Genomic DNA, 68,815 nt, shown 5'->3' with positions numbered 1-68,815 from the left:
GAGACACCACGCACTGGCTGGGTATAAGCTCAGCGATCTGGCGAGGGTGGAAGGAGGGAGGAAGAAGGGCCCACCCCCTGCTGGCTCCCCCTCCCCCTGGGACTCCCCCTCCCTTTCCAGGCGGGGATATAAGCCCCACAAGGAAAGCGCTGAGCAGAGGAGGCCTCAGCTTGACCTGCCGCAGTGCAGCCCTTGGGACTTCCCTCGCCTTCCACCTCCTGCTCATCTGCTTCACAAGCTATCGCTGTGAGTGGCTGGGGGCTCAAGCATGGTCTGCTACCGGGAAACCCAGGCTGTTTTGTGGGGAAACTGAGGCTGGGATGGTGGAAGTTGGGGGTGAGTGGTAGGAAACTGGATTGGAGGGGGCCATCGGAGGTGGGAAGGATGCCCGGGGGTCCTGTTGCAGCAACTCTCTGGGCAGCAGCGGGGGTGGGGGTGGGGAGGCAGGCAGGGCTTATGCCCCTCTGACAGATGAGGAAACTGAGTCAGGAGTCGGTGCAGTGCCCGAGAACACACGGCAAGCCCGGTGGCTGAGCCTTGGTCCAGTACCAGCCCCAGGGAGAGCGTCGGAGCGCGGCCCCGACGGCAGCCGCAGCCTCCCGCCGTGGAGGGTCGAGGCTTGGAATGACCCACGTCCCAATGTCGCCTTCCCAGATGGTGTTCGTGCGCAGGCCGTGGCCCGCCTTGGCCACAGCGCTTCTGGCCCTGCTCGTCTGCCTGGGCGCGTTGGTCGACGCCTATCCCATCAAACCCGAGGCTCCCAGCGAAGACGCCTCCCCGGAGGAGCTGAGCCGCTACTACGCCTCCCTGCGCCACTACCTCAACCTGATCACCCGGCAGCGGTGAGCGCAGGAGCGGAGCGGGACCCCTGGGGCTGTCATCCTGCGGTCCCGCTCCACCTGGGGGCGTGGCCAGATCTGACCACGCTCTTCCCGTCCCCGCCCCCAGGTATGGGAAAAGAGACGGCCCGGACACGCTTCTTTCCAAAACGTTCTTCCCCGACGGCGAGGACCGCCCCGTCAGGTCGCGGTAAAAGCGCCCCCGTCACCATACATCCTGCCTCCGAGAGCGCGGCCTGGCCCCACCCTGGCAACATCACTTAACGGCGTCTCCCAGGCTCGCCTCCCCAGATCCAATTTCTTCCCCTTTGCTTCCGCAGGTCGGAGGGCCCAGACCTGTGGTGAGGACCCCTGAGGCCTCCTGGGACATCTGCCAACCACGCCCACGTCATTTGCATACGCACTCCAGACCCCAGAAGCCCAGATTCCGGCGGCGTCTGGGCAGGATTCTGGTGCGGCCCTCCGCCTGCGTCTCGGCGCCCCCACCCACTGGGCTGGAGGGCTGTGTGTGGTCCTTCCCTGGTCCCAAAATAAAGGCAAATTCCACAGAAACGGAATGTGTCCCTTTGTATTTCCTTTCCTTTCTCCTTCGTGGAGGTGGCATCCCGTGGAGGTGGAGGGTGGAGGCGTGGGGGCCAGGGAAGAGAAAACCGACTTGGACAGAGGCGCCTCAGGACAAGACTGGGGCGGGCTGCGGGGTTCCCTCTGCTCGGAGCCCAGGGAAGACTCGACCACCCAGCCTGGAGCTGGACAGCGCCCAGACCAGGAACTGCTGTGGAAGGAACTCTGGTCGAGTGGGGGCAGGGGCGGATGGAGCTCTAGGAGATGGGGCAGGGAGGGCGACAGGAGCCTGCTAGGCAGTCTAGGAGAGCAGATGGGGTCAGGGCTGTCCCTCCCCCACCCCGTGAAGCCAAAGACGGCTGGGGGACGAGTCGGGCACCAACACGCGGGGGCATTTCCCCAGGAGCTGCATTACTAGCGCCCAGGGCTGGAGTGGCTGGAGGTGAAGTGTAATCCAAAATGGGGCTGTGGAGGAAGAGCCATGTGGGGGTGAGATGACTGTATGTATGCTGGCCGGAGAGACAGGCCATTTCTACCGTCCCCCTTTCCCTGAGTAGAGGAGCAATGGGAGTGTGGAGGCTGCCCTATCCCCAAGAAACCGCCCTTCCCCATCTTGCTGAATTCACACTCAGTGGATAAGTCACGAACTGTTCTTTCTTAGTGACAATGCCACAGGGACACCCTCCATGTACCCCCCTCCCTTGGACTAGCTACTGAAGCCTAAAGGCTCTGTGGATGTTTAAACTGGAATCCAACTCGAATCCCTCACCACTCTGCACCTATTCCAGAGCCTGACTGCAGACTGATCTCCCCTGACATCCACCCTTCCCTGCCCCTTTCCTCCAAGAAGCTTGCCTTGATTGCCCAATTGCACTCTTCCTGCCCTCTCTGGCTGCCCAGCTCTCAGGGCCTCTGCTCTGTTCACTGAGAGTTCTGTCTATGTCTCTGTGTCCTGTCTCCCTCCTGGGGCCTCAAGAAGGAAGGGCCTATGTCTCCTTCCTGGGACACAGCCTCCTGTATCTGTGGGCTCTCTTCTGGGACTCCAGTTCAGCAAGACCTGCCCAAATCTGAAGCAGGGCGCGAGGAGATGAGGGGGGAAATCAGGTTGAGGTCAAAGCCTGTGACCCAGAGAGGAAAAACGACAGGAAGGCTGGGGGCATCCTTGCAGCGGAGCAGGGTTTTTTTGTTTTGTTTTGTTTTTGTTTTTTGTTTTAGAGATGGAGTTTTTGCTTTTGTCGCTCAGGCTGGAGTGCAGTGGTGCGATCTCGATTCACTGCAACCTCCACCTCCTGGGTCCAAGTGATTCTCCTGCCTCAGCCTCCCGAATAGCTGGGACTACAGGTGCTCGCCACCACACCTAGCTAATTTTTGTATTTTTAGTAGACACGGGGTTTCACCATGTTGGCCAGGATGGTCTTGATCTCCTGACCTCATGATCTGCCTGCCTCAGCCTCCCAAAGTGCTGGGATTACAGGCGTGAGCCACTGTGCCCAGCCTGGATCAGGGTTTTTAAGGACTATTTGCAGTTCAATGGTTCTGGAAGGAGAGAAGACTCTAAAGCTGACTCTGCCATAGCTGCAGAGAAGTTCCCTGCTTGGACACAGGGCCCTTGGGGGCCACAGGGCTCTGACACCCACCCTCCCCTGTGCTGCCCTCCAGCCTCCCTGGAGGTACAGCTGAAAGGGTGAGGCAGAGGAGGCAGGTGGAGGTCACTGGCTATGTGGATTCTGATGCTCTGCGCCTTTGCCCAGGCCACTCTACCTCCTTGCAGAGCCCTTTCCCTCTCTTAAGCTTGGAAGATACTCTCAGGATAGTGGTCACCTCCTCCCGGAAGCCTCGCCTGATTTCTTGGGGATGGAGTTAGTTTCTTTGACTCCCTCCTCCCACTCATTATCTTAGACTCACTTTCCATCCTATTTTGCCTCCTGTCTTCTCTCCTGCAACAGGACAGGTGGGACGAGAGCATACAGTGGCTGCCCGGAGTTTTGGTTCATTGTGTGGGTGGGGAGTGGGAGGATGTGTCTGTGTGTTGGTGTCCATGATCCCCTGTCTATTGGTCTGCCTGGGAGAGCTATAGTCAGTTTAAGGCGGATAGAAGAGAGACCTGGTATGAATTAGGCATGGCCACAGACAATTTCTGCCCAGCTTGACAGGTCTCATTGACCATCAGTGACATGGGTCCACCTCATGTTCATTTTGAGGAGTGTTGAGCAGTTTAGGGTAATAATATTATTAATAATAATTATTAGTATAATAATAATGACAATAGTAATAATTACCTTTTTCAAAAAGCACTTATTTATGTGCTAGACACTGAATTGTTTGTTTTACATATATCATGTTACTAGGGTATTGATTTGGCTTAAAAAAAAAACAGGTGGAATTAACAGTGGCTTAAACAAGACGGAAATTTATTTCTCTTGCATGAAATGTGAGTGGCACCTGGGGAGTTGGCAGTTGTGCTCCATGAGGGCATCCAAGAGCCCAGGCTCCTCTTTTGTGGCTTCCCCATGCCCTCATCTATGTCATTTACAGGACTGAAGATAGCCCACCATGGCCTCCTCTGTGTTCCGGCCAGTGGCAAGGGAGGGAAGGGGAAGGCAGGCACTCTGGTTACTATGTTGTATAGTAAGTTACCCTAAAACTTGGCAGCTTCAAGCAACCATTGTACATCACTCAGGATTTTGTGGGTCAGGATCAGGAAGTGCTCCCCCTGGCAGTTCTTGCTTTGAGTCTCACATGGGGATACTATCAGAGGTTGGCAGGGTTGTGGTTAAGGATGCACTGGGCTGATGCCTGAGAAGACTCATTCGCATGCTAGTGCCGGCTGTTGAGTTCAGCCGGGGCTGTTGACCATTGTACCTACATGTGGCCTCTCCAGCCTGATATTCTTGGGGTAGTTGGACTTACATGGTAACTTGTCTCCTGCTTGGAGTATTTCAAGAGAATCAGATGAAGGTGGCATTGCTGGTTAGTTTGCTAGGGCTGCCATAACAAAGAACCACAGACTGGGTGGTTTAAACAACAGTTCTTGTGGCTAGCAGTCTGAAATGAAGGAGTTGGCAGGTTGATTCCTTCTGATCTGTTCCAGGCCTCTCTCCTTGCCTTGAAGATGGGTGTCTGAGCTGTGCCTCTTCACATCATCTTCCGTCTTTGCATGTCTGTTTCTGTGTCCAAATTTCCCCCTTTCAAAGGAGACCAGTCCTACAGGATTAGGGGCTCACATACTGTGGTATGACCTCATCTTTTTTTTTTTTTTTTTTTTTTGGAGTCTCGCTCTGTTTCTCAGGCTGGAGTGCAGTGGCATGATCTAGGCTCACCACAACCTCCGCCTTGCAGGTTCAAGCGATTCTGCCTCAGGCTCCGGAGTAGCTGAGACTACAGGCATGTGCCACCACACCCGGCTAATTTTTGTATTTTTAGTAGAGATGGGGTTTCACTATGTTGGCCAGAGTGGTCTCAAACTCCTGACCTTGTGATCCACCTGCCTTGGCCTCCCAAAGTGCTGGGATTTCAGGCGTGAGCCACCGTGCCTGGCAACCTCATCTTAACTAATTACATCTGCAATGACCCCATTTCTAAATAAGGTCACGTTCTGAAGTACTGGGAGTTAGGACTTCAACATATGAATTTCAGCGGGGACACAATTTAAGTCATGACAATCATTTTTGTGACTCAGCCTCAGAAGATATGGCATCATATCCCATATTCTGTTGGTCAAAGCAGTCACAAGTGCACTCACATTCAAGAAGAGGGGACACAGACCCCACTGTAGAATCACACATGAGATAGGAGATATTTTTGCGTCATCTTTGAAAAATATATAATCTGCCATAGGCAGGCACATCCATTCCTAAAAACGGAATGGCAAAAATCACTTTAACTCTCAGTCCGTTGGCTAAAGCCTAGTCTCATGGCCCCACTTAGCTGCAAAGACAACCTATGAGATGTCTTTAGCTGAGTGGCTGTGTGCCCATCTCAAGCTCTTTGTTTTTAAAATTTTTTTAAATTTATAAATGGATTATCTTTTTTTTTTTTTGAGACAGAGTTTTGCTCTTGTTGCCCAGGCTGGAGTGTAATGGCATGATCTCGGCTCACTGCACCCTCCCCCTCCTAGGTTCAAGTGATTCTCCTGCCTCGGCCTCCCAAGGAGGTTGGATTACAGGCGCACACCACCATGGCCCAGCTAATTTTGTATTTTTAGTAGAGACAGGGTTTCACCATGTTGGGCTGGCTGGTCTTGAACTTTTGACCTCAGGTGATCCACCCGCTTCGGCCGCCCAAAGTGCTGGGATTACAGGTGTGAGCCACCGCTCCCAGCCAGATTATCTTTTTGTTATATAACTAACCTACATATGTACCATCTCAAGGTCTTTGATGATGAAAGGAGAATGTGGATATTTGGGCACCTGACATTATCTGCTAGGAACATGATGTCCTTTGAATGTCATCTAGAAATCATTTGGGCCTATCTCTTCATTGAAGCAATGGGAATCCCAAGGCAGACAGGGAGAGAGGCTTTCAGGAGGCCATAGAGTGAGGGACAGAGGTAAGATATCTCACCCTGAAGCAGTTCTGTTTCTACTAAACGTGAAATCTAAACTCTCTGCCAGAAACTCAGGCCTTTCCTAACACCCCTTCCTCCTGTGGTGGCATTTCCTGCAATTTCTCAGTGTGTGCCCCTAAAGTGCTCAGCCCCACTGCCACAGAGCCCTGCTTCTATGAAATAGCATTTCCCCCTGCCCCCAGCCTTCAAGGCCACTTAGGCCTCATTTCCTCCAGGAATCTTCCTGCCCTGCCCTCCCTGTTTACCTCCCCAACACTGTTTTGTTTTTTTTTTTTTTTTGAGACGGAGTCTTGCTGTTGTTACCCAGGCTGGAGTGCAATGGTGCCATCTCGGCTCACTGCAACATCTGCCTCCCAGGTTCAAGCAATTCTCCTGCCTCAGTCTCCTGAGTAGCTGGGATTACAGGCACCTACCACCATGCCCGGCTAATTTTTTGTATTTTCAGTAGAGACGGGGTTTCATCATGTTGGCCAGGCTGTTCTCAAACTGTATTATGTAGCTTGGTTTAGTTTCTATTTCAGTAAGAAAGAAGCCTTCCTCTTTGAGAAAAATTTGGAGCGGCAATGATAGGATTTGCTGTTGCAGACACTGGAGACAGGAAGAGAGAAATACTGAACTCTCCCTGTGTGTCTTCAGGAGGCCCTGGAGGCAGATGGAGTTAGTTCCCAGGGCAGAGAGAAGTGGAGGCAGAGCCCAGGCTCCAAATTAGTGGAGTGAGCCCCCACCGGGTCCTGAGTTGGCTCAGAGTGGGTGAGACAAGGGGCTCAAGGTATGTGTGTGCATGTCACAGCTATCCCCAGCCCAAGGGTTTCTCCAGGGCATAGGTCCTGGCATCTGGGGGCAGTTACCCCCCAATCTATCCCTTCCTCTGCTGCTGCCATTTAATTTTGGAATAAGACATTGGCCTAAGAGCTGGGCCAGGCTCTGTCCAGTGGTGGGTTGGGATTGGGGGGGGTCTGCAAACAGGGATGAAGCCAGGCTGGAACCATGTGGACCTGGGTTTAGTCTTGACCCTTCCTGACTCTCATATGACCTTAGACGGCCTCAGCTACCTCACTGGGCCTTGGTTTTCTCATCTGATAAGGGCGAGGAGTAATTTCTGCCTCCCTCACAAGGTAGCAAAGAGGCATTTGTAAGATGATCTGTGAGTAAGGTTCTGAAGCTCAGGGCTAGGTGAGGGATGGCTGCCAGCTTGCTGCAGGGCCACAGCCAGTTTCTTCCCCTTTCTGAACTTTCATGTCCTCACTTTCAAAAAAAGCCATTCTGGCCAGGTGCAATGGCTCACAGCTATAAGGCGGGTAGATACTTGAGCCCATCTCTCCAAAAAAAAAAAAAAAAAAAAAAAAAATAGCAGGCCATGGTGGCACACACTTGTGGTCCCAGCCACTTGGGAAGCTGAGATGGGAGGATCCCTTGAGCCCAGGAGACATCACTGTAGTGAGCAATGATCATGACTCTGCACTCCAGCCTGGGTGACAGAGTGAGAGCCCGTCTAAAAAAAAAAAAAAAAAAGCAAGCCATTCCCTGGCTCCTCATGCAGCTTTGACCTCTTTGTAGAACCCTTGCTTCTTCATCACCTCCCACTGCCCCCATGAGGCCCAGAACAGATGTGCAATGAATGACCACTCATTGGTTGATTAACTGAAGGCAGCAGGGATTGCAGTTAGACAGCCAGGATGGGGGGTGGGGCGGGGGAGTGTGTGTGATGGAGGACTCGGTGCGTGCCAAGCTGCTGCCCTGGGGTCATGTATGTGGGGGCTCCCATTCCCTTTGCTCCTTTACCTGCCTTCATTCACTCTGTGACCTCAGGTGTTTCTGGGGTGGTCCTCTCCTAGTCTCATAGCACTTACTCCATCCCCATCACTGCCAGTGGCCATCCGCCTTGTGCCAGAGGGCATGGTGTTGGCAGGGGAAGAGGTACCACTATCATCTTCATTTAGTGGGTCTGCAGGCCAGGAATCGGTGCTTTCTTTAAGCAGGGCTCTGTGGCAAGCACTATGGGAATATTACTGAAAAGAGGTCCTGACCCAGACCCCAAAAGAGGGTTCTTGGGGGTCACGCAAGAAAGAATTCAGGGTGATTCCGCAGAGTAAAGTAAGTTTATTAGATAAGTAAGGAAACAAGGGCCAGGTGTGGTGGCTCATGCCTGTAATCCCAGCATTTTGGGAGGCCAAGTCAGGAGGATTGTTTGAGCTTGGGCAAAAAAGTGAGCCTCCATCTCTACAAAATCAATCAATCAATAAGAGCCTATGGCTACTCCATAGGCAGAGCAGCCCCCAGGGCTGCTGTTTGGCTATTTTTATGGTTATGTCTTGATCATATACTAATAAACAAGGGGTGGATTATTCATGAGTTTTCCAGAAAAGGGATGGGGATTTCCCAGAACTGAGGGTTCCGCCTCCTTTTAGACCATGGAGGGTAACTTCCAGATGTTGCCATGGCATTTGTAAACTGTCTGACGTTGGGGGGAGCATCTCTTAGCATGCTAATGCATTATAATTAGCGTATAATGATCAGTGAGGCCAGGTGCGGTGGCTCACGCCTATAATCCCAGCACTTTGGGAGGCTGATGGGGGCAGATTATTTGAGGTCAGGAGTTTGAGACCAGCCTCACCAACATGGTGGAACGCCATCTCTGCTGAAAAAGAAAAAAAGAAAAATCAGTGAGGGCAATCAGCGGTCACTTTCATCACCCTCTTGGTTTTTGCGTGTTCTTACCAGCTTCTTTACCTCATTCTATCAGCAGAGTCTTGTGACCTGTATCTTGTGCCGGCCTCCTATATGGTCCTGTGACTAAAAATGCCTAACCTCCTGGGAATGCAGCCCAGCAGGTCGCAGCCTCATTTTACCCAGCCCCTGTTCAAGACGGAGTCGCTCTGGTTCAAATGCCTCTGACAGGAACACATGAAGATGAGTGAGAACCATTGCTGTGTTCTAGACATAGTGATGTAGTTAGGCTTTGCAGCCCCACCAAATCTCATCTTGAATTGTAATCCCCATAGTCCTCATGTGTCAAGGGAGAGACCAGGTGGAGGTCATTGAATCATGGGGAAATCTCGTGATAGTGAGTGAGTTGTCACGAGAGCTGATGATTTTGTAAGTTGCTCTTCTCTCCTTTGATCAGCACTTCTCCTTCCTGCTGCCTTGTGAGAAAGGTGCCTTGCTTCCCCTACGCCTTCTGCCATGATTGTAAGTTTCCTGAGGCCTCCCCAGCCATGCTGAACTGTGAGTCAATTAAACCTCTTTCCTTTATAAATTACCCAGTCTCAGGTAGTCCTTTTTGTTTTTTGTGTGTTTTTTGAGACGGAGTCTCACTCTGTTGCCCAGGCTGGAGTGTAGTGGCACGATCTCGGTTCACTGCAACCTCCATATCCCCTGTTCAAGTGATTCTCCTGCCTCAGCCTCCCAAGTAGCTGGGATTGCAGGCATGCGCCACCATGCCTGGCTAATTTTTGTATTTTTAGTAGTGATGGGGTTTCACCATGTTGGCCAGGCTGGTCTTGAACTCCTGACCTCAGGTGATTCGCCCGCCTCAGCCTCCTAAAGTGCTGGAATGACAGGTGTGAGCCACTGCGCCTGGCCTCGGGCAGTTCTTTTCAAAGCAGTATGAAAACGAACTAATACACATGGCCATGCAGTGTAGAAAGCACATCTACTACCACTTCCTCCTGGATTGTCACCACATCCCTGAGAGGACCCAGAAGAGGAATCTGTTGTTTGCAAAGGAGAAAAATGAAAGCTACAGTTTGGTTGACATTTGTGGAGTACTTGTCATTTCTTAGGCACGTAGGTTTACCTCTGTGACAGGATAGAACTATAAGTGGCCCTGGCATCTGAGTCAATCCCTAGATCCGCTGTCTGTCGGGTGGGGCTGGGTCCCCACATGAGTAGCAGCCAGAACAGGTCCCTCCAAGGCCATGGTCCTGTGGGAGCTCAGATCCTTTTAACTAGGGTTAGAGCCTGGCGCCCTCTGGCGGCGAGCTGCAACCTCTACCCGCCAAACCCAAGGTCAGGCTGAGACCAGCCACCAGTTCACATCCTTGTTTTGCAAGTGGAAAGCCTCAGTTCAGAGAAAGGCCCGGGCTTGCTGAGATAGAACGACTTTCATATTTGCCTTGTGGAATGTAAGTTGCCTAGTGAAGCATTATTGCTCTTCTTGTTAACAAAAATCAAAATTGAGAGGGTCAAGGCAGAACACTGATGTTTGCTGAGCCTTCCTTTATTCTCCCTATCTTGAGATGCGCGTGATGAGCCCATTTTACAGAGAGGAAAAGTGAAGCTCAGAGAGGCTAAAGAAATTACTTTCCAGCCGGGCGCGGTGGCTCACGCTTGTAATCCCAGCACTTTGGGAGGCCGAGGCAGGCGGATCACGAGGTCAGGAGATCGAGACCACGGTGAAACCCCGTCTCTACTAAAAATACAAAAAATTAGCCGGGCGTGGTGGCGGGCGCCTGTAGTCCCAGCTACTCGGAGAGGCTGAGGCAGGAGAATGGCGTGAACCTGGGAGGCGGAGCTTGCAGTGAGCCGAGATTGCGCCACTGCACTCCAGCCTGGGCGACAGAGCGAGACTCCGTCTCAAAAAAAAAAAAAAAGAAAAAAAAAGAAATTACTTTTCCAGCCTCACACAGCCAGCCAATGGCAGAGCCAGGATTTGGACCCAGGTCTGTCTGACTCTAAGTCCACCCTGCCAGATCCCTGGAGTTTCACCTCCAGTCCCCTCTTCCCCAACAGTCCCCCCCAACCCCAACTTCTTGGTATATTGATCTGGGACAGCAGAACGTCAGCAGTCATAAGTCCTTAGCTCCATACTCGGTGTCACCATGTCATTCAGACACAGCCAGTTACCACTCCTTGGCCTAAGCTGGGGAGGGAGACTGGGGGTTGGGAAGAGACGCTGGGCAGGGGAGACTCCGCAGATTCTGGTGGGGATGGATTAGTGGGGTTGAGAATCTAAGCCAGAATTCGGAACCTCGGTAGCTATGAGATCTTGAGCCAGCGTCTTTACCTGTGTGAGCCTCAGGCTTCTCAGCCAAAAAGTGTGAAATTATACCAATACTTTGACAGCCCCACTTGGGAAAAAAAAAAATAGTCCAGGTTTGGAGTTAAATTTTGGAGTTAGATTTTGTTTCAAACCCTGGATTGTCCACTGACTGGCTGTGTGGTTTGGGGCCAGTGATTTGATATCTGAGCAGATTTCAGATCCTGAATCTGTAAAATGGGTTGTTGTGGGGATTTAGTGAGGTGACTGAGCTGGCAGCACTTTGGAAAATGTGAGGCTTTACAAATGAAGCTGGTTTTTGGCACTTCCCTGGAATGGGGGCTCTGAGATGGGGAGGGAAGTGACTACTGGAAACTGGCACCCCCTCAACCTTTCCCCTGAACCCAGGCACATGAGTTCTCATTCTGCATCCTATGCACCCACCAAATGGGTTTCTCCAAGCCTGGCACCCCACTCCTTTCCACCTTGCCTGAGGACCTGAGGTCCCTTCCCTCTTCCCACCTTGTTCTAGTTGCAAGCTGCAGAGGATGGCCTGACTTTCCATTCTTCAGCCTGGAGGCTCTGGCTGTAGCCTCAATCTTCCAGCTGCAGCCTCAGTCTTCTGCCCCAAGAGAATCCATTGGATGATTTGGGTTGATCTTTGGGAGGCAGGAGAGCTAGTTCCAAGGCCTGTGACCAAAACCTTTCAGTCACTCTCAAGTCCTAGAACCCCATCTTTCTTGAACCAAGCCTGCTCTGGTGCCCAAAGGGAAGGGATGTCAGTGATGGGGGCCCACAGGAGACTTTTACTGTGGTCCAGTTTTATCTGTTATGCTGCTGGTCTGGCACCCACAGCACTGCCCTGTCCCCCTCCCGTCTCTGGCCTCAGTACTGGCGTTGCCAGTATTAGGAGACAGTGAGAGGAGGGGCGAGGGCTTCGGAGCGAGAGAGGCTGACAGGAGGCGGGGACTCTGGGGGGCTGAGGACTATAAAGCGGCCCAGCCGAGGGCAGAGGCCCATCCGGCCTGAGGCAGGTGCTTGCTTGGTCTAGTGCCCGTTTACTCTGGACTCCAGGTAAGTGGGCTCAGCCTGCCTGGGGCTCTGGGGGCCTCCCCCAGGCTGGGGCCTGGGATGGAGAGGAGTTGGTGCTTTGCAGGGCCAGGGGCCTTGGGAGGCCTAAGGTCCTGCTTGGGTCTTGCTTTCTGCATCTGGACAGACCTGTCACGCTAGAAGAGCTGTCTGCTGACTGCACGTGTGTGCACACTTGTGTGCATGGCTGTGAACTGGAATGTGTGACTGTGACCTTGTGAGTGACTGGGGTCCCTGTGTGCGTGCCTTTGCCGGTCTGTGCAGGACGACATGGACAATAGCGTCTTCTCCAGGACCCGTATCTGTGTCTCTATCGCAGGGTGGAGCGCCAGACCCACAAGGCCATGGATTTCTGTCCTTGGCTTCCCGAGTTCATTCTGTGCCCCCCACCCTGTGGGTGACCTGGCATGCCCTTATTCCCACTAGCTACTGCCTCCTTGGAGCCATGAGGCCCTGGATGTTGTCATGAGTCCCGTGTCTCCAGGACTCATGTCCCCATTTTCTCTGCTGTACTTTTCTAACCTGTGAGGCCCTGGCTTGCTGGGCTGCTCACAGGACAGGCTGTCCGTGCCTTCAGAGCAGTGTCTAGGAGGTGGAGTGGTCAGCTTGGAGTGGCCCTTTGCTCTGCCCCCTTGTCCCCAGGCTTGGAGAAATGGATGATGGGCTAAGGGGCTGGGTAGATGGGCCCAGCTTCCTGGGCACGGGAAAATCTGCAACCCGGGCTCTCCACCTCCCCTCTGCTTGCTCCTCAGATGGCTGCCGCACGCCTCTGCCTCTCCCTGCTGCTCCTGTCCACCTGTGTGGCTCTGTTACTACAGCCACTGCTGGGTGCCCAGGGAGCCCCGCTGGAGCCAGTGTACCCAGGGGACAATGCCACGCCAGAGCAGATGGCCCAGTATGCAGCTGATCTCCGTAGATACATCAACATGCTGACCAGGCCTAGGTGTGTGCCACAGTTGGGGAGAGAGATCCCAGCCCCTGGGACCCTGGGCCCACTCCACATTCCTGGCCACACCCTATGCCCAGCCCCAGCCCCTTCCAGGCCTGCTCTTGGGAAAACAGGGCATCTGTGCTGAACAGGCCTAGACCAATGTGCCCTGGGCAAGATGGTGCCTACAGGCAGATATGAAACAGGTGGGCTGGCACCTGGGCACAGTGCTTGCCCCTGCTGCCTCTTCCCTCCCAGGTATGGGAAAAGACACAAAGACGACACGCTGGCCTTCTCAGAGTGGGGGTCCCCGCATGCTGCTGTCCCCAGGTGAGTTTGACTCCCTGCCCTGTCTATCAAGCTCCTTGGGGCTGAAATGGGGGTGGTGGGACTGAATCAGGGCTTGGAAATGTGTAGTGGGGGGTGGAAGAGGGAAAACAGGAGCCCAGGGCCAGGCTGAGGCTTCCTGAGGGCACGAGGCCTACCCCCTACACTGCCATGTTCTGCCCTATCCTCACAGGGAGCTCAGCCCGCTGGACTTGTAATGCCACCTTCTGTCTCCTAGGACTCCGTGAGCAGTGCCAGCCCAGTTCTCCCCTCCGCACCCTTGGCTCTGGCCAAAGCTTGCTCCCTGCTCCCACACAGGCTCAATAAAGCAAGTCAAAGCCACAGCCTGTCCTGTGTCTCTGTGGACCCCTGGTTGGGGCAGCAGGAAGCACCAAATGCATGGGAGAGAAAGGAGAGGACAGGGCAGAGGGAAAAGGGATCATCCAGAACGTTGGAGGGGTCATCAGAGTCACTCAGCTCATCCTCTCCCCTCCACAGAGGGACAAGTGGTGGCCAGAGGAAGGCAGGGACTCCTCTGAGCAGATGGTCCTTCATGGTCCTTCAGCAAGTCTGTGAAGCAGCAGTCTTGAATCTTCCCAGTTCAGCACCCGTAGACCTTCCCGACACAGCCCGATGACAACCCTTCCCCAAGTGCACCCCTCACCAGTGCCTTACTGCAGCCTAGGCAGCAGAATCACCCAAATTTATACTAAAGCGTCCTTGGCATGGGGGCAGGGGCACAGCCCAGCCTGGAAGAATGATTCTGGTGCTACAGCAGTCATGGCTGCATCCAAGGGCCTGAGCTACCGTCCAGAAATTTGGAGAGAATGGGCTGCCCTGAGAGGTAGTGAAGTCCTGGGCACAGGAGGTATCCAAGCTGCTGTGGAAGGGGAGGAGGCTAGATTAGCTGAGAGTTCCAGCCACCATGAGTCGAATCTGTAGACTGCATACTCCAGCCCTGGGAGGACAAGGACCTGGATCCTGCCCCAGGGAGGACTTCCCAGATTCCCAGAGAACCCATCTTTTCCTGGCCCTTCTCAGGCACCCTGAATAGGTGGGGACAGTGCGCGCGTGAATGCGTGTGTACGTGCGTGTGTAAAGGGGAGAAGTGAGGGAACTAGAATGTTTCCAGTTCCTAGAAAGGCTTCTCCTGCCTCCCCCACATGCTTGGCCTGAAGGGATGGGGTTATGGGTTTGGAGGATGAGGGGTCCACTTTCCTGGGCTCAGCACCTTGCACAGAAATGGAAATGACACCACAATTGTGTTTCCCCTCAAGTCCTACTCCATCTGGTGTGTGCAAATGACCTGGAAGTAGAACCAGGTCCTAAAAGGCAAAGAGCTTCTAGAGGATGCAGCTGCTTGGCTCAGATTGATTTTTTGTTTGTTTTTGGAGAAGGTCTTGCTCTGTCACCCAGGTTGGAGTACAGTGGCATGATCACATCTCACCATAGCTTTGACCTCCTGGGCTCAAGCGATCCTCCTGCCTCAGCCTCCCAAATAGCTGCTACCACAGGCACATGCCACCACACCCAGCAATTTTTTTTTATTTTTTAGAGACAGGGTCTTGCTATGTTGCCCAGCGTGGTCTCAAACTCCTGGGCTTAAGCGGTCTGCTCACCTCGGCCTCCCAAAATGCTGGGATTACAGGTGTGAGCCACTGTGCCCGGCCTCAGGTTGATTCTTAAATCCAAGGGATGTCTGGAGAGAGAGATGGTTTCGTAAGAGAACAGTTTGAGTCTGGCAGAGGGAGCCTGAAGTCCCAGCATTTTCTCTGGCAGCTTAAGGGGATGGGCAGTGAATGGGGAGAGGAGTGGATACTTCTTAGGGCCAGGAGTTCGCACCCTGGATGTGAGGGTAGGATCAGGGCAGGGGGCTCTTCCCCAACCAGGTCTCTCTGACGGCCATAGGAGCCCCCAGAAGAGGGAGCCACCCTCACACCCAGCTTCTCAGGGACAGGCCCTGGCCAGGCTCCACCCTTACTCCTGCTCTGCTCACCCAAGAAGGGCTTAGAAGTCCAGGAGGCAAAGGCGGCCCCCTATACTCTGCATGCTGAGGGGCAAAGGCACCTCTTCTTGTTCCTGTGCCAATTCTGACAGTCCAAGCTGGGCTGTTTGGTAGAAACTTGAGCCAGGTGGGAGTTGGGGTGTGTCTAGCTGAAGCCCCTCCTTTGAGGTTTCTTCTCTCACCTCTGCTCTCCCTCTGGATTAGAGCCTCCCACACTGGTTCCGTCTGTGCAGGACTACAGGGGCAATAAGTGTCTTCTCCAGGACCCGTATCTGTGTCTCTACCACGGGGTGGAGGGCCAGACCCACAGGGCCATGTGTGGGTGGCGTGGCGGAAGGTGGATGGGTTGCCAGGGGAGGCAGGGGAGGACCCCCAACAGCTGAGGTCTTTTTCTCCCATAGCAGAAACTCCAGGGTCCCCCTTCCCCTTCGATGGACTGGTCCCTCCCTGCCCCAGGCCCACAGAAGTCACTGAAGCAACAGAAATTTGTCTTTATTGTTTTCATTGAGGGGATGAGGAGGGGTCCAGGGCCCTCTCAATATAAAGGGGTTGGTGGGCAGAGAGGCGTCTGGAGGCCAAGGCCCAGCCTGGAGAAAGAAGCCCCCCCACAGGGGTGCTGTGTCTCCCCGCATGCCGGCCCCCAGGAGCTTCCTCTGGCTACCACCCAAGCTGCCCCCGGCCCTGAGGCCCCCGGCTCGGTGCCCAGCGTCCAGGCTGTCCTACCTGGGGCCCCGGGAGGAGGTCGGTGGTCGGGGTTCCGAGGTGTTCAGCCACTGGGGGTTCGTGGTGGTCCACGGAGGGGGTTTCGTGGCTTTCGATGGGGAGGTGTTCGTGGCGTTCGCAGTTTTCTTGCGGTTTTTAGATTTCTTGGGGCTGGGAACAAGTCTTTGCAGTCATGAGGCCGCTCCCCGAGCCCAGCTCGGGCCGCGAGTTGCGTGGGGGTGCGTGGGGGTGCCTGGGGGCGTCCGTGTCGCCCCCCGGGCCCCCTCACCCCCCGCTTTCCTCCTTCCCTCCCTCCCTTCCTCACACCCTCAGCCGGCCCACCTGCTGTTGAAGAGCTTCCCCACGTACTTCTTAGTGGAGCCTAAGTTCAGCCAACTGGCGGCCCTGGGCTGCTGCACTTGCAGCTCCTCGCCCAGGGCGCCCTCGGGCTGCAGCAGCAGCGACACGAGGCCAGCTATTGCCAGAGCGAATGCGCAGCGCAGAGCAGGCGACTGGAGGGGGCGGGGCAGACAGCCGCGGGCGGTCACGTGATGCCGGGGCTGGGGTCAGCGCGGCGCCCGGACCGGAGCTTGCAGGTGTTCCGCGCCGTGGGCAGGCTGGGGTGTAGGGGCGCTGAGACCGAGGGACGTGTCTATTTCTGGGACACTCACAGTGCACGGACGCCGTAAGGGACATCCTGGTGCTCGGAGGAATGGTGCACACCTGGACATGCCCGGTGATGCAGGCAGAGCATCGAGGCGCGGTGGCTCACGCCTGTAATCCCAGCACTTTGGGAAGGCGAGGCGGTCGGATCACCTGAGGTCAGGAGTTCAAGACCAGCCTGGCCAACATGGTGAAACCCCGTCTCTACTAAAAATATAAAAATTAGCCGCGCGTGGTGGTGGGCGCCTGTAATCCCAGCTACTCTGGGGGCCGAGGCAGGAGAATTGCTGGAACCCGGGAGGTGGAGGTTTTAGTGAGCCGAAATTGCACCACTGTACTCCACCCTGCCCAACAGAGCCAGACTTCCTCTCAAAAAAAAAAAAAAAAAAAAAAAGAGAAAGAAAAAGAAAAAAAAATGAACAGGGAGACACACCCTAAGGTGGTTGCATGAGAACGGCATAAAGCCATTGAAAATCGGCTCCCTAAGCCATTGAAAATCAGCTCCCTAACCGCACCGACCTCTCTCCCGCAAACTCCTTTCTTATCCCCCTCCTTTCTCCCTGCTGTTCCCGCAAAAGACTTCCTCCAGGCATCCTCATGGCCAGCTCTGTCTCCCCTTGTAAGCATTAGCTCAAAATCCACCTTTTAAATGGGTCCTACCCTGACACCCCTATTTAAAATTGCAACCCGGCCGGGCACGGTGGCTCACGCCTGTAATCCCAGCACTTTGGGAGGCCGAGGTGGGTGGATCATGAGGTCAGGAGATCGAGACCATCCTGACTAACACAGTGAAACTCCGTCTCTACTAAAAGAATACAAAAAAAATTAGCCAGGTGTGGTGGCGGGCACCTGTAATCCCAGCTACTCGGGAGGCTGAGGCAGGAGAATGGTGTGAACCCGGGAGGCGGAGCTTGCAGTGAGCCGAGATTGTGCCACTGCACTCCAGCCTGGACAACAGAGCAAGACTCCATCTCAAAAAAAAAAAAAAAAAAGTTAAATGTGCCCCCCATGTATACCCTAAGTTAAAAAAAAAAGGAAAAAAATCTGGAAAAAAAGAAAAATGATAAATTAAAAAAAAAAAAGAAGACAACGCTCCTAGCACCGCCATCATTCAGGAATTTCCAAGGGTTTTAGGAGCTTTGTGTTAGGAACTGGGGGCAGAGACCAAATGTATATTTCTTCTTATGTTCCACTACCCCAGATAGGAAAACAGAAATTACTCTAGATATTTCAAACAAAAAGGGGTTGTATATAGGCAATTAGTGCTTATGATTGGAGGGGCTAGAGGTGGTGAAGGTTGGGGGGAGGGGGTTGCACCACTGGCTTTCAGGCTACTTTACCACAGCTGATTTCCAGAGGATGGAAGAAGTCAGGAAACTTGGGAAACTGCTGCTGAGGTCCTTGCAGCCCCACAGTCCCCAGGCTGGTGACTGGTGGGGGAGTATGGAGTCCAGCTGACCACCAGAGCCTGCACGCCTGCTGCTACGGGGGAGGAAAGGATGACTTCTATCTCCTTTCCATGTCCCAAATTCCATGTGACTACATTCTATTGGCAGCACCGCGCTGGCAAGGGAGCCTTGATGTGTGCTTCCTGGGCTTCCGGCACCTGCACAGAAGGGGCTGAAATTGGTAGGTGTTTGGGTGTCCGAGGGTTTGCAAAAGAAGAAGGCGGGGAGTCTATGGTGGAGTCACATGGTTGAGACCTAGCTAAGTCAGAGGCCTGGAGAGGTGTCATTCTAGCTGGGCAGCAGGTGACACACAATCATCCCGAGTTGATTGGAGAAACATCTGGGATTGACCCAGAGTTTTTTCTGTAATGTTTTCACTGGAATGAAAGCTGAGCAGTCCGTAGGCCATATAGTATTGGAGAAAACATAGCCCTCATTCAAAAAGGCTGCCAAAGACAAGGTGTCCACAGGGAAACTCAGGGGTTTTGTTTGTTTGTTCTGGGTTTTTTTTCTGGAGACAGTCTCACTCTGTCACCCAGGCTGGAGTGCAGTAGTGTGATCTCAACCTCCACCTTCCAGGTTCAAGTGATTCTCCTGCCGTATCCTCCCAAGTAGCTTGGATTACAGTTACCCACCACCACACCCGGCTGATTTTTATTTACTGTAGAAACAGGATTTCACCATGTTGGCCAGGCTGGTCCTGACCTCAAGTGATCCTCCTGCCTTGGCCTCCCAAAGTGCTGGGATTACGGGCATGAGCCACCACACCCGGCCAGGAAATTCAGTTTCTGTGGATCTCTAGCCTTGAACATCTTTATATGCTGCTTTAAATGGCTGATCCTCAATGCCTCCCTTCCAACTCACATGCTCACCCCCCTACATCAATCTCCCAGAAAAAGTATTCACTTTTTTTTTTTTTTTTTTTTTTTTTAGAGACAAGCCTCACCTTGTTGCCCAGGCTGGTTTTGAACTCCTGGCCTCAAGTGATCCTCTGGCCTTGGCCTCCCAAGTTACTGAGTTTACAGGCGCAAGCCACCACGACCGGCGAAGCCTGTATTAAGCCCTTTTATGCTCACTTTGCGGTACTGCAGAGAGGGCAGGGAGGAAGCAGAGGTGCCCTGGCATCTTCAGCTGGAGGTGAGCAGGGTGCTGAGGGTGGGAGAGGCCGGGCGCCTGGGGATGGGAGGCAGGACCGCACCTTCACAGGGACGCTTCCACCCCTACCCCAGAGGTCAGGGCCTCTCGCCCAGCTCTGGCTCTGAGGTCCTGGAGGGAGGGAGATGCTGTTGCGATTCAGAAGATCAGGGGAGGGCCACCCCCATTCAAGAAGAGTGAAAATCCTGAGCCTGAAGCAGAAGTGGAACCGGTCGGAGCCGAGGCTTTAGAGGGTGGCGTTGGGAAGAGGGTCTGGCGCCGCCCTGTGGACTGTTGGGGCTCTCAGGGATGAAGGCTCCGAAGACCGCGACGTGCGAACCGTGGGGAGGCTCCATGTGGATGGGGGCCACAGCCCCCGCCGGAGCCCCCACACTAGCCCTGGACTTCTCCACCGGCTTACGACATGAGAGCTCAATAAGCTCCTTATTTAACGCACGGTTGTATCAGGTCCCTGTGGGAGCCACTGGCCCTATAGCCTAATAAAGGAGCGGGTGCACGCATTGGATTGGTGAGCTACCGCCACGGCAACGCGTCCTTATCAACCATCCTAAAGGGCGGCTGGAATAAAGTTCTCGCAGGTCTGTGCTTGGGCTTGAACGCTGGGCCGGCCGCTGCGCTCTGTGGCTCCCTGCAGGCCTGCGGATAGGCCGGGGGCTCCGCTCCTTCTGGGCCGAGGCTGAAGAAGCAGCGGCTGCACCAGAGAAGGCCTCCTGGGTGAAGGTGGAAGCGCACGGGGCCCGCGGAACCACCTAAGGCAACTTCAGACGTGGGCTTGGAACTGGCAGCCTTTCGTTTCTGCTTCATTCCATGGCCAGAGCAAGCCACGTGGAAAAGCCAGAAGCCGGGGGGCGGGGGTGGGGAAGTACCCTCCACCCACAAGGAAACCATGGCAAGCGGTGGGTGTAGGTAGAGCTGAGGAATTGGGGCCGATAGTTCTATCTATCCCGGTGAGTGAAGAGACCTGCTTTGGGGATTGCACAGTCTGGGTCTGCCCTTGCAGTGGTATCTGTCGCTGTGAAGACTCCGCCACGGGTCGCCATCAGGTCAGGGACCCTGACAAGGTAATAGTTGCATCTTCCTCTGCACACAACCCTGTTCCCCTCCCCCTCATGCCTAACACAACACTCCCTTCCCCCACCATGCCTAACAGAGAGAAAGGAGAGAGACAGTTCTTGAGCCGGGTTCTTCCTGCTTGAGCTTGGTGTGTCAACCAAAAGAGTCAAACTCTGTAAAATATTTGAAGGGATTTATTTTGAGCCTACTATGCATGACCAATGGCCTATGACAGCCTTCAGGAGATCCTGAGAACATGTGCCCAAGGTGATCAGGCCACAACTTAGTTTTATGTGTTTCAGGGAGACATAGGACATCAATAATATATGCGACATGTACAGTGGTTTGGTCTGGAAAGGCTGGACAACTGGAATGGGGTTGGGGAAGTGGAGGACTTCCAGGTCATAAGTAGATCAAAGATTTTCTGATTGGCAATTGGTGGAAAGAGTTAAATTATTGTCTAAAGACTTAAAATCAACAGAAAGGAATGTTTGGGTTAAGATAAGGGATTGTGGAGACCAAGGTTTTATCATTCAGGTGAAGCCTCCAGGTGGCAGGCATCAGAGAGAATAGACTGTAAATGTTTTGTATCAGACTTAAAGAGTCTGTTCTATCAGTAAGTCCAAAATGAGGGATGGTATAATCAGGCATGGCTGGGCTCCCCTTCCCATCATGGCCTGAACTAGTTTTCAGGTTAACTTTGGAATGCCCTTTGCTAAGAGGAGAGGAGGAGTCCATTCAGATGGTTGGGTGAGCTTAGAATTTTATGTTTGGGTTTCAGATGGCATCCAGTACCCCTTCCCCCAAGTTTGGGGCCCCTCCCAAAGGAGATAGTCCTGGGTCTCTCCTCACATCCTTGGGGGTCTCAGAACTGCAGACTCAAACCTTTTGCCTCAAGGAATCCCTTTGATGATTTGCATAAACCCTTGGGAGGCTGAGGGTGCTGCTCTGGAGCTGAGACACAGCGAGTCAATCTCCCTCCATCCCCCTTTTGTCTTGTTCTCACCCTGAGGCTGCAGGCCTCAAGTTTTTTGGCTGGATTCTTCCCAAAGCAAGTTGGGGTAATCACCTGATGGGTTCTTCCTGCCTGCTGCACAGACAAAACCAATCCACTGAGACCATGGCATTGCAGTAAAGAAAGAGTAATTGACACAAGACCGGCCACACAGGAAATAGTTATTACTCAAATTGGTCTCCCCCAAAACTTGAAGATTAGTTTTTCAAAGATAGTTTGGTGGGCAGGGCCTAGGGTAGGGTAGAGGTGCTGCTGATTGGTTGGGCATGCAGATATAGGGGTATGGAAAATGGTCCTTGAGTGCTGAGTCTGCTTCTGGTTGGCAGCCACAGGACTGGTTGAGTCATGAGTCTCGGTGGAGCCAGAAATGCATAAAGAAACATCTTTCCTTATGCAGATGTTTATCAGCTGTGCTTACACATTCCTTTGTAAGGACAGGACAGTCTCCCCTAAGTTAGGGGACAAAAGTGACTCCTACTGATGGCATTAGCTCTGCCCCTACTCTCAGATGCAATACCAGGGACTGTGAGGACCAGAGACCATGGAGCTGCTGGCTGGGTGTGGTCGGGGGCCAGTGATCAGCCTCTCTGAACTCCAGGTCCTTAGTACTAAACAGAAGCCCCTTTTGCAGGGTGGGCACTGGGAAGCATTGTTGGGGCCATCCCTTGTTGGTGGCCTCTTCTCTTCCATCTCCTCTGGGTTTTCACAGCTTTTTCAGGAGCAGGCCTTGCCACCCTGAGTGCCCTCCACAACCACAGCTACCTTCTGAGGAAAGAGGCCTCGGGGGTCCTCTCTGCATGGAGTTGCCGAGCAGGCCTCGCCTGGCCGTACATGGGAATCACCTGGGGAACGTTACAAACCACTGTTGTGTTGCCCTGCCCCCCAGAGATTCTGCACCTTGTATTAACTGAGCACCTAGAGCCAGGTGTGGTGATGCACACCTGTAGTCCCAGCTACTCAGGAAGCTGAGGTGGGAGGATCCTCTGAGACCAGGAGTTCAAGATTAAGCCTGGGGAACCTATTGAGATCCCATCTCAAAATTAATTAATTAAAAAATACTGAGCACCTACTTGATGGCCAGCACTGAACTAGGTGCTGGAGTTACAGTGATCACTAAGATATAATTGTCCTCGAAGAACTTCAGTCAGGTGGGAATAGATATTTATTGAATGGAATAATATTTCAAGAAATATCTAGCAAGAGGCCACTTCTTGGAAATCCCTGTTGGAAAGAAGATTTTTATCTTTTTTATGAGCAGAGTGCAAAGTTGTCTCTTTAGATGGATGGATTTGAAAGGGAATTTAGTAATCTAGTTCCTATCCCCCAACCTCCCATTTTACAGATGCAAAAACCAAGGCCAAACAGCTGAGTTTTCTGCCCTGGAGGAGGAAAGTGGTCTCTGAAAGCCAGAAGACTCTCACATTACAGCATTCCTGCCAGCTGCTGTCAAGAGCTGCTAAGCTGTCCTCAAGTCCTGTGTCTGATGTCAAGCTAATAACAGATTTAGGGTGCATTAGTAAAGGTATCTTAATCAAGTCTAGATGCCTTCGAGATTAGACTCAGCCATGATGAGCAGCTAAGGATTAGTAATAAAGATTACAAATTGTTTCCAGGAATTTATTTCTTTAAACACTGATTATATGTATAGTCTTTTTTTTTTTTTTTTTTTTTTTGAGACAGAGTCTCGCTGTCGCCCAGGCTGGAGTGCAGTGGTGCGATCTCGGCTCACTGCAGGCTCCGCCCCCCGGGGTTCACGCCATTCTCCTGCCTCAGCCTCCCGAGTAGCTGGGACTACAGGTGCCCACCACCACGCCCAGCTAATTTTTTGTATTTTTTGTAGAGATGGGGTTTCACCGTGTTAGCCAGGATGGTCTCGATCTCCTGACCTCGTGATCCGCCTGCCTCGGCCTCCCAAAGTGCTGGGATTACAGGCGTGAGCCACCGTGCCTGGCCTATATGTATAGTCTTAAGTCAATTAAAGTGTTGTTTATGTTCAGCTGTTTTTGTGAGTTATCACAGTTTTGTCAATTGAAAAATAATTGATGGAAAACTAAATCAATCTCTTTACTAAGCTTTTTACTAAGCTTACCCGCTAAGCGTGCCTCCACCACTCGCTTTCTGTGTGATCCTGGGCAAGTCATTGAACTCTTCTGACCTTCAGCTTCTTCATCTATGAAATGAAGGTAATGATAGTACCTGCAAAGCGAGGTGCAGCATCTGCAGTGGAGCCTGAGGCCAACTGCCTGGAGTCAAACCCCAGCTCTACACTGACCCGTGTGATGCCTTTGGACAAATTATTTGACCTCTTTGCTTGTTTCTTTATCTGAGGTCTGCTGCCAAGAACCTGCAGATTCCCAGTCTGCCTTGGGTGATGGCGGGTGCTCCTACAGTCTGTACTGTTGAGGGTGGGGACAGTCCCCCACAATGGCTCTGACCTGGAAAAAGGCAATTTTGGGGGAGGGGTAGATGGCAGCTTCTCCCCTTCCCAGGGCTCCACATCTCCCCACACCAGTACCTCAGGGAAGCGAGCTGGAAGTAGAAGTGCCAGAGGGCTTGAAGCCCCTATGGGGTGGCAGGGAATAGGCAGGAGGTCCCATGCTCTGTCCCCAGGCACCTCAGAGAGGAGAGGTGCACAGGGTGAGCCCAGGGTGGGTAAACCCCAATGAGGAGGGCAACAAGAAGATCCCTGTGGGGCTTGGGGGAGGCTGGACCTGGGCAGTTGGTGCCAAGCAGGGCTGGGGACAGAGTCGCTGGGTGGTCAAGGCAGGGGAGGGGCAGAGAATAGCTCTGGGATGGGCTGTCCTGCATTCCTAGGAAGGGATATGGCACCAGGGCACGGCCTGGGTGCCCAGGGCTCCCCCATCATGGCTCACAACGCATTTTTGTCAGGCCACGCAGTGGTTGCAGAGCCTGCGAGGTGGATATTATCCTGCCCACTTAACAGCAGGGAAAGCCCAGGACAAATGGCTTGCCTGAGGCCACCCAGTGTTCTCCACAGCCCCGGCCACCTCTTCTGTCTGGGCTCCAATCTACTCGGTAAGCACTGCGGTGGTCCAGGACAAGCAGGGAGGGAAGCAGCATAGGATGTGTGCATACATGAATGTATGTGTGAGTATGTGTATGTGAGAGTGTGTGTGTCTATGAGTGTGTGTGTATGAGTGTGTATTTGAGTGTGTGTCTGTGTTTGTGAGTGTATGTGTATGTGTGTGTCCAAGAGTGTCTGCGTGTCCAAGAGTGTCTGTGAGTGTATGTGTATGTGTATGTCAGTGTATGCGTGTATGTATGTGTGTACATATAAGTGTGTGTGTGTATCTGTGTGTGTGTGTACATGAATGGGTAAATGTGAGTGTATGAGTGTTATATATGTGTGTATTTGAGTGTGTGTGTCTGAGTGTGTCTGTGTGAGTGTGTAGGGGTATGTGTGTATGTGTTTATGTGAGTGTGTATGTGAGTGTATATGTATGTGTGCCTTAGTATGCGTGTAGTGTATGTATATGAGTGTGTGTGTGTATGTGTGTATTTGAGTGTGTCTGAGTGCCTGTGTCTCTGTGTGTATGTGAGTGCGTGTAGGGATATGTATGTGTGTGTATATGTGAGTGTGTGCGGTGGTGTATGTGTGTGTATTTGAGTGTATCTGAGTGTGTGTGTGATTGTGTGTAGGGTGAGTGTGTGCATATATGTGAGAGTGAGTGTATGTGAGTGTGTGTGTCTGTATATGTGAGTGTGTGCACGCATGCATGGTGTATGTATATGTACAGCTCTCCTCCAGGTCACTAGTTCAAGCGGGGACACTCCTCTGATCTGTCTCCAAAGAGCAACTCAAGTGCCTCGTGTGGTCCCCAGGGCGTCTAACTGCGTCTGCTTTCTGCTTTGATCCCCTCTTCAACTCCTACTGTCCAGAAGCTTCCTGCACTCCCTCACCCACTCCCTCATCAATCTCTGCCCTGTCCAGGGTCTACAGGGACACTTCAAATTATGGTTGGCTTGTAGGGGGGGGCTCCAGCAATAGACACTGGGTCATTGGGGTGGTTAGCAGGACTCTCCCTACTCCCAGGGTTTGCACTGACTTTTAAAAATTATTATTATTACTACTATTACTATTATGAGAGATTGGGGTATCACTATGTTGCCCAGGCTGGTCTTGAACTCCTGAGCTTAAGGGGTCCTCCTGCCTCAGCCTCCTGAGTAGCTGGGACTACAGGCATGTACACCACACCCCGATGCACCGACTTTTGCAAACTCTTCCCCACTTTGGCGATGGGCCACCTGTTACTGGCCCCTCACATGATGCCCATATCAAAGCCCTTGGCACTTCAGTGGAGGCACTGGAGGGAGAGGAGGAAAAGAGAAGTGGATGGCACAGATGAATGTGGGCAAGGTGCCAGTAAAGAGTGTGTGGGCAGCGAGAAGAGGACATGCTATCTGTAACAGATACCTGGGGCTCCAGAAGCCCTGGGGTGGATCTTGCCTTCCGCAGGAGAACCTGAGGTCAGCCAGGACACAGCAGACAGCCAGAGATAAGGACTAACCACCCATGGCCCGCTGGCACCTAGCTAGAACCTGCCTAGACCTACTCCCAGAAGGGAACTGCGTTTATGGAACACCTTCTGTGTGCCTGGCACGTGGCAGCCACTCTACCTTCGTCCTCTCCCAAAGTTGTTATCCCCATTGTACAGATGAGGAAATTGAGGCTTGGCAAGGTTATTTAACTGGCTTAAGACACACACACGAAGTGGCTGAGCCAGGATTTCAACACAAAATTGTCTGTTTCCAGAACTTCCCACCCCAATAGGGAGGTGGGCAGACTAAAATCAGGAGGCAAAGGAAAGTGCAATTGTTGGGCCAGGTGGAGAAACAGATGCTGCTTCCAAGGGAGGTTTTGGGGCTCTGCCCTCTAGAAAGGCAATCTGACATGAACGCAGGCCAGGCTGGTGGTAATGGTAGTGGTAGTGGCGGAGGGGGCTTCAATTTCTGTCTTGAGGTTGTGTCATGAGGAAGAGGCCAGGAAACTTGGTCCTTCTCGGAGGCCTTGGTTTAGTCCTGGTGGGAAGGCAAAGCTGCCTGGATCCATTCCTGTCTGGATGCCCTGTTGAGGCGGGGAGGACGGCATAGCTTTTCCTTTAGAACAGTGGTTTCCAAAGTGGGTGTGCACCTAGGGGCGTGCAAGATGATCCTTTTGGGTATGGGAAGACAAAATTGGAATTTCTATTTATAGTTAAAAAATTAATCCTGGCCTGGTGCAGTGACTCACACCTGTAATCTCAGCACGTTGGGAGGCTGAGGCAAGTGGATCACTTGAGCCCAGGAGTTTAAGGCCAGCCTGGGCAACATGGCAAGACTCTATCTCTACAAAAAAATTTTTAAAAAATTATCCAGGTGTGGTGGCATGCAGCTATGGTCCCAGCTACTCTGGAGGCTGAGGCAGGAGGATGGCTTGAGCCTGGGAGGTCCAGCCTACAATGAGCTATGATCATGCCACTGCATTCCAGCCTGGGCAACAGAGTAAGACCCTGTCTCAAAATATGTTTATTTATTTATAAATAAATGAAAATAAAAATTCATCCCTATGTGTGTGATTTCTAATATGCATACTAATTAGTTGAATAACACAAATATAGTTTATAGGCAAATATTTATATAATTTTATATAGTCCATTGAAGGCTCTAAATTTTTTTTTTTTTTATACGGAGTCTCGCTCTGTCGCCCAGGCTGGAGTGCAGTGGTGCAGTCATGGCTCACTGCAACCTCTGCCTCCCGGGTTCAAGCGATTCTCCTGCCTCAGCCTCCCAAGTAGCTGGGATTACAGGAGCCCGCCGCCACACCCGGCTAATTTTTGTATTTTTAGTAGAGACAGGGTTTCATCATATTGGCCAGGCTGGTCTTGAACTCCCGACCTCACATGATCTGCCCACCTTGGCCTCCCAAAGTGTTGGGATTACAGGTGTGAGCCATGGCACCTCCCCCAGGTTTTTTTTTTTTTTTAAAGTATAGTCCATAAATAAGGTTTCCAGAACTACGCACTGGCCAGTCATAGGTGTGGAGGCGAAGCACCGCAGAGGGTGGGTGTAGATAGACTGGGAATAGCTGTTGGTGGCCCCTGCTGGTCATTATAGGAAGTGCAATATCACTCAGTGCAAAGCCTTATCTGCTGGAAATTTGTTAACACTCTTGAGTTTTATTTTTCTCTGTGCCTTGACTCCCAAAACTCTGGGCTGAACACCACCATAGGAATACCTTGATTTTGGGGGAAGGAGAGATACTACCTGCGCCCTTATGACCTCTGAGGCTGAGGCAGGGAGGAAGGCAGAGCTAATTACAGACCTCAGAGAAGGAGGACTCACTCCCCTCTTGAGGTAGGGGGCAGCCCTTAACAGCTAGGGGATGCATTGCTGACCCTCAAACCTGCTTGCCTTCCCAGCTACTCCATTGCCAACCATTAGCACCTCTATTCCTTTGGGGAACAGCTTAGGACACACTGCACCTTTATTATGGCATTCAACTGTACTACCAAGAAGCGCTTCTTGTATCTATGTAACACACTCCTTCCCAACTTCAACCCCAGACTGTGAACTCTAGGAGGTCAGGGCCCTTATCTATCTCAGTATCACAGAAAGTGGTACCTTGCCTGGCAGAGAAGAGGAGCATCCTATTCTGCATCAAGAAATGTTTCTTCTCATTCTGTAATTGCACAAGGCTGTTGTGAGAATGAAACAATTTGTCAATTGTAAGGTCCTGAACAGATGTGAGAGGCTGGCATTCTGCAAGGCCTTTATTAGAGAGATACTTGTTGACCGAAGAATGCAGCAGGGCAGCTGCTAAGAATAATGAGTTGGGCTCCACCTCCCCAGGTGGGCCAGAATCTGAGATCCCAGCCTGTCCTGAGGTTCCTAAATGGAATGGAAGGTTTGATGTGGGTTGCTATGGAGGTAATAATTGCTTGATTGAGAAGTAATTAATATCTTGTAGAGATTCAAGAGCCTTCCTCTTCCAAAATACAAATAGCTGAGTGATTTCCAGCCCAGAGGTGGACAGGTGAGAGTGGAGGGTAGCCTTTATAATGGAAAGGGGAACTCTTCCTGAATTCAATTAGAAGGATTTTCTAGGCCAGGTGCAGTGGCTCATGCCTGCAATCCCAGCACTTTGGGAGGCTGAGGTGGGCAGATCACCTGAGGTCAGGAGTTCGAGACCAGCCTGACCAACATGGAGAAACCCTGTCTCTACTAAAAATACAAAATTAGCCAGGCATGGTGGCACATGCCTGTAATCCCAGCTACTTGGGAAGCTGAGGCAGTAGAATCGCTTGAACCCAAGAGGCAGATGTTGTGGTGAGCGGAGATCGTGCCATTGCACGCCAGCCTGGGCAACAAGAGTGAAACTCCGTCTCAAAAAATAAAAAAATAAAAAAAAAGAAGAAGGATTAGAAAATCCTTCTTGCAGATGGAGGAGAGAGCTGCAAGCAATGCGCTCCAGGAACCCTCTTTGTTTAGAGACCAAAGCCTGCAATTCCTGTCAAAGCTATCTGGGTTCGATGACTTTCTTCTCTCAATAAAAGCCTGGGGGCCGGGCGCGGTGGCTCACGCTTGTAATCCTAGCACTTTGGGAGGCCGAGGCGGGCGGATCACGAGGTCAAGAGATCGAGACCACGGTGAAACCCCGTCTCTACTAAAAAAAAAAAAAAAAAATTAGCCGGGCGTGGTGGCGGGCGCCTGTAGTCCCAGCTACTTGGAGAGGCTGAGGCAGGAGAATGGCGTGAACCCAGGAGGCGGAGCTTGCAGTGAGCCGAGATCGCGCCACTGCACTCCAGCCTGGGTGACAGAGCGAGACTCCGTCTCAAAAAAAAAAAAAAGCCTGGGTCACCTAAACAATGTGGTTTTCAGCAGTTTGGCCGCCTCTGTGGCTTTTGCCTATATCCAAACTTATACCGTTGGAACTCAGGGGAGAGCTGAGTCTTGGGACCCAGGGACCAGTCCCCTGCTTTCGGGATAGATGCCAATTTCTGAGATTTCCAAGCAAGTTTCCAGGGTGTAATCCATTTCTTTTCTTTGTTTCTTTTGAGACAGGGTCTCATTCTGTTGCCCAGGCTGGGGTGCGGTGTTGCAATCTCGGCTCACTGCAGCCTCAGCTTCCCAAGTAGCTGGGACTACAGGCGCGCGCTACCACGCCCAGCTAATTTTGTTTATTTTATTTTTTGTAGCGATGGGGTTTCACTATGTTGCTTGGGCTAGTCTCGAACTCCTAGGCTCAACCGATGCTCCCGCCTCTGACTCCCAAAGTGTTGGGACTACAGGAGTGAGCCACCACGCTCGGCCAAAGATGGGGTCTGTTTATGATCTTAGGAATCCAGTTAGCAAGGAAGAGGGATGACTCCCACATTTTGTTAAGAGCAACTGGACTGGGTGGCGGAACGCCGAGGTCGGAGAAGTAGCGTAGCTAGCCCCAAATGCTAGTCGCACTGCACAGAGCCTCCCGTATTTGGAGGCCCAGTATCCTTTACTAGCAGATCTGGGGTGGAGCCGGGGGCTGGGCGAAGGCGGGCCAGTGGGTTTAACCCTTTATTTACTTTTTTGGCTGGGACTCTGAGGAAGCCTAGCCAGTTACTTCTTTATTCCATAGACAGGGAAATGGACCAGGCCTCCCTCACCCAGACCTAAAATAGGCTCTTGAATCCTTTCAGGAAGACATTTCCTCTTTTTTGCAAAATTTCTGGAAAGTCTGGAATCCAGATATCCACCCTCCGAGTCCTTAAAAAGCTGCCCCGATCCCGAGGCCTTCTGGGGCTGGTATCCTGCTTCCTGGGAGTCTCTCTAAAGTCCTCCTATTCCTTTTCTCAAAATGGAAGCAGGATAACGAGGAAAAGTGAGGCACGCCTGGAACTAGAACGCGGGTCTAAGCCAAGAGGGGTGGGCGGAGTAATCAAGCCGGTCTCATTAGGCACTTTTACCATCGCCCTTTTAAGGGATCCTTGGGAGCCGAGGGACACCAGCAGGTACTGGTACCAGTCCTGCCTCCCTAACCCTTCCCAGTGGGACGCCAGCAGGGCGTCGTGTTCTGTGCGGTGTCTCCCAAACCACTACCTGGCTGCCCCCCCCACCAGCTGCTGGGAAAGACTACTTCCTCCGAGTTGTGCCGGCCTCCGCGTTCTCCTCCCCTCCCCTCTCCTCCGGGCCTCCGCCCCCTCGCGGAGAGGCCTCGCCGCTTTAAGGGCCGGGCTAGCGATTGACAAGCAATAAACGCTGAGCGCCCGGCTGCGCTGGAGCCGCCCGGAGCTAGGGGCTCCCCGGGGCGCAGGTAGGGGTCCCCCGGCCCCCGGGCCAGCACCCACCCCAAGACCTCCGTCTCCTTTTCGTCCTGGCGCGGCACTTAGGACCCTATTCACTGGGTTTAAACTCCACAGGCCCCTTTCACCCAGGCCCGTTCCCTCCCTCTCCACCCGCCCCTGGGCCCTCTTTCTGGGGTGCTGGTTGGGAGAACCAAGCCCCGCCGCCCATCGACACTGGTCCCCGCCCCTGCGGTAGGGGCTCCAAAGTGGCTTCAGGCAACAAGGTGGTGAGCTGTGAGGGGCCCGGGTATCCGCGCGGCCTCCCCGGGGGCTGTGCGGGTTGGGGGGACTTAGAAGCCCGGCATTACGTAAGAACCGTGCTGTTAGCGCTTCCGGGGGTTGGGGAGCGAGACTGAGGTTGCGCTGGGTCCCGGTAGCCCCCTGGTCCCCCTAGGCAGCCAACACCACAATTTTCCCTGGGAGGGGGTCCGCAGAAAGGGTCGCGCTGCTTCTCCCGCTTCCCAGGCTGTAGCGGGGCGGGTCGGGAGCCAGGGTTAGGGTCTGGAGACTTGGGAGGGGACCGGTGCCAGAAGCGAAGAGCCAGGGTTAGAAAGTTAGGTCAATTAAGGGGGGGGGGGCTGCGGATAAAGACGGGGTGGGGGTTGGTGGCCGGAGCAGTCATTTAGTGACCTCATCCCTGGTCTCCGGCGGGCGCGCAAGCAGAGAGCCTTCTTTGATGGCTCACAACACGCCCCTCTCCCCCAGGTCCTAGCGTCCAGGGTGTTAGGGCTGGGTCCGTTAGGGCAGGGGTGATCTGACTGTCCAAGCATGCACGTCCTCCTGGCCTTTCGACCCCATCCTCTGGCCCTCAGGTCTGTCCAGACCTCCCCGCGACCTCTCGCTCTCCAAAGCGCCTTTGTCAGACCTTTCTTCTCCGCACCTCTTTGTATGTGTATGGATGGAGGGATGGGTGGGAGGTTGGAGGAAACCTCTCCCTTTCACTGTTGGTCCGCTCGCCTACGGACACTTTGGGTGATGTGGATATCTCGGAGGCAAAGCTGAGAGGACATCTGGGCCCAGGCTTTTGGAAGCCAAGGTGCAGGTTCCCAGATGTCTGGGTGCAGGACGTTGGCACGGAGCCAGGCTAGCTTGCCTGGCACTGCCGTTCTCCTGTGGGCACAGCCAGGCCCCGCCCTCTCAGAGGCTTGGACGGGCATGGGGGAGCAAAGCCAGCCGATGTCGTGGGAACCGACTCCCCGGGAGAAAACCCAGGCAGGCTGGGCAAGACTTCTGATTTCATACAGGATCCTCCCTGCCTTTTCCCACCCTCCACGCTCTAGGGAAGGAGGACTTCTGGAGTCTCTTCTCTGACCCTATGAGGGAGAGCAGCGCCAGCCAGGAGAAGGCTCCAGGTCATCAAGGCCTGGGAGCGGGAGGGAAGGGATCCCTCCTCCCTGCTCTCTGGGAGTAGAGATTGGCACCAGGGGCACAGGCCAGCACAGTGGATCCTGGGCATTTCTTCCAGCCTGGGTGTAGCCTGAATAGGGGTGTCCTTCCTCTCCCCGAAAGCACCTTTCTTCCATGTCCTTAGGGGCAGAGCTGGGAGGAAAGGGAACCATCCCCCTCACTTTTGTAATTTCTGTCACCTGAGCTCAGGTGACCGGCTCAGGCCTGAGAAGGGAATGGGAGCAGAGAGGGTTTTATTGAAATCAGGTACTAGTCCTCTGGGAAGAATCTTCTTTGGAGGGAGGTGGAGTTGCTGTGGTTCCCCCACCCCCAGGACTCAGCAGGCATTCAGTCCTAAAGTGGGCACTGCCAGATGCTTCCCCCAACTCCCCACCCCTGCTGTGAGCCACTGCCTCCTGTTGTCATGGCAACTGGGAATTAGGGTTTTATCCAGCAGCACATGCCCAGGAAGGCAAAGGGAAGAAGGGTGGGGGGTAACCCCCTGCCCTCTCCTGGGAGAATGAGGGAGCCACTCCTAGCCTGGGGAGGCCCTGGAATGGAAACTGGGGCTGTAGACTCCATGCTTGGTTCTGCCCAGAGCACTTGGTCTCCTTGTGCCAGCTCTGAGCTAAGAAAGGGAGAAAGGAGAGAGAGCAAGCCAGAGGGGCCATGGAGAGGTAGATATCACTTCTGTCAGCCCCCCAGATAAATGTCTGTGGAACATCGACGCTTTGGTAGGCCTAGGTTCCAGAAGCAAATAAAATCAATGTGATTCTGGCTCTCAGGGAGTCTGGGAGTACTCATGTTTTCTACTTTGGCTCAAATTATGGACTCTTTTATTATTTTTAAAATGACTTCTTTTTTTTTTTTTTAAAGACAGGTTCTTGCTCTGTTGCCCAGGCTGGAGTGCAGTGGTGCAATCATGGCTCACCATAGCCTCTACCTCCTGGGCTCAAGAGATCCCCCTGCCTCAGCCCCACAAGTAGCTGGGATCATAGGCACGCACCACCACGCCCGGATAATTTTTAATTTTTTGTAGAGATGGGGGTCTCACCATGTTGCCCAGGTGGGTCTCAAACTCCTGGGCTCAGGTGATTCTCCTGCCTCAGCCTCCTAAAGTGCTGGGATTATAGGTGTGAGCTACCTTGCTCAGCCAAATTGTGTTCTTACCCTCTAAAAATTCTGTTTCCTCTTCAAAAAAAAAAAAAAAAAGACAGCAGGAAGAAACACTTTATTTATATACTTATTTTTGAATCATAAAACCTGGATTTTCATTTTAGCTCTCCTTATTAGCTTTGTGATCTTGGGCAAATCAGTTAACCTCCCTTATCCTCCCTGGTCTCCTCCTCCTCAGAGAAATAGGCAAGTAATACCTGCTCTTCCTGCTTCCCAGGACTGTTGGAATCATTGTTGTTCTCCAACCCCCACTGTCTGGGCAGCACCTTCTCCCCTACCTTTCTGGCTGGTCCTGAAGGGGAGGCTCTTCCTATTCCCTTCCCCATTGCTTTGCCCTTGTATCCGCTCATCCTCCTCTCTCCCCTCTCCAGGAGAGACGTTTCAGAGCCCTTGCCTCCTTCACCATGCCGGTTGCCGCCACCAACTCTGAGTCTGGTAAGAAGGGGGTGAGGATGTTAGTTTATTTCAGTGGTTCAGAGGGTGCCAGGGGAGGACTTAGGGGTGGGCACTTGCACAGCTCCAGATAAGAACCAACTGGCTCCGCTGCTGTCCACCCTACCACTCAGCCATTCCTTCTGGCAGCTGCTGTGACCATCTCCTCTGTGTGGGTTCCTGTGCTGGAACGGAGAAGAGAAGGAATAAGACCCATACCTGCTCCAGTGTAGGGCTGGAGCACAACTCACCTCCGTGGAGGGCAGGGGATGCATGCTCCAGAGGTGACCCGTACTATTGCTGGAGGGCAGTGGCATAGGACCAGGCCTTCAGGAGGTGGCCCCGGAGCTGGGCCTTGGAGAATGGCTTGGAGGTGGAGGGATTACAGCAGCACAGCCTGGGGCTGAGGAGTCCATAATCGCTGCCCACTAGGCCAGCGTATGCCAGAGGTGGACAGGGGGTACTGGGGGTCAGGAAGCTGTGAGTGAAGGAACGAGAATACCAGGTCAGGATACCTGGATGTGGCTCTGTAGGAGGCATTAGGACAAGGGAGTGGGCCACTCAGACAGACTAGCAAAGCCTCAGTGGCAAACTGCTTAACCTCTTGGAGCTCGCATTTCTTCTGTAAAGAGGCTGCTGTGAGACGCAAAGGCTATAATGGGAGAGCACATTACTTTTAGGAATTGTCATAATTATTATGCTGCTGTTGCTGCCGCTGCCACCAAGTTGTTGTTGTTGTTTTTGAGACAAGTCTGGCTCTTTAGCCTAGGCTGGAGTGCAGTGGCGCAAGCTTGGCTTACTGCAACCTCTGCCTACCAGCCTCAAGCCATTCTCCCACCTCAGCCTCCCGAGTAGCTGGGACTACAGGTGTGCACCACCATGGCCAGCTAATTTTTGTATTTTTTGTAAAGACAAAAATGTTGCCCATGCTGGTCTCAAACTCCTGAGCTCAAGCGCTCCACCTGCCACGACCTCTCAAAGTACTGGGATTACAGGTGTGAGCCACTGTGCCTGGCCTGAGTTGTTATTTTGGCATTAACCCTGTGTCCTTGAAACAGTCACCTCCCTTTGAAGACCTGAGATTTCCCTAAGATGAGATGATGGGACAAGATCAGTGTTCTTAACTTTTTTCTTTTTTTTTTCTTTTTCTTTTTTTTTTTTTTTTGAGATGGAGTCTCACTCTGTTGCCCAGGCTGGAGGGCAGTGGTGGGATCTCAGCTCACTGCAACCTTCACCTCCCAGGTTCAAGTGATTCTCCTGCCTCAGCCTCCCAAGTAGCTGGGATTACAGGCACCTGCTATCATGCCCGGCTAATTTTTGTATTTTTGTAGAGACTGGGTTTCACCATGTTGGCCAGGCTGTCCTGACCTCAGGTGATCCACCCGCCTTGGCCTCCCAAAGTGCTGGGATTACAGGCATGAGCCACCACACCTGGCCTGTTCTTAACTTTTATTGGTCCTGAGTCACTTAGAATCTGGTGACAGCAGTGAGCCCTCATCGTAGACGTATACATCCATGCACAAAAGGTACATTCCACTCTAGGGGCTCATGGATTCCTGTAGTGCATGCAGGACCCCAGAAGGTTAAGTTCCCTGTGCTAGAGGCCCTCTGAGGCCCGGGCAGCTGGGAACTGCTATGGTTCTGCTCTGAGTTGTCTGAACTTCCCCCTGTCTGGATACCTCCCTCCTATGCAGCTCCTTCCCTTGCTCTAGGCCCCGATACTGCCTCTGCCAGAGGTTCCAGGGCTGCCACTTTGGGTAGAATGATTCCTCTGTCCCTCCTCTCTGAGAAAGTGAAGGGAGTGAGCCAGGGCCTAAACTGTGGTACACTTGTCCAGGAAAGGCCTCTTCTCTTTGCAGTGGAGGGATGGCACTATTGTCCCCAGCTTCTGCAGCATTGGAGGGCTCAGTCCCCCATCTCCTGTCCAGCCTGCTGGGCTCCCTGGGGTCTCCCCACCTCTTTCAGCCTGCCTAGGCCCCACTGTAAGCTGCTTAGGCATTAATTAAATCCACTCCTGAGCCTGTGCTTAATGGCCTCTCCATCCGGGGCTGTCCAGTAAACCCATCAATAGTACCTGACTGGGGCGTAGGAGGAGGAGGAAGCCCAGCAATTTGGCTTCCTTGTTGCAGACCACTTGACGGGGACATGGTGGGGGAGGATGGGGGACAGGGAGTAGAGCCTTGGGATGTGGCAGTGGGTTCTGCTTCCTCAAAGGACTCCTGGGGCTCTTGCTCCCCTTCATGTTGTTCGAGGGGCTGCTCCTGGCTTCTCATATTCAAAGGAAGAAGTACAAAGTGTTTCTCTTCCTTCAGGCAGCCTCTGTCCTATCCCGAGCTACATTAGCTCCCAGCTTCAAAAATCTAATAGTGGGTTCTGCCCCTTATTATCTGGTGGTCATTATACTTCCCACAGGATAGAGAAACAGCTGTGTCCCTGCCTCTGAGTTCAGGCTCCCCTTCCCTCCTCCTTCCCTGGCAGATCCCTGCCTTGGACTCTGCAAAGCGCAAAGCTAACAAGGTCCTTTTTCCGCCCTTTCCCAACGGTCAGTATGGTTGAAGGGAGGGAAAGGGTATGGGTGTATTCCTCTTGCAGGGAGACCCCATATCTACTTTAGGTAAAGTCAGGGACCCTTTTCCTGAGAGTTGGGAGATAAATGGGCAGTGGCACTGGGCTGAGAACTTAGAGATCCTGAACCTGGCATCTCCTGACCTGCAGCCTTGCTCCCTCTTCCCCTGTCACCAGATTCCCTCCCTTTTTTGGATCAAGGCTGGGATATGTTGCTGCTTTCAGGTGGAGCTGTCCCTTTAAATCTCTCCTCCATCCCTGGGTTACTGTCCTGGTGTGTAATTCTACTGCCATGGCAACCAGGGGTGCAATGCGACCTGGTGCCACTCCTCAGGGAATGGCTGAGTGGAGGCTGCAGTACCCTGATGGTGGCCTCTTGGGCACAGGATCTCAGAGGAATGGGGTCACCGGGGCGGAGCTGAGTCCCTCCCTTCTGCCCACACTTTTCCCTGTGTGCAAATGTGCCCTCACTTTTCCTTTCTGGGGAACTGAATTCCAAGATGCCTGACTTGCTTCCTGGGCATCACCCCCTTCATCAAGGGAAGAGCTCCTCAGAGATGGGGGAGGGGAAGAAGCTGCTGTGAGGCGAGGGGTAAGCAGGGCTGGGGCACCGTCCCTACCCACAGCGATGCCACCTCCCCCACGTACCCTGCCTCCCCGTGGCTGACCAAGGGCGGGTAGGGGGAGGCGTCTGAGGCTTGAGGTATTTGCCCCATGCCCAAGTGAGGCTGCCTTCCGGTGGAGGGCTGAGTCGTTCTTGGGGACTTCCTTCGACTGAGGGACCACTGTAAAGGAAACAGGGCCTGGAGAGGGGACTGAGAGCAGAGGTCAGAGGGCATAGGGAGGAGGTGGCATGGGGTGTATTAGAGGAGGGGCTTCTAGAAAAGAGGGTACAGGGACAAGATGGGCCAAGACTTTTCTCCCTCGAGTCTCCTGAAGTTGGCTGTGAGGGGAGGGTCTCGGGGTACCGCGCCAGTCTTGAAGGGGCAGCATGCCTACCCCCTCCCCAAAACCTCCTGTTAGCCCCCTCTTCCCCATCCCCACCGACACTGACATGCTGGGGATCGGGCAATCTGTGGGACTAGGGCTCCCGCCTAACACCCTTCTCCCACCGGGTTACCGCCTGCTCTGCACCGCGCAGCGCCAGTCGGGGCTTTAGCCAATCAGCAAGGCGGTCACGGCGGCTGAGCCTTGCCATTGGCTGGTTCCTCAGAGGGCGCTCCCCGACTCCCGCCTTCCCCAGCCCCGCCAGGCTCTGGCTGGGGAGGCGGAAGACGGCGGCGTATAGGACGCTCGGGGAGTCCCAGGGTCTGGGGGCCGCCATGGCAGGCAGCCCAGGCAGCGGGGTCTCCTTGGAGGGTATATCCCTGGAGTCTTCTGAGGAAGCGGAGCTCCAGAGGGAAGGTAGGGAAGGGCGGGCCAGATAGGGGCGGGGCAGCTGGCGCCTTAGCCTACCTTCCTCCAGCAGAGTCGGGGCATCTGGGGAGGGTGGCCTGGGAGAGGTCATCTGAGGGCACCTTCAGGAGAGCTGTCCTGGGCAGAGGGCACCAACTCCCTTGGCTCAGTCCTCCCCCAGATAACTGACGGAGGGAATCTGGCATACCCTGGCAGGAAGGGAAGGGTCCCTGCCCTGGCCTCTTTCAGAGCCCACTGAGGGTCTCGCAGGTCTCTGACCAATGCCCAGCCCTGGCCTGAGCAAGAGGGGTCTGAAGGGCAAGCTTGGATTATTTTTCTGGAGAAGGCAGGGAGCAGGAGGAGGAAGGAGATGGGAGTCCAGGAGTCCCTGAACCATCTCTGCCAGCTCCAGTTCCAGTGCCCCCTCCTCCCCACTCCTGTTCCTTCCTGGAGGAGGGGGGCACTGACGAGCATTGAGAGGCGCCAGGGGTGCATCCTCCCCCGTCCTCCGTGGCCTGGGTGCTGTTATGCAGATGTAGGCATGGGCGGCATGGTGGCAGAGTAATGATACCCCTCACCCATCTCTGCCCCCAGCTGGGCACATTCTGCCTCTTGCTTCCTTTCCCCGGAACTTGCCACAGCCTGGAACTCCCACCTCTGCCAGTGAGTGAAGGCAGCCCCCGCCTCAGGTCTCAGGGGCGTTGTTGCGGCCCAGCTGCAGGTGTTATCGTGTCCTCCGTTATGTCCCATTCTGGGCTGAGAGTTTGCTTATCCCTGTGATGACTCGGTGTGACCTCGGCCTTTGGGTCACACCAAGGCCTCCAGTGTCTGTTTCCCTAGCCCCTGCCAGCATTCCAGGCCTCAGCTTTGACTTCCTATCATCTATGTTAATTTCTCAGTGATTACAGATCATTGTCACTCAGAGCTGAAGGCCTGTAGACATCATCTAGCCCAATCCATCCATTTTACAGGCAGGAAAGACTGAGGCCAGTGAGGGACAGTGACTTGTACAATGTCACACTGAATTAGTGGTGCTTAGACTGGAGGCTCTGCAGGCCCTGGCGCCCGTGTGGCTACTTCTTGACTCTGGGCCTGTACTCAGGGACTTGCTGCAAGTACTGTCTGTCTCATCCTTGAGCCTGCCAGGTACAGGTGGCTGAGCCCTGGGCTTCAGCCCATCTAGAGGTTGAGTGAGGAGCTTGTGGCTTTCTTTTCTTTTCTTTCTTTTTTTTTTTTTTGAGACGGAGTCTTCCTCTGTCGCCCAGGCTGGAGTGCAATGGCAGGATCTCAGCTTACTGCAACCTCCGCCTCCTGGGTTCAAGCGATTTTCCTGCCTCAGCCTCCCGAGTAGCTGGGATTACAGGCGCCTGCCACTATGCCCAGCTAATTTTTTGTATTTTTAGTAGAGACGGGGTTTCCCTATGTTGGCTAGGCTGGTCTCGAACTCTTGACCTCAGGCAATCTACCCACCTCGGCCTCCCAAAGTGCTGGGATTACAGGCGTGAGCCACCGCGCCCGGCCAGAGACAGTCTTGCTCTGCTACCCAGGCTGGAGTGCAGTGGCGTGATCTCAGCTCACTGCAATCTCTGCCTCACAGGTTCAAGCAGTTCTCCTGCCTCAGCCTCCTGAGTAGCTAGAATTACAGACCTACACCACTATGCCTGGCTAATTTTGGTATTTTTAGTAGAGATGGGGTTTTGCCTTGTTGCCCAGGCTGGTCTCGAACTCCTGGCCTCAACTGATCCACCCAACAGCTTGTGGTTTTCTGGTACAGGGCGGGACCTGGAACCTGATGCCTGCTTCCCTTTCTCCCTTCTCTCCACCTCAGAGTCTCTTCCAGCTGCCTGGAGCCTCCCACCTGCTCAGGCTGGCATTACCTAGGGTGGAGAGAACAGGCCAAGGAAACTGTCCCCTTCCTCCAGGATCCCTGTCCCAGGCATTCAAGGGCCTGGGGTGCCTGTGCTGGGCAGGGAGGGGAATGTTGCCAGGGAGGGGCTGTCTTCTGTGGGACATGGGGGTGGGGAAGTTGCAAGTATTGTGGTGTGTTTTGGTCTTCTGTACCCAGCTGGTACCTGTGTATCTCACTGCCCATACCTTCCCCCAGCCATGCAGCAAGTCCTGGACAACTTGGGATCCCTCCCCAATGCCACGGGGGCTGCAGAGCTGGACCTGATCTTCCTTCGAGGCATTATGGAAAGTCCCATAGTAAGATCCCTGGCCAAGGTACAGTGCTCCAGGGAGGTGGGCACAAGGGCACTGTGCTTGGGGAGGCACAGTAGAGGATGGGGTATTAGCTACAGAGGGCCCTGGGAATGGGACATGTGGCACAAGAGGCCCCCCTGAAGGGGACTGTAGAAGAAAATCATGCCCAGGTGATGACCTGAGTGGCTGCAGGTAGAGGGGGCTGCCCCCACACCTGTCTGGTGAGTGTGTGGGTGGATGTTTAGTGACTGCCAGCTTGTGGAGTGTGTGATTGGTGTGGCCCAGCATGTACATGTTGGAGAATCTCTAGAATTCATCTTGCCTGTGCTTCTGCCTTTGGGCATTTTGTGTGCATGTCTTTCTAAGGTCACCTGCCATGTATCAGGTTGGGGAGAGATTCACTAAAAGAAAATTATAGGACAATTTGGTAATGACATTGATAGAGGTAGATACACTAGGCATTTTGGGAGCATAAAGGACAGGTGCCTAACCCAGCCTGGGGTGGGCGAGGAGGGCTTCCTGGAGGAAGGACCACTTGAGCTGAGTGGAAGAATGAGGAAGAGGGGAAGAGGGGGAGGGCATTCTGGGCCACAGAAGAGCTTGAGCAGAAGCACAGAGGTAAGAAAGAGTCAGGAGTGTGCAGGGGATTGGAAGTGCTGGTGTGAGGCTGAGCCTCAAGTGTGAGACGATGCGAGCTGTGCAAAGGTTGGCAGGTCTGGAGGGCACTGGGGGCTGTGTGTGGGTGCTTGGGCGTCCTTCTGTGAGTATCAGGGAGGCTTTATGGTTTTTTTGGTTTGTTTGTTTTGTTTTGTTTTGAGAAGGAGTTTTGCTCTTGTTGCCCAGGCTGGAGTACAATGGCGTGATCTTGGCTCACTGCAACCTCCACCTCCTGAGTTCAAGTGATTCTTCTGCCTCAGCCTCCCAAGTACCTGGGATTACAGGCATGTGCCACCACGCCCAGCTAATTTTGTAGTTTTAGTAGAGATGGGGTTTCTCCATGTTGGTCAGGCTGGTCTCGAATTCCCGACCTCAGGTGATCTGCCTGCCTCAGCCTCCCAAAGTGCTGGGATTACAGGCATGAGCCTCCGTGCCTGGCAGGCTTTACAGTATCTAAGCAGGGATATGATGGCCAAATGTGGGTGTTTTGGCAGCCATGTGGAGGACTGTTGGGGGGTTATATCTGAAGTTGGAGAGGCCAGTTAGCGGCTCTTTAGTGGGTTGAGTATAAGATGCTAAAAGCCTGAACTGGAGCTGTGGTCCCAGATCTTAGGGTAAACTGGTGGAACTTGGTGTTTGGCAGTGAGGGCTAGGGGACAGCAAGGCACCTGGGATCCTGCCTGAGGGAGTGTGGAAGGATGCCCCCTCTCCTGAGGAGGGGAGGTGGTGATGGTGCCCATGGCTGCATTGGAGGCAAGGCTAGGAGCTGTGGGAAATCAGACCTAATTGCTCAGATTTCTTGGTGAAGGTGGAGCAGTCCTCTCCCGGGAATTAGGGATCAGAGATGGAGCAGGAAGATTCAGAAGGGAAGGTTTGACTGGTCACTGAAGGGGAGAAGGAATTAAATGGATGGGGACCTCGACTGTCCATGTCAGGTGCCCGATTTCCCAGGGTGGGGGTGACTCCATCCAGAGAGGAAGAGAAAGGAGCGGGGGCTTTGGTCCAGGGCATGTACTGGCCTGGGGCTGTGGAAGTCGGATGCAGGGAATTGTGAAGGGAGCTGGTGAGAGAGGCTCAGAGAAAAAAGGCCCAGGCTGGAAAGAGGCAGAACAGGGAGAAAATGGAGGTGAAGGCTCGGTGGTTCTCTGAGGTGACAGAGTATTTGAGGGGTGATGGTGGGGATATAGATGGAAGAGAAAAAGACCAAGGTCAGAGGAAGGGAGGTAGGAGGTGAAAGTTTTCCAAGGAGGACAGTTCTAGGGATGCCATGATAATGTAGGATGGGGCTGCAGTGGACAGGTAGGTCATCAGTGTTGAAGACACTCAGAAATGGAAGGCTCAGGAGTGGGATGGGCTTGTCCACACACTCATTGGCATGTAGGGCTATGGCAGGCGTCAGGATGGGGAGAAGACTGAGGCAGTCCCCAGGGTTTTCAGTGCATGGTGGTGGAGGTGACCAGGAAGTCGGCAATGACATCAAGGGTGGGGAGAAAGAAGGTATAGCCAGGTGGTGGGTTTTCTATAGAGCGGGGACTCTGTCACAGGCTGGCTATGGCCGGCCCTGGCATGGGATGTGGAGGACCACGTCCCACTGGAGTGGGGATTGCTGCTGCAGAGGACACCGTGTCCTTGGGATGTAGCCTGTTCACGTTATCTGTGGAATGGTTGAAGACTTGGGAAGATTGTTAACAGCGAAAGATGAAAAGTTGCAGAGGTTTAATAGTGGGAAGTTCTGGGGAAGAGAAAACTGAGCAGAATGGAGGAGATTGGAGAAAGGCAGGGTGCTTTTCATTCAGCAATAGAAGATCCTACTCATTTACTAAAAATAAAGACAAGAAGCCAGGAGTAGGGGCACACACCTGTAGTCCCAGCTACTCTGGAGGCTGAGGTGAGAGCATTGCTTGAGGCCAAGAAGCTCAAGTGCAGTTCGTGTAACATAGTGAGAGCTTGTCTTCGATAAATAAGTAAATAAATAATCACAAGGAATTATACACATTTCAAACATAGAGATGTTCCATGAAGGCAGGAATGTTTGTCTTTTTGATTCACTGCAGTATCCCCAGAGCCTACAAAATGCCTGACACATAGTAGGTGCTCACTGAATATTTGTTGAATGAATAAATACAAAAGAGTATAAAAAAAAACATAACAAACTCCTGAGTACCCATCTCCAAAATGTTAATAATGTTTGTTTTGACTCTTGCCATTTCTTCTTAAGAAATAAAAAGTATGAGGCACACAGCACGGTGTGGCTTACAGCTTTAGTCCCAGCACTTTGGGAGACCAAGGTGGATGGATCACTTGAGCTCAGGATTTCAAGACCAGCCTGATCAACATGGTGAAATCCTGTCTCTATAAAAAAATAGAATTAGCCAAGCATGGTGGCATTCACCTGTAGTCCCAACTACTCAAGAGGCTGAGGCGGGAGAGTTGCTTGAGCTGGGTAGGTCGAGGCTGCAATGAGCCATGATCACGCCACTGCAGTCCAGCCTGGGTGAGAGTGAGACACTGTCTCAAAAAAAAATAATAAATAAAAAGTTTGACAAAGTTAATGCCTCTCGCCTTCCTCGTTTTCACTGCATTCCCTTCCCACAGGTAACCACTGCCTAGAGATTGATGTCATTTCATTGAATGTTGGCTTATGTTGCCTACGTATGTGTTTAGCTGTAAACAATATACCTTTGTGGGAATTTTTTTTTTTTTTTCTGTCTCCCAGGTTGGAGTACAGTGGAACAATTATAGCTCACTGCAGCCTGGAACTCCTGGGCTCAAATGATCCTCCTGCCTTAGCCTCCTGAGTAACTGGGACTACAAATATGTACTACCATGCCTGGCTAATTTGTCATTTTTTTTGTGGAGGCAGGGTCTTGCTATGTTGTCCAGGCTAGTCTCAAACTCCTGGCCTCAAGTGATCCTCTCAGCCTCCCAAAGCACTGGGATTATAGGCATGAGCCACCATGCCTGGCTCTACCTTTGTTATGTGTGCTTTTTTTTTTCCCTCTGGAGTCTCACTCTGTTGCCCAGGCTAGAGTGCAGTGGCGCAATCTCAGCTCACTGCAACCTCCGCCTCCCAAGTTGAAGCAATTCTTCTGCCTCAGCCTCCCGAGTAGCTGGGACTACAGGCACGCACTACCATGCCTGGCTAATTTTTGTAATTTTTTTTTTTTTTTTTTGAGACGGAGTCTCACTTTGTCGCCAGGCTGGAGTGCAGTGGCAAAATCTCAGCTCGCTGCAACCTCCGCCTCCTGGGTTCAAGCGATTCTCCTGCCTTAGCCTCCCAAGTAGCTAGGACTACAGGCACGCGCTACCATGCCCAGCTAATTTTTGTATTTTTATTAGAGATGGGGTTTTACCATGTTGGCCAGGATGGTCTCAATCTCAGGATGGTCAAGAGATCCGCCTGCCTTGGCCTCCCAAAGTGCTGGGATTATAGGCGTGAGCCACCTCACCCGGCCATTTTTGTATTTTTTTAGTAGAGACAGGGTTTCCCATATTGGCCAGGCTGGTCTTGAACTTCCGACCCCATGATTCGCCTGCCTCCAAGCCTCCCAAAGTGCTGGGATTACAGGCGTGAGCCACCATGCCTGGCCATTACGTGTGCTTTTAAATTTTATATAAATGAAATGATAGTGTAAGGTGCTTCTGTTCTTGAGATTTCTATTTCATACAAGTAGTACAGCTATCGACCTAAGTATAGATATAGATAGAGTTAGGGAGATTCATTTGAACTGCGGTGTGGTGTTCTGATACAGCAGTTCCCAACCTTTTTGGCACCAGGGACCAGTTTTGTGGAAGACAATTTTTCCACAGATCAGGGTGAGGGGGGCGGTTTTGGTATGCAACTGTTCCACTCAGATCATCAGGCATTCGTTAGACTTCTCATAAGGAGAACACAACCTAGATCCCTGGCACGTGCAGTTCACTGTAGGGTTGGCACCCCTATGAGAATCTAATGCCACCACTGATCTGACAGGAGGCGGAGCTCAGGCAGTAATGCTTGCTCACCTCCTGCTGTTCACCTACTTCCTAACAGGCCACGGACCAGTACTGGTCCATGGCCTGGGGGTTGGGAACTCCTGTTCTAATATATGAATAGAGCTGTTTGTTTATTGGTTCCCCTCCTGAGAGAGGTGTATGTCACTGCTGATTTTGCTCTCTTAAAAACAGTGCTGCAGTGAACATCCTCATGTCCATCTGCTTCTGCACGCATGTGGGGGTTTCTCTAGAATGGACACTTGGCAGTGAAATTGATGAATATGTGCAGTTTTGAACCTCAACATCTGTAACTTTCCAAAATTCATTTCAGAGTTGGGTTTATGAGCCCATATCACCTCTGGGTACTTTAGCTATTGTCTCCACAGTGAGACAGTGAGACTCTGCTTTGGGATGGCAGAGTCTCAGAGTGAGACAGCCTTCTTGCCAATACCCTTCAAAGCAGGGTCCCCCTTGATAGCATTCCTCTCTGGTCCAGTCCACTCGACAGTCTGCTTGACAGCTCTCTAATGATGGGTTTGCTGGCTGGCTGGCTATGTCATTCACTCATTCATCCATCCATCCATCCATCCATCCATCCATCCATCCATCCATCCATCCAACAAATATCTATTTTGCACTCGCCACATAGCAGGCACAGTGCTGGGGTTATGGCAGTGAACTGCCAGATAGTTTGTTTTCCTGATGAAGCCCAAGTCTGTCTTCCTTTCACTGGACCCCACAATGCCCCAGTCCTGGGACCTCACAGTAAAGCCTAATTGAGAATGAACCAATGTGCTATGTCACATTGTAAGTAAACTACCTTCTCTAGAAACATTTTTGGCGAGAAGCTGGTCAGGATTTTTTCCAAGAAATTCCTGGTATGGTTCCGGATTCATAGAGCACAATAGAAGAGAGTATGGACGTTTCTTCCCCTCTGAGACCCCCAGTACGAGGCTAATGGGCTAAGGCAATCCAGTGACTTCTCTCTCCCTGTGGTTGTGAAACAAACAGGAAGTGAATCTCCGTAAAGGAGCCTGAGCTCATTGAAAAAAAGAAAAGCCATACATTTCTTCTGTCCTTGTATGGGTGATCCTTTGCAATGTAAATTTGCCACTCCTCTCATCAAAGACGTGTCTCTCAGAGCTCCCTGCATTGGACAATGGGACCTACTTCCTCCTTCTCACCAATTTTTTTTTTTTTTTTTGAGACGGAGTCTCGCTCTTTCACCCAGGCTGGAGTGCGGTGGCGCGATCTCTGCTCACTGCAAGCTCCGCCTCCCGGGTTCACGCCATTCTCCTGCCTCAGCCTCTCCGAGTAGCTGGGACTACAGGCGCCCGCCACTACGCACGGCTAATTTTTTGTATTTTTAGTAGAGACGGGGTTTCACCATGGTCTCGATCTCCTGACCTCGTGATCCGCCCGCCTCGGCCTCCCAAAGTGCTGGGATTACGCGCCCGGCCACCAATTTTAATCATTATGTATACACAGACAAATTTCTAACCTAATAGACAAAGCACTGTGATCAAAGATCCAGCTGCAAAAACTTGGTGAAGTGGCCCAGAAACCCACAGGAATGAAATCAGACTGGAGCCACATGTGGTAGCTGTTGGCCTCCCTCCCTTATGCTGTGGAGCTGGGCTTGACACTCTGGGGATGTGGCAGACAGTGTGGGAGGGGCCAGGCTGGGTAGATCTGGGACCAGGGAGGGGCAGGGCCTGAGGATACAAACCCAGAGGGTTAAAGGCCCTAAGGGAAGTCAAGTCTGGCAGAGAGATCAGAAGTCCAGGCGGTTGGCTGCACACAGCAAGTGGCGGCCCCGGCAGGTGGCTGGCATCTGGGAGGGCTGACATGGATCCAGCAGCAGGTGTTCCAGCTGCAGACAAGGCCAAGGTGAGGAATCCAAGGCAGGGAACATTCAGAAATTCAGAAAAATTGTTATTAATAGGGACAGCCTGAGAGGCATGTGAAGGCTGGTGTGAACTAATTCACATGAGATGAAGAAGAAAGAACACAGGGCTTGGAGTCAGAAGATTCCACTGACCGGCTTTGTGAGTTTGGTGTGTCTGTCAACCTCTCTGAACTTCAGTTATTTCTTATGGTGGAATTTTAAAAAAATTAATATTTATTTATGTATTTATTTTAAAAGAAAGGTGAAGTCTCACTATGTTGCCCAGGCTGGTCTTGAACTCCTGAGCTCAAGTGATCCTCCCACCTTGGCTTCCTAAAGTGCTAGGATTATAGGCGTGAGCCACCATGCCCAGCCCAGTTATTTCTTTTGAGAAGTGGGGAGAATGATACCTATCCCTCAGAGTCGTGGTGGGGCTAGGTGGAGGTTATGGAAGTGGAGGTGCCTTTTTTTTTTTGAGACAGAGTCTTGCTCTGTTGCCCAGGCTGGAGTGCAATGGTGCAATCTCAGCTCACTGCAACCTCCGCCTCCCAGGTTCAAGCGATTCTCCTGCCTCAGCCTCCCGGGTAGCTGGGATTACAGGCCCACCATCCCCAGCTAATTTGTGTATTTTTAGTAGAGACGGGGTTTCACCATGTTGGCCAGGCTGGCCTCGAACTCCTGACCTCAGGTGATCCACCCGCCTCGGCCTCCCAAAGTGCAGGGATTACAGGTGTGAGCCACCACGCCCGGCCAGAAGTGCTTTTTGAATCAGAAAGAGTTGTTATAATCTTAGCTTCAGACTGGAGTTCACAGGGAGGCCTCTTGTTCTGTGGGGAGGCTAGGGTGGAAGACCTGGGAAAGCAAGACAGGGCCCTAGAAGAATAAAGGTCTAGGGAGGTCACTAAGATGGGGGCTCTGACAAGGGGACATGACAAGCAGAGAGTATAGTGGTGAGGCCAGTGTATCAGTTCACTTTTGCTGTGTAACAAACCATCCTGCTGTGTCATGGCTTAAAACAACTGTGATTTAATTCCCCTGATTTTGTGGGTTGGTTGGGTTGTTCTTCCGGCCTGGTTGTTCTTCTTGCTTAGCTGGGGCTGGGTGGTCCGGGATGGCCTCACTCACATATCTGGTGTCTTAGCTGGGAAAACTGCAATGTCTGGGATGGCCAGACCCCTTCCCATATGGTCTGTCATCCTCTAGGAGGGTCTCTCATTCTCAGCCACCTTCACATGGTGGTCTCACAAGCAAGGAAGGACAAGCCCCCAGTCACGAGCACTTTCTAAGCCTCTGCTCACATTTGATAATGGCCCATTGGCTAAAGCAAGTCACATCTGTCAAACCCAGATTAAAGAGTTCCTTTACTTTCTGACATACTACTCTCTGGGACATCTTTCAGCTTTTCATTTCACTATTTAATTATGAACCAGGGCTTCAAATAGGAATTCCCTGTCTTTTGCCATGATCGGGCGGTTGGAATGGAGGGCAGAGGGAAAACTTTTCAGTGAAATGACTGTGTAGTGTTTGCATTTGCAGCCTGCTACAGCTCTGGATCGGGAGCAAACAGAACAGAGTGCAGGCTGGCCCCACTACGAGCTAGCTGTGTCTCCCACCCAAGCTTCTGGTTTACCATGAGCTTGAGCCCCCTGCTTTGCTGAGGATGATTTTCAGAGCAGAATGAAATGAATGGCTACCACAGAAATTCAAATCACTCTTCTAGTTCTGGGCCGTGTGTCACTTAACATGAAAAAGAAGAATAAGTCTTAGCAAAATAATAGTGAGTAAAAAAGTAAGGGAAATAATTGTACACTTAATGTTAAGTGAAAAAAAATCAGACCCCAGGGATGGATAAAGTCATGATTTCCCCCTTTTTTATGTCATAGAAAATACGGCCGGGCGCGGTGGCTCACACCTGTAATCCCAGCACTTTGGCATGCCGAGGTGGGTGGACCACCAGGTCAGGAGATCAAGACCATCCTGGCTAACACAGTGAAACCCCGTGTCTACTAAAAATACAAACAATTAGCCGGGCGTGGTGGCGGGTGCCTATAGTCCCAGCTACTCGGGAGGCTGAGGCAGGAGAATGGCGTGAACCCGGGAGACGGAGGTTGCAGTGAGCCAAGATTGCGCCACTGCACTCCAGCCTGGGCAACAGAGCAAGACGCCATCTCAAAAATAAATAAATAAATAAATGCATTTGGACAGACACGATTCCCTTTTAAGTAACTATATTCATTTCAGAAGTATGTAGAATACATACAGACACATTAAAACTCTTTAACTGGGAAGCCAGGGAATGACAAACACACTAAATCAAGATGGTGCTTTCAGCTGGGCGTGGTGGCTCATGCCTGTAATCCCAGCACTTTGGGAGGCTGAGCCGGGCAGATCACCTGAGGTCGGGAGTTCAAGGCCAGCCTGACCAACATGGAGAAACCCCATCTCTACTAAAAATACAAAATTAGCTGGGTGTGTTGGTGCATGCTGTAATCCCAGCTACTCGAGAGGCTGAGGCAGGAGAATCGCTTGAACCTGGGAGGTGTAGGTTGCAGTGAGCCGAGATTGTGCCACTGCACTCCAGCCTGGGCGATAGAGCGAGACTCTGTCTCAAAAAAAAAAAAAAAAAAAGATGGTGATTTCTGCAAGTGGGAAGGGTGAGTGGGGCATGTGGTTAGATGTAGGATATCGACAAGAGCTTTGTTTTTTAGTTTGGGTGGTGGGTTCTCTTAGATCCTTGTTATATCATTTAAAAAATCTAATTTAGGCCAGGTGTGGTGGCTCATACCTGTAATCCCAGCACTTTGGGAGGCCGAGGCTGGCAGATCACCTGAGCTCAGGAGTTTGTGACTATCCTGGGCAACATGGTGAAACCTCCTCTCTACTAAAATATAAAAAATTAGCCAGGGGTGGTGGCGCATGCCTGTAGTCCCAGCTACTCGGGAGCCTGAAGCGCAAGAATTGCTTGAGCCCGGGAAGTGGAGGTTGCAGTGAGCCAAGATTGTGCCACTGCATTCCAATTTGGGCTACAGAGTGAGACTCCATCTAAAAAAAAAAAATTATTTGTTTAGTTCAGCCCACTGAGTTGTTGGTTTTGTATTTGAATGATTAAATGTTTAGTTTCCTTTGGGCTGTGAGGTTGAGCTTGGAGAGCTGTGCTTTCATATCTGTGGGTATAAAACATCCAGGGGTGGCCACAGGAGGAGGAATGGATTAGCCCATGGTGGGAATGTCATTAAGTCAAAGATAGGAGGTAAGCAGCTTAGGAGGCACCCTGGCTTCCCCCTTGGTCAAACACGTCTCCTCGGAAAACTTGTCCTCCATGCGTGGACCAGATAGTGCTAAAGTCAAAATGAGTGACCTCTCTAATGCTCACATCAGGACACCTGTGCCAGAGCTGGCTCCTGTTAACCCAAAAGAGCCATGCAAGAGTTGCCGTGGTGAGATTATTGCTGTCTGAGTGCCTTTGTTTATTCTTGACACTCAGTTATTAGGGCTTTGATTCCCAACATTGTCCTAGGCATAGGGTAATAGAGCCAGAGTTGGGACGCCTCCCTCACTCTGGGGCTCCATAGGCTGGGCTGAGCTAAATGACTGAAAATCACATAGGGCTCTGTGGAAGACCAACCCTCTGGGGCTTGTTCGTTTCCCCAGATGCTACTCCTTTGCCCCATCAGCTGTCTGTTTCCCCAGTAGGTTGTGGGTATCAGTCTAAAATGCTGCCCACCTGGCAGAGGATGGTTTAGGAGGCTGTGGGGCCATGTGGGGTGCTGTTCCCTGGCCTGTTTGGGAAAAGAGAAGGCAGAAAGCATCTAGCCTTTATTGAGCACCTGCTGTCTGCCAGGCACTGTGTCCATCTCACCAAATCCTCACAGCAGTCCTATGAGGTATTACTCAAATCTCACCATCTCATGGCTAAACAAATTTTCTATTATGAAAACATTTAAAAATATATCCTGAACCTCCATCACCTAGCACCCCACTTCAGCATTCAATAGTCATGCATAATCTTGTTTCATTCACACCTTTACCCGCTTCCCTCTCTCCTCATTGTTTTGGAGTACATCTCAGCCATAATAGATACATCTGCAAGTGTTTCATTGTGTATATAAACTCCTGGGCTCAACTGAAAAGGATTCTTTAAAGTTACACTACTATTCTCACACCTAAAAAAATAAAACAATAGTTTTCTTTTGAATTTTTTTAATTAAAAAAATTTTTTAAAATAGAGATGGGGTCTTGCTGTCTTGAACTCCTGGGCTTGAGTGATCCTCCTGCCTTGGCCTCCCAAAGTGCTGGGATTACAGGTGTGAGCCATTGTGCCCTGCCATGAATTTTTAATAAATGGTATTGGAACATCTGGATAGTCATTTTGAAATATATCAAAGTATATTTATTCCTCACATCATATATCAGAATGAACTCCAAGCGGATCAGAGATCTCTATGTGAGAATATAAATCATACACGTCCTAGAAGAAAACAAGGCTCTGTATATGGGAAAAGCCCTCCCTTAAAAAAAACAAAAAAACAAAAAACTATGCCTCAAAATTCAGATGCATGAAAGATTATTAAATTCACCCACATTAAAAAAAAATTGTTTTTTGAGCCAGGGTCTTGCTCTGTCACTCAGGCTGGAGTGCAGTGGTGCAAACAGTGCTCACTGCAGCCTCAATCTCCTGGGTTCAAGCGATCCTTCCACCTCAGCCTCCCAAGTAAGAGTAGCAGGGACCTCAGGTGCATGTCACCATGCATTAAAATGAGCATTAAAAATGCTCAGGTGCATCTTAAAAATATTTTGTAGCAACAGGGGCTTGCCGTCTTACCCAGGCTGGTCTTGAACTCCTGGGCTCAAGCAGTCTTCCCTCCTCGACCTCCTAAAGTGTTGGGATTGCAGGTGTGAACCACACTGCACCTGACCTAATTTTTTTTTTTGCATGCAAAAACACCACAAGCAGAGTCAAAAGACAAGTGGCAAACTGGGGGAAATTATTTGCAAGAGATATCACAAAGGGCTAATTTTCCCAATAGTGAGAAAACATTTTTTAAAATAGGGAAAAGAATAAAAACGAAGACCTGACAGAAAAATTGGGAAAGACATGAGTAGACAATTCACAGAAAAAGCTATACAGATGGCCCTTAAACATATGGAGAGATGTTTGACGTTACTCATAATAAGCAAAATGCAAAGTAAGCCCCACTGAGAGATCATTTCTCCTCCTTGTGATTGGCAGACATGCAAATGTTTGATCAACACTCTGGTGGTGAGCTTAAAGAAAATCCCTTATACAGTGCTAGCAGAAGGGCAAACTGGCCAAAGTCCCATGGAGGGGAATTTGTCAATATCTAAGAAAATTACGTATGTATTTGCTGCCTGACCCAGCAAGACTTCTAGGAATTTACATGGAAGATCTTCTCCACAGATATAGAATACTATGCCAGAGTCATTTACTGCAGCATTATTTGCAATAGCAAAGTATTAGAAACAACCTAAATGCCCATGGAGACTGGTTGAATAAATTACAAGAATCCAGTCCTGCAATGGAGTCAAATGCAGTAATTAAAATAATAAGATGGGCATGGTGGTTCATGCCTGTAATCCCAACCTGGGAGGCAGAGGTTGCAGTGAGCCGAGATCACGCCACTGCACTCCATCCTGGGTGACACAGCAAGACTCCATCTCAAACAAACTAATAATAATAATTAATAAAGGAAGATCTCCATGCAGTTTCATAGAGTGATTTCTATGACATATTTTAAAATAAAAAGCCAGAAAACAAACCAAACCAGTTAAATAAAAGCCCTAGAGTATCAAAGGGTATATACAGTGTTCTATGTTTTATGTAAGAAAGGGCAATATATTTATTTAATTCATTTTTTTTTGAAACAGAGTCTTGCTCTGTTGCCCAGGCTGGAGTGCAGTGGCGCGATCTCAGCTCCCTGCAAACTCTGCCTCCTGGGTCCAAGTGATTCTTGTGTCTCAGCCTCCTGAGTAGCTGGGATTACAGGCGTGTGCCACCATGCCCAGCTAATTTTGTATTTTTGGTAGAGATGGGGTTTCACCATGTTGGTCAGGCTGGTCTCGAACTCCTGACCTCAGGTGATCCTCCTGCCTCGGCTTCCCAAAGTGCGGGATTACAGGCGTGAACCACCTCACCTGGCCTTTGGTGGTGATTTCTGAGATTTTGATGCACCCATCACCCAAGCAGTTTACACTGTACCCAGTGTGTAGTCTTTTATCCCTTAAGCCCCTACTACCCTTTCCTGCTGATTTTTACTTAATAGATTTGTGATAGGTAGTAGCAGTTGTATAGCAATTCTGAAACTGCTTTGACTATTGAAGGACAGAACAAATAAGTAAATATATTGATGTTATTGGGAAATAAGTTCTCACTGAAGGAGAAGGGAGACACAAATATGGAATGGGGGAAGATGAGAAAAATCCTTTAGAGTTTATTTGGAGCCATTAGTATCTACTAATGACTGCCAAAGAAATGATGCCCAGAAACAATGGGTACTGAGTGCCCACATCTTGGTTTCTAAATACTATCTCCTGCTAAATGGAATCAGGGTTCCTTGGAGAAATTGCTGATTCCAGACCTGGGGTAGGGAACGCATCAGATGAGCCTGTGCCAGAAGGGAAGAAGATGCTCAAGGACTGATGGGAAAATGTCAACAGGACAGAGGTGTGAATGGGGCTCCCACTGGACAAATTTGGGATAAACTGGGTCAACGAAGATAGTGATCGTAATGGATTAGAACACACGGAATAAAAAAAATTCATAGTGATATCATGAGAGAGAAGGAGAGAAAGAGGAGTAACGTGGTAGGGAGAAAAGAAGAGCTCATTCTTTTTTTTTTTTTTTTTTTTTTGAGACGGAGTCTCGCTCTGTCACCCAGGCTGGAGTGCAGTGGCGCGATCTCGGCTCACTGCAAGCTCCGCCTCCCGGGTTCAGGGCCAGGCTAATTTTTTATATTTGTAGTAGAAACGGGGTTTCACCATGTTGGCCAGGCTGTTTTGCAAACTCCTGACCTCAGGTGATCCACCTGCCTTGGCCTCCCAAAGTGCAGGGATTACAGGCGTGAGCCACTGTGCCTGGCTGAAAAGCTCATTCTTATAGTAGAATGCCAATAAATGTAGAAGGAATGATGGGAATTAGGTAATCACTGTTTTGCAACCTCCAGTATAATAATTCATTTAGGCAAGGGTCATAAATTGACACTAAATCCATTGGTGAAGGATTTTGGGGGAACAGAATAGTCACATAGTCTCAAAGTATGGGAAAGACACAAAGACACAAGATCAGCTATGTAGAACTCTTGTCAAAAGGATTAACGTAAATCTAATCATGAGGAAACAGTCAACTAAATCTAGTGGTAGAGCATCCTAAAAACTACTGGCCTGGAGTCTAAAAATGTCTAGGCTGGGTGCAGTGGCTCATGCCTGTAATCCCAGGCTTTGGGAGCCTGAAGTGGGAGGATCGCCTGAAGCCAAGAGTTTGAGACTAGCCTAGGCAACGTAGTGAGACCCTGTCCCTACAAAACAAAAACAGAAACAAAAAAAACAAAACAAATGTTCTGAAAATCTAGAAGTTATTGGGATCTGTTCTAGATTAGAAGAGAATAAAAAGATGTGTCAACCAAATACAACATATGATCATCAATTAGATCCTGAATCAGAAAAAATATAAAATTATAAAGGATACTTTTGGGACAAGAGTGAACATTTGAATGTGGACTGTCTTACATAATATATTAATGAATCGATGTTAAATTTCTTGCAGGTGATAATGGTATTGTGGTTTATGCAGCAGAATGTCTTTGTTCCTATGAAATACATGTTGAAATACTTTGGGATAAAGTGGCTTGTGTTGTCTGCAATGATCTTTCAAAGATTCAGAGGGGAAAAAAGGTCTTCATACATATTCTTGAAATGGAATTCCTTTCTTCCTGACCCATCTAACCTAACCCTCCCCACGGGGCTGGTCACTGGCGAAGGATTCCTTTTCCGTTTTCAGCGCACCTTGGTATGGAGCCCAGAGCCAGCAGAGCAACAAATAGGTGCAGGGCCTGCTCCTGGCACCATGTGCTGATTTCCTGTCCCCTCATTCACTGGGAACACTGAGTTGAGGGCCTGGAGATGCAAGTTCAAGTCCCATTGACCCTGGGAAAGTTATTCTACCTCCCTAATTTCCTCATCCTGGGCTTCAGGGTCTTCAAGGCCCCACCCAACCATAATGTCCGGTGGAAGAAGCTGTCTTTGAATGCCAATGTGTATAGGGTCCTGGGAGCTGGAGACAATTTGGTAACTTCTAATGACTCTCTGTGGCAAGGGGATGGAAAGGAAGGTTTGTCCTTTGGTTTCTTCCTTCCCTAAACTAGGTCCTTGTCATTTTGGGGAAGAAAGGAGACAGCAAGGAGTGCATGCGCACGTGTGGGTGTGATTGTGTGTCAGTGAGTGAGGAGCTGAAGCTGGGGGCTGGGGTTGGGGTGGGGAAAATGCCTGGGGGCTGAGGGAGGACCCTGCTTGGTGTCCTAGGGCTCCTGGGGAAGCTCCTAGCCCCATCTGTTCTGCTTCCACCCCCAGGCCCATGAGAGGCTGGAGGAGACGAAGCTGGAGGCCGTGAGAGACAACAACCTGGAGCTGGTGCAGGAGATCCTGCGGGACCTGGCACACCTGGCTGAGCAGAGCAGCACAGCCGCCGAGCTGGCCCACATCCTCCAGGAGCCCCACTTCCAGGTTCCTGGCTGCTGGGGCTGGGGTTGAGGGAGCAGGAGGCGGGTGGACGGGGGCATACTGCTGTTGGAGGGCCCAGCAGGAAGTTGGAGCTGGGATGGGAAGAGACCCAGGGCACTGCCCCATTGTCCCTTCTCTTCCCATCCCCCCAGTCCCTCCTGGAGACGCATGACTCTGTGGCCTCAAAGACCTATGAGACACCGCCCCCCAGCCCTGGCCTGGACCCTACATTCAGCAACCAGCCTGTACCTCCCGATGCCGTGCGCATGGTGGGCATCCGCAAGACAGCTGGAGAACATCTGGTGAGGACTGGGCAGGGCCAGAGGCGGGGCTGGTGAGGGTGGGGGATTGAGAATAACCAATGAGCGGACAAAAAAGGCCAAGTGTGGTCTGAAGATGAAGATGGGGCCAGCTTTGTGCAGGGAAGGGCCATGCAGCAAAGGGTCGGGGAAGACCCGGGAGACCATAGACACTGCACACGCACCTGTGTCCACACCTCTCCAGTCTGCCTGCTTCTCCCCCCCCCCCATTAGTACCCGCTGTAAGTGAAGAATTTAGGCAGAAGGATGGAGGAGGACTTTGTGAGGGCGGGGGTGGGTGGGTAGGGACAGGAATGGAGGAGCTATTAGGAGACTATTTGAAGATTCTGACTTGGAGCAATTGTGGCCTCAACTTACACTCCCTCTGACCTCCAGGGTGTAACGTTCCGTGTGGAGGGCGGCGAGCTGGTGATCGCGCGCATTCTGCATGGGGGCATGGTGGCTCAGCAAGGCCTGCTGCATGTGGGTGACATCATCAAGGAGGTGAACGGGCAGCCAGTGGGCAGTGACCCCCGTGCACTGCAGGAGCTCCTGCGCAACGCCAGTGGCAGTGTCATCCTCAAGATCCTGCCCAGCTACCAGGAGCCCCATCTGCCCCGCCAGGTGGGCCCCTCACCCAGCACAAGGCCCAAGGGATGGCTGAGCCTCCTGGCTGTCAGGGTTGCAGGTCTCACTGAGGCCCTCCTCTCCTACTGGTTTCCTCCAGGGAAGATGGGGGTGGGACCTGCAGCCCAGGGGCAGCTGACCGCAGCCGTGGACAGGCCTCTGCCTCTGCTGCACCTGCACGTGCTCCCACATTGGCTGGCATTATGCACGCAGCCACAGCCTGGGATACCAGAGTGTATGAGAGAGTGCCTGCATCGTGGTCAGCGTTCTTCACGTTTGTGCACGTGCACAGGGTGGGGTGGTCATATGTCCTGGACAGCTGTCTCCTGGTTGGTCAATTCTGGGGGTCTGGCTACTCTGTCTACCTATCCTATTGGCTCTCTTGCCCTCCACCAGAGCCCTTCTCCAAGGGGAGAGAGTGAGTGGAGGGAGGGACCCAGGATTAGGTGCCAGGGTCCTGTCCCCTACTTGGTGGTCCCACATCCTTGGTCCTGAGATCTGAATCCTGTAGTACTAGATGCGAAGAGAGGTTGGCACCAGGGAGGCGCACGGGCAGGCCTGGAGGCATCACTCCTGCAGGGGGACAGTTCCATTGCCTCTTAACGTCTTTGTGAAAAGAGGGGGCATGGGGTAGACCTCCACCTGCAGCCTTCTGCTGACCCTTCCCCCGACCCTTTGCTGATTCCTGGGCCCAGGTATTTGTGAAATGTCACTTTGACTATGACCCGGCCCGAGACAGCCTCATCCCCTGCAAGGAAGCAGGCCTGCGCTTCAACGCGGGGGACTTGCTCCAGATCGTAAACCAGGATGATGCCAACTGGTGGCAGGTGAGCTGCGGGCACCCCTGCATCTCTGCAGGTATGGTGCATGGGAGGGCGAGGGCACAGGGAGGGGTCTTCTTGCTCAGGCAGATCTTGGTCTCATGTCCGTTTCAGGCATGCCATGTCGAAGGGGGCAGTGCTGGGCTCATCCCCAGCCAGCTGCTGGAGGAGAAGCGGAAAGCATTTGTCAAGAGGGACCTGGAGCTGACACCAAACTCAGGTAGGAGGTCCCCCCACCCCACACCTCCAATCTGAGATCTGACAGGGCCCTGTCTGCCTCACTCACCCATCTCCCTATGGCCAGGGACCCTGTGCGGCAGCCTTTCAGGAAAGAAAAAGAAGCGAATGATGTATTTGACCACCAAGAATGCAGGTGGGTATCAGAGCGCCCCCTCCCTTGCCCTCCTCTAACATGGCATGCCTTTCCCTGTCCCCACCCATCACCTGTGAAGATGCGTGCCTGGCTCAGATGCTGCCAGCCGTGTCCCTAGGCCCTGCCCAACTCCCTCCTGCTCCCCTGTTCCAAGCCCTCTTGCCCTCAGCCTCCCTGAGAGCTCCGCCCCGCCCTCACCGTGCAGCCTGGTGAGCAGCGCCATCTCCCTGTGTCCAGAGTTTGACCGTCATGAGCTGCTCATTTATGAGGAGGTGGCCCGCATGCCCCCGTTCCGCCGGAAAACCCTGGTACTGATTGGGGCTCAGGGCGTGGGACGGCGCAGCCTGAAGAACAAGCTCATCATGTGGGATCCAGATCGCTATGGCACCACGGTGCCCTGTGAGTGGGAGCTGGGCCCTGCTGAGTCGGGGACAGGGAGCAGGACTCCCCTGGGGGCCAGGGCTGGGCCCACCGAATGGGCATCTTCATGGGCACCAGGCCAGGTGGTACCTTTGGGTACACGGGTTGGGGTGCACGCCCTCTATGGGTGAGTAGGGGAACTTCAGGCTCAGGAAGGGTGAGGGAGGTGTCCAGCCAACAGGTGGCCTAGTGGGCTGGGCTGGCGTCCCCTTTCCTTCTCGTTTCACTTGCTAAAAGCCATAAAGAAAGTGAGTGCCCAGCTGTGCACCCGGGTGAAACAGGCTATGAGCTGTGTGTGTGTAGCCTTGTGGAAGACAGGGCTTCTTAGTGGCAGAACCAGCGGGGGTGGTGGAAACTCCTGGCTGCCAGAGGCAGGACTAAGAGCACTGCCCTGGTCTGCTTGGCCCTTGCTGCGTGGCTTTGGGCTGTACATTGCCCTTTCTGGACCTCAGCCTCTCATCTGTGGGCTCTGGGTTGGACCATGATTACCACCTCATGTCTGTGTGTGCGCCACTGGGGAGAGTGGGGGGCAGGTATGTGCAAAGGCAGCAGTGCTGGCATGATGGGGAGCAGACTGCACCCCCAAGGCTGGGAAACGGGGGCCTGGGTAGGGGTGCATATATGTGTCTGAGGCACTGTGACCTGCCCACGCCCATTCGGTCCAACCTACCCCCATCCCCCTAGACACCTCCCGGCGGCCCAAAGACTCAGAGCGGGAAGGTCAGGGTTACAGCTTTGTGTCCCGTGGGGAGATGGAGGCTGACATCCGTGCTGGGCGCTACCTGGAACATGGCGAATACGAGGGCAACCTGTATGGCACACGTATTGACTCCATCCGGGGCGTGGTCGCTGCTGGGAAGGTGTGCGTGCTGGATGTCAACCCCCAGGTACCACCACTCTGCTCCTTCCCGGCCCGCCATGTGTCCTCTCTGCTGCCTCAGTGCTCCCCCATATAGTTCCAGACACCTGTCACCTGAGCACGCCCATGTACCCCCTTTGCCCTCAACTACTGCTAGAAACCCAGCCCACCTGGAACCTTTCTCAGCCTTCCAGAGCCCCCACTCCTCCTCTAGTCTCCTCCAGTCACCTCAGCCACCTGCCAGCTGTTTGTCATTTGTCCCCGGACTCATGTCCCAGACCCCCAGGCCCCCTTTTCTCATCCACTCCCAAGTGCCCACCCCAACCCCGGTCACCCTCACAGCCTTTCTGTGGTTCCTAGGATGGACATGGGGATATGCTCCCTACCCTGCCTTCTCCTTCTGCAGGCGGTGAAGGTGCTACGAACGGCTGAGTTTGTCCCTTACGTGGTGTTCATTGAGGCCCCGGACTTCGAGACCCTGCGGGCCATGAACAGGGCTGCGCTGGAGAGTGGAGTATCCACCAAGCAGCTCACGGTGAGGGCTCTGAGGTGTGGGGGAGGGGTCTGATAGCTGCCTAGCGTGGTGGGGGACAGGCCTGAGCTGACAGAGAGAAGGAGGTGGTGTTGGGGAGGGACAGGGGCCTGCTCCAGTTATCAGTGAGGCAGGACGTGGTCCCCCCTGCATAGATGTGGAAGGGGAGGTCTGAGAGAGGAAGTCCAAAGTCTCAGAGTGAGCCAGGCACACACCTAGCCTGGGATACATGTGCTTCTGACTCCAGGCCCCCGGCTCAGCCCACTCTGCAGAGACAGAGTGCTGGCCAGAGAGAGTTCCAGAGGGCCACTGGGAGAGGTAGGCAGGAGGTGGGCCAGGTGAGCTTGGGTTGCTTACAGCTGGGGGAAAACTGAAGGGTAGGAGAAAGCCAGAGGCGGGAAGGCTGGCTGGAGGGCTGAGGCAGCGTCAGGGAGCAGGCAGCGCCTGGAGGAGAGGCTTCAAGGCCGCATTGCAGGACTCCAGCCCCATCCGCCTTCCTCCCTATGTCTTGCTGCGCCTTCCCAGGAGGTGGAGAGTTTGCGGCGCTCTGAGTGCAGGGGTCCCTCTGCTGGCCATGCCTGGTGCTGCAGCACTCAGTCCCCAGGTCAGAGCGTGCCTGGGGCCCAGGAGGGGCTGTCTAGGCTGGCACCCTTCTGCCAATGACCCCCTTAAGGAGCTCTGGACCTTTGCCTGATCCCCATTCTGGGCACCTCCTCCTTGGCAACAGGTGTGGCCAACTGGAGCTGTTGGGATGCTGCTAGCTTCCGCTTATTTAAGTCAGTTGTCAAGTACCCTTCCCCACCCCTGCCCATCCAGCTTCCACTGGGTCGAGGGTGGAGTTGTCCTGGGTACTTGTGGATTGCCCTGGTACCAGCCTGTCTAGCTGCATAGGTAAGGCAGCCTAGTCAGACTTGAGGGAGCACTGGCTTGAGAGTCAGGCAGATCCTGTTTAGCCACTGACTGGCTGTGTGACCTTTTTGTGTCTTCATTTTCTCTGTTATAAATGGGAAAGAATTAATCCTACCTTGCAGAGCTGTAGTGAAGATTATGTGGCATGCAAAGCATTTAGGGGTGTGATTGGCAGTTATTAAAGCTTATTTCCTCCCTTTCACTCACCATCTGTTTGTGGTTGATGGTGAGCCACTTTGAGGCACGCAGAGAGGGGCCCCTGCCTCCCTAGCCAGGGAGTCCACACCAGGGTTGGGCTTTGGGGAGGGGGAGTGGGGGCAGCTGTAGCTCCTTCTGACAGTGGGGGTGAGTTGTGGGCACTGACTGTAGGGAGGTCCCCTTGTGCCTGGGCAGGAGGCGGACCTGAGACGGACAGTGGAGGAGAGCAGCCGCATCCAGAGGGGCTACGGGCACTACTTTGACCTCTGCCTGGTCAATAGCAACCTGGAGAGGACCTTCCGCGAGCTCCAGGCAGCCATGGAGAAGCTACGGACAGAGCCCCAGTGGGTGCCTGTCAGCTGGGTGTACTGAGCCTGTTCACCTGGTCCTTGGCCCACTCTGTGTTGAAACCCACAACCTGAATCCATCTCCTTCCTGACCTGTGATCCCCTGCCACAATCCTTAGCCCCCATATCTGGCTCTCCTTGGGTAACAGCTCCCAGCAGGCCCTAAGTCTGGCTTCAGCACAGAGGCATGCACTGCCAGGGAGGTGGGCATTCATGGGGTACCCTGTGCCCAGGTGCTGCCCACTCCCAATGCCCATTGGCCACCAGATATCTCTGAGGGCCAAGCTATGCCCAGGAATGTGTCAGAGTCACCTCCATATAATGGTCAGTATAGAGAAGATAAAAGCTGCTTTGGGACCACATGGTCAGTAGGCATACTGCCCCCTGCCACCCCTCCCCAGTTGCCAGTTCTCCTCTGGACTGGTCACACCCACCCCATTCCTGGACTCCTCCCACCTCTCACCCCTGTGTCGCAGGAGCAGGCCTTGGGCTGTTTCCGTGTGGCCAGGGGAATGTGTGGCCCGCTGGCAGCCAGGCAGGCCTGGGTGGTGGTGCCATCCTGGTGCCATCTTGAAGGCTGGAGGAGTCAGAGTGAGAGCCAGTGGCCACAGCTGCAGAGCACTGCAGCTCCCAGCTCCCTCGGAAAGGGACAGGGTCGCAGGGCAGATGCAGCTCGGTCCCTCCCTCATCCACAGCTTCTCACTGCCCAAGTTTCTCCATATTTCTCCAATGCGTCCTGACAGGTCAGCCCTGCTCCCCACAAGGCCAGGCTAGCAGGGGCTAGTGGGCTCAGCCCAGGTAAGGGCAGGATGGAGGGCTGAGCCCTGTGAGAACCTGCTGCTACCAACTGAAGAGCCCCAAGCTCTCCATGGCCCACAGCAGGCACAGGTCTGAGCTCTATGTCCTTGACCTTGGTCCATTTTGGTTTTCTCTCTAGCCAGGTCCAGGTAGCCCACTTGCATCAGGGCTGCTGGGTTTGAAGGGCTAAGGAGGAGTGCAGAGGGGACCTTGGGAGCCTGGGCTTGAAGGACAGTTGTCCTCCAGGAGGTTCCTCACACACGACTCCAGAGGTGCCATTTACACGGTAGTCTGCACAGCCTGTGGTTCCACGTGCATGCTCGGCACCTGTCTATGCCTCTGGCACCGGGGTGTATGTGTGTGTGCGTGTGCGCGCGCGTGTGTGTGTCAGGTTTAGTTTGGGGAGGAAGCAAAGGGTTGTTTTGTTTTGGAGGTCACTCTTTGGGGCCCCTTTCTGGGGGTTCCCCATCAGCCCTCATTTCTTATAATACCCTGATCCCAGACTCCGAAGCCCTGGTCCTTTCCTGATGTCTCCTCCCTTGTCCTATTGTCCCCCAACCCTAAATGCCCCCCCAGCCGTAACTTGAGGAGGGCAGTTTTGTAAAATAGGAGACTCCCTTTAAGAAAGAATGCTGTCCTAGATGTACTTGGGCATCTCATCCTTCATTGTTCTCTGCATTCCTTCCGGGGTGAGCCTGTCCTCAGAGGGGACAACCTGTGACACCCCGAGTCCAAACCCCTGTGCCTCCCAGTTCTTCCGAGTGTCTAACTAGTCTTCGCTGCAGTGTCAGCCAAAGCTGGCCCTTGAACCACTGTGTGCCCATTTCCTAGGGAAGGGGAAGGAGAATAAACAGAATATTTATTACAAATGTTAGAATATATTTCTTATACTAGGAATCTCATTTGCATTTGCATAGAGTATACCCATGAGGTGGGAAGGCCAGGCCTGCCCCCATCTCGTTGGTGTGGCTCTGCGTATACTACACACTCATCCTCCTGCTCCTCTTTTCCCTTAGTCAGTGTCCTTTCATCCTGATTCAGCTCTCCCTTGCATCACCCTCAGCCTAAGGGAGTAGAAAGGAAATGGGGTGTTTTCTTGCTGACCTAACGCTATGGGGTCACTTGCCATTTCCTACCTTCCCTGGGGGATTTAAGGGTAGAGGCAGGGGAAGATCTGTTGTTATAGCTGCCTTTGTCTCCTTGGTCCAAATGACCATCATCTCTGATGGAGATGGGTTGGGTACCTGGCCCTTATGGCACCTTTACTGCTAGTGATGCCCAAGGGGCAGGCCTGGGCCCTTCCCTCCTGTAGCTCTTCTCAGTCTTTCCTCTCTGAACAGCCTCCTACCTCCCCTGCCTGAGCCTCACTCCACAGCCCTCCCAGGTACCTATCAGGTGGGAGCAGAGGCTGTCAGTCCTTGGCTCACCTGGGACAGGGCTGGGGCTGGGTTGGAACAGGTGTGTGTGCCCACCACATTAGCTCAATGACTGTGTTCTCCCTCCCTGCCGTTGTGGACTCTTGTATTTGAGGGACCTCAAGAGAGTGAGGACCCTACCATCCACTGTCCATATTCAGTCCCAGCCCCAGTGCCCTTCCTCTGTCGCCTGCCTCAGCCATCCAATTCTTGAGTTTTCTCACTGATTGGTTTTCTTTCTTTTTCCTTGGATTAAATGTGAAAGCAAAGGCTTCTGGCTCTGCTTGTCTTTGGTTGGGGTTGGGTGGATGGCTTTGGGAGAGAGTGAGAGCTGGGGAGCACAGCACAGATGACTCTAGAATGGAAGTCAGAGCGACATATCTTGTTTTCTGCGATGTCTTCCTTTCCTCTGTCTTGCCCCTGCACACTCCCCCATCCCCAGAAGATGCTCCTTCTAAGTGCTTGTACCCAAGGACATGAACAGACATTTCTCAGAAGACATACAAGTGACAATGTATGAAAAAGTGCTTTATGTCACTAATCATCAGAGAAATGCAAACCAAAACCACCATGAGTTACCATCTTACACCAGTCAGAATGGCTATTATTAAAAAGTCAAAAAATAAGAGATGCTGGTGAAGTTGCAGACAAGAGGGAGTGCTTATACACTATTGGTGGGAACGTACATTAGTTCAGCCCCCATGGAAAGCTGTTTGGGGAGTTCTCATAGAACTACCATTCATTCCAGCAATCCCATCACTGGGCAGCTACCCAAAGGAGAAGAAATCATTCCACCAAAAAGATACCTGCACTTGTGTGACTGTCACTACGGGACTGAACGAAGGACGAACGCCACTTGTGACAGTTACTACGGGACTGAACAAAAGAGGACGAACTCAGAAGTGAAAACTTAAGACAAAAGAATCTGCTTTAAAGAAGGGGTCCTTGCTTTTGCTTCTAGTGAGCAAGGGCCTTGAGCTTCCACAGCCCTCCATATTTATTGGGTAGAAAGAGCAGGGAGGAGCAGGTAACCTTTGGTCAGCTGCTTGATGTATCACAGGTTCACATAATTGCTGACAGGCTTCAGGTGTGCCTGTAGATAATCACAAACACTGCACCTGGGGTGTGACTGCCCTCAGCATTCCTTCTGGGTGGCAGACGCAGTTTGTCAGTTTGCCAACATTCTGCATTTATGAGAACAGTTTGCTGTTTGCTCATATAGCCTCCAGTGGTATACTGAGTTGATCCTGACCCTCATTCTTTTGGCCTCCAATATCTCCCCCTTTTTGTTTTTACCTTAATTGAACAAAATCTGTCATGTTATGGGGGTTGATGTCAGTGTGACTCTGGTCAGTCCTCATTCTGTCTTTGCACTCAGGTTCAACTGGCTCATGGCTCATACCAGGGGAACCAGGCCCATGGTTGGGATCCATGGGTCCCTCCAGTCTCCTGTTCCATGTTTGCACACACCTTGAGGGCACCCACACGGTTTGTCCATCTCCTATAAAAACATAAGCATACCCTCGTCCCCACGTTAGTAAATCTATAGGCAGTGGGAAACAGATTCTGAGGTTCCTTAATGCTTTTCCTACAAAATGCTGACATAACATAGGACTGCTGAGCATGCCTTGGGGTAAAACTTTCCATTGATAATGAGAAACAGGCTTTCTCCAATCAACAGAAGGCACAGAAAACAAATCGAGGCTTATCCTTCTCGTGTAAGGGTATAGTAAAAAAAATCTCCAAGATCCATTACTGCCAGAGGCCAGTCTCTTGCTCCCGTATCCATAAGCCCACAAAACTTTTAATTTGCACTGCACAAGTGGGTCTACTAGATGCTATTGGTTGTGATACATAAATGTCCCTCCGAGTTGTACTTCCAAATCCTTGATTCCCTTGTTTCTTCTTTCATGGAGAAGGGTGTAATTTGCAGGGGATAAGCAACAGTTGAGCAATATATTCTCCCAGTTCAAAACCCAAAGATCGTGTAACATTACCACTACTTGAATTTCTCCTTCATAATCCGAATCAACAACTCCTGGGACTACAGTAATGCCCTGTAAGTTAAGACAGCTTTTGCCTAAAATTAATCCCATGTATCCTGTTGGCAAAGGTCCACAAATACCAGAGGGAATCTTGGTGGATTTGTCTCCTCCAACTAACGTAACCCATTCGCTGACTGGGAGACCCAATCCTGTGCTTCCAGGTGTTCCTGGGGAGAGGGAATCAATGTGCCTCCGGAAACCCGCCCCTGAACGAGTTGTGGCCTGAACTGGGAATGCCGTCATTGTTTGAGGTGCCCGGGTCCAGGCCCCCTTCTCATTTCCCCACAGGGGGGTGCTGTTTTGTTGAAATTCTGAATGGCATTGATTAGCCCAATGATTTCCTTTATTGCAAGGAGGGCAAAGTCCTGGTGTTTTTTCCATTGTGGGGGAGGGAACGGTATTATAAGATCCCTTCTTTCCAGAGATCTGACGGCATTCTTTTTTGAAATGTCCAATTTTTCCACAATTATAACATTTTCCCACTTTAGGGTTTGACCCTTGGCTCCTTTTAGGTTTATCAACTACTAAATTAGCTATTGCTTGAGCCAACATTGCAGAGCGATGAAGCTCAATTCGCACATCTTGACAAGCTCTGAGAAAATTTCGTAAGCTTCTTGTACATCTCACAGGTGCCAGTGCACGTTTGCAATCCAAGCCAAAGTCAAAGTTAGTATTTCTGCAGCCACAAAAGAAGACGGTACAGGCCAATCTTCACCCTCCCTCTCGTGTTCACCACCCTTGATAGGTGCTGTGGGTGGGGCAAAAAATTCTTTGAAATTTTGAAATAATGACAAAAGGACAGTACGGACCAAACTCCAAACAGAAAAAATGGACAAATTCTGCCCCATGTTACCCTGATTCAGAAACTTCCCGCTCCCAGTACCTCTTTAGGGCGCTGACATTATATCCCAGTACTTCTTTAGGGCACTGACCTTATATCCACTGCCAGCAGACTGGTTCCGGGGTTTCTCGTTCGTCTGGTCAGTTTCACTTTCTCTGCTCCAGCAGACCTTCCTCGTTCACGTCCCTGTCTGTCTCTGCTAGTCTCTACTAGTCCCTGCAAGTCCCTGCTTATCTCTGTCTGTCCCTGTCTGTCCCTGTCCCTGTTCTTCCCTGTTTGGGCACCGCTTGTGACAGTTACTACGGGACTGAACAAAAGAGGACGAATGCAGAAATGAAAACTTAAGACAAAAGAATCTGTTTTAAAGAAGGGGTCAGGGGGCTCTTTGCTTCTAGTGAGCAGGGGCCCTAAGCTTCCACAGCCCTCCATATTTATTGGGTAGAAAGAGTAGGGAAGAGCAGGTAACCATTGGTCAGCTGCTTGATGTATCACAGGTTCACATAATTGCTAACAGGCTTCAGGTGTGCCTGTAGATAATCACAAACACTGTGCCTGGGGCGTGACTGCCTTCAGCATTCCTTGTGGGTGGCAGATGCAGTTTGTCAGTTTGCCAACATTCTGCATTTATGAGAACAGTTTGTTGTTTGATCATATAGCCTCCAGTGGTATACTGAGTTGGTCACGACCCTCATTCTTTTGGCCTCCAACACACTTGTATGCTTATCGTAGCACTATTCACCATAGCAAAGATATGGAATCAACTTAGGTGTCCATCAGTGGTGGATTGGATAAAGAAAATATGGTACATGTACACCATGGGATATAATGCAGCCATAAAAATAATGAAATCGGCTGGGCATGGTGGCTCACTTCTGTACTCCCAGCACTTTGGGAGGCAAAGGCGGGTGGATCACCTGAGGTCAGGAGTTGGAGACCAGGCTGGCCAACATAGTGAAACCCTGCGTCTACCAAAAATACAAAAATTAGCCAGGCATGGTGGTGCGCGCCTGTACTCAGGAGGCTGAGGCAGGAGAATTGCTTGTATTGCAACCTGGGAGGCAGAGGTTACAGTGAGCCAAGATCATGCCACTGCACTCCAGCCTGGGTGACAGAGTGAGACCCTGTCTCAAAAAAAAAAAAAAAAAAACAACCAAAACATGTCCTTTGCAGTAACACGAATACAGTTGGAGGCCATTATCTTAAGCAAATTAACATAGAAACAGAAAATCAAATACCATATGTCCTCACTTATAAGTGGGAGCTAAACATTGGGTACACATGGACATAAAGATGGCAACAATAGACACTGAGGACGATGAGAGGAGGGAGGGAGGGAGGGAGGGAAGGAGGGAGACAAGGGTTGAAAAATGACATATTGGCCGGGCACAGTGGCTCACGCCTATAATCCCAGCACTTTGGGAGGCAGAGGCAGGTGGATCACCTGAGGTCAGGAGTTCAAGACCAGCCTGGCCAACATGGTGAAACCCTGTCTCTACTAAAAATACAAAAATTAGCCAGGTGTGGTGGCACGCACCTGTAATCCCATCTACTTGGGAGGCTGAGGCAGGACAATCACTTGAACCTGGAAGGTGGAGATTGCAGTGAGCCAAGATCGTGCCATTGCACTCCAGCCTGGGGGACACAGCAAGACTCTGTCTCAAAAAGAAAAGAAAAGAAAAACTACATATTGACGACATATTGGGTTCTCTGTACACTATTTGGGTGACAGGTTCAATAGAAACCCAAACCTCAGCATCACACAATATGCCTATGTAACAAACCTGCACGTGTACCCCCTAAAAATCTAAAATTAAAAAAAAAAATGCCTGCACCCAGGTGTCTGCGAGCATTCATGGGGCTAGAGGACTCAGACATGCTGTGGCTAATCCACTTAGCTCCACCTGGAACTTGTGTAGCCCCCAGCAGGTCCCTCTACCTCTCTGGGCTTCAGGTTCATCTTCTGTAAAAGTATCATGGGCCCTCCCAGTGGTAACACTAGGATTGCTTCCAGATGCTCAAAAACAGGGGCCATATGTGACATCAAAAGACCACCCAAGGGCAATGTTTGGCAAATCCTTCAGGGTTAAGGGATCATCTTTCTTCCTACCTGAGTTATTCAGCGGAGCTGCGTGCCACTCCTTCGGGATCATTGAGGATTCTCAGGAGCTTTGGCGGTTCCCTTCTCCCTGCAATGGCCAGATGAGCAACCACCCTTCCTTTGATTTCCCCAAAGCATCCATGGGGGTTCATATCACCTCATAGTTCTGATGGGAATTTGCCATTGATTATTAAACATCTCTATTCCAAAGAGCCTCTGACCATTCCTAGCACAAAGAATGTCTTTCTGGTAAACTTCTTCTCTTTTGGTCCCTTGCCTCCACCATGTTGCTGGGTCCTCTCTGTCCGCTCTTTTTTTTCTCTCATTTCTGGAGAACTTTCTTCCCATTTCCTGGGGCATTCCTGGAAACTCAGTATTTCTCTACTAAGCAACTCTGCACTTGTATTTCTGTCCCAATCCAGTGGTTCTCAATTCTGGCTGCCCGTTAGGATCACCTGAGGGGTTAAAAAAACAATTGTCCAGGCCCTTCTCCAGATCAATTAGATCAGAAGTTCAGGAGGGGCCAACCCTTGTAACAACCACCACATCTCAGCAACTTAATAACTTTGTTACTCATTTCTTGCTCACATGACATCTCATGTATGTTGAGTGGTGCTACTAGCATTGATTCAGGGATCTAGCCTCTTTCCATCTTGTGACTTCATCTTTTTTTTTTTTTTTGAGATGGAGTCTCACTCTGTTGCCCAGGCTGGAGTGCAGTGGCACAATCTTAGCTCACTGCAACCTCCACCTGCCGGGTTCAAGCAATTCTGCTGCTTCAGCCTCCCGAGTAGCTGGGACTATAGGCGTGCACCACCATGCCTGACTAATTTTTTGTATTTTTAGTAGAGACGGGGTTTCACCATGCCGACCAGGCTGGTCTCGAACTCCTGACCTCGTGATCTGCCCGCCTCAGCCTCCCAAAGTGCTCAAAGTGCTGAGATTGCAAGCGTGAGCCACCGCGCCCAGCCAACACTTTATCTTTAATGAGTGGACTCCATAGGTGTCATTGAAGAGGAAGATAGTTTTTTTTTTTTTTTTTTTCGAGATAGAGTCTTTGCTCTGTCACCAAGGCTGGAGTGCAGTGGTGCAATCATGGCTCACTGCAGCCTCAACCTCCCTGACTCAAGCAAACCTCCTGCCTCAGCCACTTGAGTAGTTGGGACTACAGGTG

General features: G+C 52.0%; 3 protein-coding genes across 10 annotated transcripts in view; all 3 read left to right on the top strand.

Annotated features, from left to right (window-relative positions):
• PYY (peptide YY) overlaps nucleotides 1-1,396 on the top strand; it is a 19,397-nt gene extending 18,001 nt beyond the window's left edge. The window contains exons 4-7 of one of the 3 annotated variants that reach the window (XM_058445264.1): nucleotides 121-246; nucleotides 655-842; nucleotides 949-1,029; nucleotides 1,160-1,396. In XM_058445264.1, coding sequence (XP_058301247.1) covers nucleotides 655-842; nucleotides 949-1,029; nucleotides 1,160-1,184 — 294 coding nt within the window. In that variant the 5' untranslated portion in view covers nucleotides 121-246 and the 3' untranslated portion in view covers nucleotides 1,185-1,396. The remainder of the gene's footprint in view (nucleotides 1-120; nucleotides 247-654; nucleotides 843-948; nucleotides 1,030-1,159) is intronic. The other 2 variants (XM_058445266.1, XM_058445265.1) reach the window with 2 other exon arrangements.
• Nucleotides 1,397-11,963: 10,567 nt separating this feature from the next.
• PPY (pancreatic polypeptide) lies at nucleotides 11,964-13,631 on the top strand. 2 transcript variants are annotated; one of them, XM_032163795.1, is made up of 4 exons: nucleotides 11,964-12,019; nucleotides 12,787-12,977; nucleotides 13,221-13,292; nucleotides 13,483-13,631. In XM_032163795.1, exons 2-4 carry the CDS (start codon nucleotides 12,787-12,789, stop codon nucleotides 13,505-13,507), a joined length of 288 nt encoding a protein of 95 aa, XP_032019686.1. In that variant the 5' UTR covers nucleotides 11,964-12,019; the 3' UTR covers nucleotides 13,508-13,631. The 2 variants fall into 2 exon arrangements, with proteins under 2 accessions (XP_032019686.1, XP_032019685.1); XM_032163794.2 differs by lacking the exon at nucleotides 11,964-12,019 and adding an exon at nucleotides 12,166-12,251.
• A 16,881-nt stretch (nucleotides 13,632-30,512) lies between these two features.
• On the top strand, nucleotides 30,513-62,928 carry MPP2 (MAGUK p55 scaffold protein 2). 5 transcript variants are annotated; one of them, XM_032163787.2, is made up of 13 exons: nucleotides 30,513-30,619; nucleotides 33,584-33,647; nucleotides 39,709-39,827; nucleotides 54,910-55,062; nucleotides 55,212-55,361; nucleotides 55,755-55,982; nucleotides 56,681-56,812; nucleotides 56,921-57,026; nucleotides 57,111-57,179; nucleotides 57,417-57,578; nucleotides 58,284-58,486; nucleotides 58,865-58,993; nucleotides 60,293-62,928. In XM_032163787.2, exons 2-13 carry the CDS (start codon nucleotides 33,617-33,619, stop codon nucleotides 60,467-60,469), a joined length of 1,659 nt encoding a protein of 552 aa, XP_032019678.1. In that variant the 5' UTR covers nucleotides 30,513-30,619; nucleotides 33,584-33,616; the 3' UTR covers nucleotides 60,470-62,928. The 5 variants fall into 5 exon arrangements, with proteins under 5 accessions (XP_032019678.1, XP_032019680.1, XP_032019679.1 ...); XM_032163788.2 differs by lacking the exon at nucleotides 30,513-30,619 and adding an exon at nucleotides 30,923-30,958; XM_032163789.2 differs by lacking the exon at nucleotides 33,584-33,647 and having other exon boundaries at nucleotides 30,521-30,619.
• The last annotated feature ends 5,887 nt before the right edge of the window (nucleotides 62,929-68,815 follow it).

Source organism: Hylobates moloch, unplaced genomic scaffold (genome assembly GCF_009828535.3).
Source record: "Hylobates moloch isolate HMO894 unplaced genomic scaffold, HMol_V3 SCAFFOLD_10, whole genome shotgun sequence".
Lineage (NCBI taxonomy): Eukaryota > Metazoa > Chordata > Mammalia > Primates > Hylobatidae > Hylobates > Hylobates moloch.
Note: the sequence above shows the minus strand (reverse complement) of the source record. Positions and strands in the feature narration are given on the sequence as shown.

Bases quoted from the DNA above. Each gene is read 5' to 3' on its own strand.
- PPY (XM_032163794.2), top strand. The intron at 12,978-13,220 runs GTGTGTGCCACA...CTTCCCTCCCAG, and splicing joins AACATGCTGACCAGGCCTAG to GTATGGGAAAAGACACAAAG. The intron at 13,293-13,482 runs GTGAGTTTGACT...CTATCCTCACAG, and splicing joins CCGCATGCTGCTGTCCCCAG to GGAGCTCAGCCCGCTGGACT.
- MPP2 (XM_032163785.2), top strand. From the start codon at position 37,532: ATGGCAGGCAGCCCAGGCAGCGGGGTCTCCTTGGAGGGTATATCCCTG. The intron at 37,614-39,708 runs GTAGGGAAGGGC...ACCTTCCCCCAG, and splicing joins AGCGGAGCTCCAGAGGGAAG to CCATGCAGCAAGTCCTGGAC. The intron at 58,994-60,292 runs GTGAGGGCTCTG...GTGCCTGGGCAG, and splicing joins TATCCACCAAGCAGCTCACG to GAGGCGGACCTGAGACGGAC.